The 72,089-nt window shown below is 47.5% G+C and overlaps 1 protein-coding gene across 2 annotated transcripts; it reads left to right on the plus strand.

Moving 5' to 3' along the window:
- Window positions 1-13,066: 13,066 nt before the first annotated feature.
- MYL1 (myosin light chain 1) lies at window positions 13,067-27,036 on the plus strand. Of its 2 annotated transcripts, none has more exons than XM_069225662.1 (7): window positions 13,067-13,351; window positions 20,806-20,833; window positions 23,406-23,549; window positions 24,557-24,730; window positions 25,265-25,342; window positions 26,082-26,124; window positions 26,730-27,036. In XM_069225662.1, the coding sequence occupies exons 1-6, from the start codon at window positions 13,232-13,234 to the stop codon at window positions 26,108-26,110; spliced, it is 573 nt and encodes a 190-aa protein (XP_069081763.1). In that variant the 5' UTR covers window positions 13,067-13,231; the 3' UTR covers window positions 26,111-26,124; window positions 26,730-27,036. The 2 variants fall into 2 exon arrangements, with proteins under 2 accessions (XP_069081763.1, XP_069081764.1); XM_069225663.1 differs by lacking the exons at window positions 13,067-13,351; window positions 20,806-20,833 and adding exons at window positions 19,546-19,664; window positions 20,339-20,363.
- The last annotated feature ends 45,053 nt before the right edge of the window (window positions 27,037-72,089 follow it).

The raw sequence follows: 72,089 nt of genomic DNA on the forward strand, positions 1-72,089 counted from the left end.
ATCTTCTGACTGCCAGTTCAGGTGCTTCTGCGGGTGCTGCCTGCTTCTGCATGGGCTCTCTGTGTTGCTGAGCGCCCCCTCTGTCTCCTCCTCCAAGGGGCGACCTCCTGGTCCTTCCTGGGCCCTGGCAGCACCCAGAATCCTCAACCACGACTCTTGCAGCTAGCAAGGCTTGTTTGCGGCTTTTCTGCGTGGTAACAACTCTGCATCCTCCAGCACGCTGTGGGACATCTTCTGACCAAAGGAGAAGTTCCTGCCACCTTCCGTTGTTGCAGAATCTTTGGCTTCTTCCATCCAGAGGCAGCAGTTTTGCACCTTCATCCGGGGTTTAGTGGGCTCCTGCCACCCCTGGACACTTGCGTGACTCTTGGACTTGGTCCCCTTCCTTTACAGGTCCTCAGGTCCAGGAATCCGTCTTCAGTGCTTTGCAGTCAGTTGTTGTCTTTGCAGAATCCCCTATCTCGACTTTACTGTCTTTCATGGTAGTAGGGTAACTTTACTCCTACTTTTCAGGGTCTTGGGGTGGGGTATCTTGGACATCCTTAGTGTTTTCTTACACACCCAGTGACCCTCTACACACTACACTAGGCCTGGGGTCCATTTGTGGTTTCCATTCCACTTTTGGAGTATCTGGTTTGTGTTGCCCCTAGGCCTATTATCTCCTATTGCATTCTATTGTGTTCTACAGTGTTTGCACTACTTTTCTGACTGTTTACTTACCTGATTTTGGTTTGTGTGTATATTACTTACCTCCTAAGGTAGTATATCCTCTGAGATACTTTTGGCACATTGTCACCAAAATAAAGTACCTTTATTTTTAGTAACTCTAAGTATTGTGTTTCTTCTGATATAGTGCTAAGTGAATTAAGTGGTATAGTAGGAGCTTTGGGTGTCTCCTAGTTCAGCCTAAGCTGCTCTGCTATAGCTACCTCTGTCAGCCTAAGCTGCTAGAACACTACTAATCTACTAATAAGGGATAACTGGACCTGGCACAAGGTGTAAGTACCACAAGGTACCCACTATAAGCCAGGCCAGCTTCCTACACCATTCCTCCCACCGATGCGTGTTGCCATTGCCATGCTAGTGCCTGCCTGAACAGCAATCGCTCATCTCGCTCAATACCAGGATAATCAGGAGTAATCAGGAGTGTTTTGATGCTTGTCAACTCAGATGCCAATTTTGTGGCATTTCATTACCATTACTATCAGTTGCAGAGGCCGAGGAGGTATGGTACGGTATTGGTACAGTTATCATAACTATCACAATTATTGCTACTGCTGTCCTGCCGCTTTTGCCTGATTTTCGGACTTGTGGCAGACTACACAGTTTTCTGGCTGCCTAGCCACATGTGTGCCGGAAGTCTCAATTAGTTGGTATTTCTGCATTTAGGCCCCTGTTGTTTTGCTGTTGCCTCTCTTTTTACGGTAGAGCCCTGGAAAGAGCAAAGATATGCCCTGGATGCCCAGCATTGCTGCATGGCCCTCCAACTCCACTTCAACCCAAGCTGAAGTCTCCAATTCATTGCCTACCAGACACTCTACAGGTAAATCAGTGGCTACCTCAACTTTCTTATGACCAGTAACCCCCTCCCCCCCAGTTGAGATTCACGACAGCCATGGGGTGGCTTACAGTGTTGCTATGGGCGTCTGTCACTTGGTACTGGTGACCAAGTAGGTGTTGCTCAGGGCCAGGCAGTTTGTTCATCACCATAGTGACACTGGCACCTGTGTCCATGTAGGCCTCAACCTGAACACCATTAATCAGGGGTAGCTGCTTGTACTTATCCATATTAAGCGGACAAGGAACTAAAATGGCTAGGTCAATGCCACCATCAGAGACTAAAACAGCCTCAGTGATCTCCCTAACAAGACCAACCCCAACTACATTACCAATGGTGAGCCCAGCTACACCCTTTGACTGGCTATTAGTAGTGTTTTTCCCAACACCACTGCTATTACTAGGGGCACTAGTGGTTGCAGTTGGGGTTGTGGTGTTTGGAGCCTCTTTCTAGCATGGTTACCCCACTTTTGGCCTGTTTGTGAGTGTGTCAGTGTGTTTTTACTGTGTCACTGGGATCCTGCTAGCAAGGACCCCAGTGCTCATAGTTTGTGGCCTAATGTGTATGCCTGTGTAGTGCCTAACTGTGTCACTGAGGCTCTGCTAATCAGAACCTCAGTGCTTATCCTCTCTCTGCTTTTACATTTTTTCACTGTAGGCCAGTGACTTCATTTACCAATTTAAATTGGCACACTGGACCCCACTTATAACTCCTTAGTATATGGTACCTAGGTACCCAGGGCATTGGGGTTCCAGGAGATCCATATGGGCTGCAGCATTTATTTTGCTACCCATAGGGGGCTCAGACAAACCCTTACACAGGACTGCCATTGCAGTCTGCGTGACATAGTGCACACACTATTTCACAGCCATTCTCACTGCACTTAAGTAACTTATAAGTCACCTGTATGTATAACCTTCACTTGCTGACGGTTAGGTGCAAAGTTACTAAGTGTGAGGGCACCCTTGCACTAGCAAAGGTGCCCCCACATCGTTCAGGGCCTTTTCCCCGGACTTTGTGAGTGCGGGGACACCATTACACGCGTGAACTACATATATGTCAATACCTATATGTTGCTTCACAATGGTAATTCCGAATATGGCCATGTAACATGTTTAAGATCATGGAATTGTCCCCCCATTCCAAATGTGGTATTAGGGAGCCAATTCCATGCATCCTGGGGGCTCCACTGTGGACCCCTAGTACTGCCAAACCAGCTCTCTGAGGCTTGCACTGCAGCTACAGCTGCTGCCACCTCACAGACAGGGTTCTGCCCTCCTGGGGTCTGGGCAGCCCAGTCCCAGGAAGGCAGAACAAAGCATTTCCTCTGAGAGCTGGGTGTTACACCCTCTCCCTTTGGAAATAGGTGTTACAGGCTGGGGAGGGGTAGCCTCCTCCAGCCTCTGGAAATGCTTTGAAGGGCACAGATGTTGCCCTCCTTGCATAAACCAGTCTACACCGGTTCAGGGACCCCTTCTCCCCTGCTCTGGTGGGAAACCGGACAAAGGAAAGGGGAGTGACCACTCCCCTGTCCATCACCACTCCAGGGGTGGTGCCCAGAGCTCCTCCAGTGTGTCCCAGACTTCTGCCGTCTTGCTTTGCAAGGTGTGGGGGCACTCTGGAGGGCTCTGAGTGGCCAGTGCCAGCAGGTGACATCACAGACCCATCCTGATAGGTCCATACCTGATAAGGTAGCCAATCCCCCTCTCTGGGCTATTTAGGGTCTCTCCTTTGGGTTCTCTTCAGATTCTGCTTGCAAGTTTCCTTCAGGAATCCTCTGCAACAACTTCAGACTCTTCTGACCTCAGATCAACCGCAGCCTGCTCCAAGAAACGCTGTAACTGCAACAACGTGTCTACAAGAGACACTTTTCTTCAGCAACATCAGCTCCAAGTCAGCAACTGCAACAGTTTCCACAGTGTGCATGCTCTGGGGACTCCCTGTCTTCATCCTGCACCAGATGGACCAAAGAAATCTCCTGTGGAGTGATGGAATCACTCCCCTGCTCCAAGCAGGCCCCTTCCAAGACGATGACCCGGACCCTGGGACTCCTCTGACAACGACGAGTGTGCTCCTTAGGACACAGAGGGTGGACATCATCGACATAGACTGCCCTGAGGTCCTGCTGACGCAATTTGGAGGAGGTAAGACTTTGCCTTCCCCGAGAACGACGGTACCCCTGTGTACTGTGTCTGCTTCGCCTCCTGAGGCCTCTGTGCACTCTTTGCTAAATTCCTTCTTGCACAGCCTGCCCAGGTCCCCGGCACTCCACCTTGTGGTACTCAATTCGCTGAGTTGTTCTCCGGCAGAGTGGGACCATCTTTTGTTGTGCTGCACCAACTGCGTTTTGCACCTCCTCTGAACCCAGATCCTGCGGCTTCTGGGGGTGCTGGTTGACATCCCAAGGGCTCTGTAAAGTGCCTCCTGGGTCCATCCAGCACCATTTTTATGAAAAATGCATTTTTGTCATTGCCAAGGCTTGTTGGCACCTTCCAACAAGAAATCTCATCTGCAACGTTCTTCACACCGTGGGACACCTTTTGCGTCCTGCAGGAACCCGCTGACATCTTCCTAGGGTGCATTTCTGCAGTGTTCTACTAACCAGGGACTCTTCTTGTGCACCCTCTTCTGGGCTGGCAGGGGCTCCTGTCCTTCCTGGAACTTCTTTCGACTTCTGGACTTGGTCCCCTTCCTTTGCAGGTCTTCAGGTCCAATAATCCAGCAGTTGTTCTTTGCAGACTTGTTTGGCTGCTGCAAAATCCCCAAAACGAGGTGTGGTGTGTCCTAAGGAAACTTGAAGTACTTTCCTCCTGCTTTTCTGGGCTTTGGGGTGAGGAAATGTACTTACCTTTACTGTATTCTTACTCTCCCAGCGATTCTGCACACACTACACTTGTCTAGGGGGGAATTTGTGCTTCACATTCCACTTTTTTAGTATATGGTTTGTGTTGCCCCTAGACCTATTTCCTCCCATTCCATTCTACAGGATTTCCTACTGTTTGCATTGTTCTATGACTATTTACTTGTTTAATTTTGGTGTCTAGTGTATATATTGTGCATAATACTTACCTCCAGAAGGAGTATCGTCTCTAAGATATTTTTGGTACTGTGTCCCCCCCAAATAAATAGTTTTATTTTTGGTAACACTGAGTATTGTCTTTACTTGTGTATAAGCACTGTGTAACTATACGTGATATTGCATGAGCTTTGCATGTCTCCTAGTTCAGCCTAAGCTGCTCTGCCATAGCTACCTCTATCAGCCTACGCTGCTAGAAAACTACTACATTCACTAACAAGGGATAACTGGACCTGGTGTAAGGTGTAAGTACCCAAGGTACCCACGACAAACCAGGCCAGCCTCCTACATTTTGCCCAACAGCCTTTAGCTTTACACATATAACACCAAGGTTTCTTATCTTTGTGAGAAGAGGATTTGGACCCACCACCCCCAGAGGATTTCTGTGGGCCTGATGAAGACTCTGGTGATTTTTTATCTTTGTCCCCACCCTTGTCATGTGACTTACCATCCTTCTTCTTGCCATCCTTGTCACCCACTGTATGAGCTTTTCTGCTCACACTTGTTCTGACCCATTTGTTTGCCTTCTTTCTCAATTCTGCGGGAGAGGTCAGATCTCAGTCCATAAGATACTGATGTAACAAGTCAGACACACAATTATTCAAGATATGCTCTCTCAGAATCAAGTCGTGTAGGCTCTAATAATCAGTCACCTTACTGCCATGTAACCAACCTTCTAGAGCCTTCACAGAACAGTCCACAAAGTCTGTCGAGTCCTGTGATGACTCCTTTCTGGTCTCTCTGAACTTAAGTATCTGTACTATTCAGTGGTTAAGCCCAGACCATCTAAGAGTGCATTTTTAAGAACCTGGTATTTATCTGGATCATCCTCTCTGACAATAAGAATTGTCTGTCTCTCCCCTTGCCAGAGAAGGATAACCAAAGGATAGCAGCCCACTGTACGTGAGGGACCCTCTGAATTTTACAGGCCCTCTCAAGTGCAGCAAACCACTTGTTGATGTCATCACATCCTTGTAAGGAGGGACAACCTTATGCATATTTCTATAATCAATTGACGGTTCCCTAACATTTTTATTCCTAAAACTACTGCTGCCACCATGGGGAACTAACCCCAAACTCTTCCTCTCTTTCTCCACAGCCTGGGATTCCCTGTCTAAGGCCAACTGCTGCTGAATTAGCTTCACTCTGGCCTCCTCTAACCTCAGCTTTCTGATTTCCCTATCTGGGGACTGGTTCTCAGGGTTAGAATTATGTGAAGCCTTTGAAACAGAGTTAAGATGAGAGTGTGTAGAGGCAGACCTATCTCTAACAGGGGCCACTCTAGTGACCTGGCCTCTAGGCGTGAAGGGAGCCCTACTTGTGTGTGAACCCTTCCCACTACCAGTTATACTAGGGGGCTGGTTGAAAGATAGGTCTGTGGAAGGACCATCCCCAGGATTGCCATCTTGCTCCTCTGAGCCTTCCTGGTTGGAGTCATCCTCTACCTCTTCCCCTGTCTGAACTGGACCAGTGCTGAGTCCCTGGTCATCTTGGAGGAGAAGATTTAAGAGGAACTCCTTATTGGGGTTGTTCCCAATCCCTAAACTTCTTTCAATACAGAGACACTTCAAACTTTAAAAGTTTAGATTTTCATAAGTAGTCTTGACAACTCTAGGGGTAGCTTCTACAGAAGACATATTGAAAGAAAAAAAGTTTAGGAAAGTGAGTAAAAAGGTAATAGAATAAGGGAGCTAACTTTTTAGAGAAAAGAAGAAAAACTTTTCATAACTTTGTAAAAACTTTTTCAAAGTTTAAAGAACTTTTTAGAAAGTTAGAAAATTGTTTCTAGGTATATATTATATATGCTCTAAACATTGGAGCAAGCTTTTCTTGTGAAAAGCACAGGTAACAAAGTGGTAAAGCAAATGCAAGTACTTATCGCACCGCTGCCACCAATGTAGGAGTATGGCCTGGTTTGTAGTGGGTACCTTGGGTACTTTCACCTTACACCAGGTCCAGTTATCCCTTGTTAGTGAAGGTAGTAGTGTTCTAGCAGCTTAGGCTGATAGAGGTAGCTATAGCAGAGCAGCTTAGTCTGAACTAGGAGACTTGCAAAGCTCATGCAATACCACTTATAGTTACACAGTACTTATGCACAAGTAAAGACAATACTCAGTGTTACCAAAAATAAAGGTATTTATTTGGGTGACACATTACCAAAAATATCTTAGAGACAACACTCCTTCTGGAGGTAAGTATTATACACAATATATACACTAGACACCAAAATTAGACAAGTAAATAGTCATAGAACAATGCAAACAGTAGGAAATCCTATAGAATGCAATGGGAGAAAATAGGTCTAGGGGCAACACAAACCATATACTAAAAAAGTGAAATGTTAATCACAAATTCCCCCCTAGGCAAGTGTAGTGTGTGCAGAATTGCTGGGAGAGTAAGAATACAGTAAAGGTAAGTAAATTACCCCAACCCAGAGCCCAGAAAAGCAGGAGTAAAGTATTGCAAGTTTCCTTAGGACACACTAAACCTCGTTTTGGGGATTTTGCAGCAGCCAACCAAGTCTGTAAAGAACAACTGCTGGATTATTGGACCTGAAGACCTGCAAAGGAAGGGGACCAAGTCCAGAAGTAGAAAGAAGTTCCAGGAAGGACAGGAGCCCCTGTCTACCCAGAAGAGGGTGCAAAAGAAGAGTCCCTGGTTAGTAGAAGACTGCAGAAAAGCACCCTAGGAAGGTGCCAGCAGGTTCCTGCATGATGCAAAAGATGTCCCACGGCTTGAAGATCGTTGCAGATGAGATTTCGTGTTGGAATGTACCAACAAGCCTTGGCTATGACAAAAGTGTGTTTTTCATCAAAATGGCGGACCGAGGAGGGTCCTGGGGGCCTCAGCTCTGTGTGAGGATGAAGAGGGGGCTCTCAGCACTTTAGAGAGCCCTCGAGATGCCAGCAAGCACCCCCAGACGCCGCCAGGTCAGGGTTCAAAGGAGGTGCAAAACGCGGTTGATGCAGCACAACAAAAGAAGGTCCCACGCCGACGGAGAAAAATTTAGTGAGTTGAGCATCACAGGGTGGAGTGCTGGAGACCTGGGCCAGGCTGTGCATGAAGGGATTTTGCAAAGAGTGCACAGAGCCCTCAGGAGACAAAGAAGACACAATACACAGGGGTACCATTGTTCTCAGGGAAGGCAAGGTCTTACCTCCTCCACATTGCGTCAGCAGGACCTCAGGACAGTCTATGTTGATGATGTCCACGCTCTGTATCCTTTGGAGCATGCTCGTCGCCGAGAGAGGAGTCCCATGGTACCAGTCATCACCTTGGAAGGTGCCTGCTTGGAGCAGGGGAGTGACTCCATCACTACATGGAAGATTTCTTCGGTCCTTCTGGTGCAGGATGAAGAAAGAGTCCCCAGAGCATGCACACCATGGAAATTGTTGCAGTTGCTGACTTGGAGCTGAGGTTGCTGAAGAAAAGTGTCTCTTGTAGACACTTTATTGCAGTTACAGCGTTTCTTGGAGCAGGCTGTGGTTGATCCGAGGGCAGAAGAGTCTGAAGTTGTTGCAGAGGATTCCTGAAGGAGATTTGCAAGCAGAATCTGAAGAGAACCCACAGCAGAGATCCTAAATAGCCCTGAGAGGGGGATTGGCTACCTTATCAGCTAAGGGCCTAACTGGAGGAGTCTCTGATGTCACCTGCTGGCACTGGCCACTCAGAGGCCTCCAGAGTGCCCTTACACCTTGCAAAGCAAGATGGCTGAAGTCTGGTACACATTGGAGGAGCTCTGGGCACCACCACTGGGGTTGTGATGGACAGGGGAGTTGTCACTCCCCTTGCCTTTGTCCAGTTTCCCACCAGAGCAGGGGAGAAGGGGTCCCTAAACGGGTGTAGACTGGTTTATGCAAGAAGGGCACCATCTGTGCCCTTCAAGGTATTTCCAGAGGCTGGGGGAGGCTACCCCTCCCCAGCCTGTAACACCTATTTCCAAAGAGAGAGGGTGTAACACCCAGCTCTCAGAGGAAATGCTTTGTTCTGCCTTCATGGGACTGGGCTGCCCAGACCCCAGGAGGGCAGAACCCTGTCTGTGAGGTGGCAGCAGCTGTAGCTGCAGTGCAAGCCTCAGAGAGCTGGTTTGGCAGTACTGGGGGTCCATGGTGGAGCCCCCAGGATGCATGGAATTGGCTCCCCAATACCAGATATGGAATGGGGGGACAATTCTATGATCTTAAACATGTTACGTGGCCATATTTGGAATTACCATTGTGAAGCAACATATAGGTATTGACATATATGTAGTTCACGCGTGTAATGGTGTCCCTGCACTCACAAAGTCCGGGGAAAAGGCCCTGAACTATGTGGGGGCACCTTTGCTACAGCAAGGGTGCCCTCACACTTAGTAACTTTGCACCTAACCTTCAGCAAGTGAAGGTTAGACATACAGGTGACTTATAAGTTACTTAAGTGCAGTGAAAATGGCTGTGAAATAGTGTGTGCACTATTTCATGCAGGCTGCAATGGCAGGCCTGTGCAAGTGTTTGTCTGAGCTCCCTATGGGTGGCAAAAGAAATGCTGCAGCCCACATGGCTCTCCTGGAACCCCAATGCCCTGGGTACTTAGGTACCATATACTAGGGACTTATAAGGGGGGTCCAGTATGCCAATTGAAATTGGTAAATGAAGTCACTGGCCTACAGTGACAAATTTAGAAGCAGAGAGAGCCTAAGCACTGAGGTTCTGGTTAGCAGAGCCTCAGTGGCACAGTTAAGCACTACACGGACACACACATTAGGCCATAATAATGAGCACTGGGGTCCTGACCAGCAGGATCCCAGTGAGACAGGAAAAAAACATGTTGACATGAATTTGAAAAATGGGGATTACATGCGAAGGAAGATGGTACTTTCCTACACCCTCTTTTTGTGAATGATTTCTGTCATCTCACCAGGTGCAGAAGTAAGGGACCTGCCTGCAGCAACGGCTTATTGTGGAATGAACAGGCTTTTCTTGCTGTTGAGGTTAGGAGAGTTTCCTACTGCCCTCTCCTCTTTAAAAGGTTCTGATAGGGCATGCAGCAAGTAAAGTTGCTGCGCTGCGTTGCGTGAATGAGAGCAAGCAGAACAGCACCATATCTACTAAGATGTAGCACTGTTCTGCTCTCTTCCTGCGCTCGCCCATATTATGCTTCCTGGCCCCAACGCAGACACTCTTGCGGTCATCATAGTTTTTGTACACAAAAGTGGCCCCTTCCAGCACAAAACACCTACGCTTTAAAGTGTTTTCCTCTTTGTGTGCGCACTGTGGAATACAGCACATGGTCAGAGGGAAAAACAAGGAGAAGTGAAAACAGTTCTTCTCTGTGTGGGGGCGCCGGAGGGAGTGGATGGGAGTGGATCCCCTTGGTGCCCTTTCATATTTATGTAAGGGTACCAAGGGGTGTGCGCTGCAAATTGCGGTGCCCACTCTGCCCCGTAGGGAAATTCTGCAGAATTTTAATGTAATTCCGTGGAATTCTGCTGAAGAAAACTACACCAATTCTGCCCACTCTTTCGTATATTTTAATCTTTTAACCAGCAGAGCCCCTGTTTGCAGTTCAGTTTTCAAACACCTGATGGTGACTCCCAATTCTTCCAGTGATGATGTAGGCATGAGTTTGAACCAGAATTCCAGGTAGAATGCATGTATAGTCTTCGCACGCTCTTTGAAGAGGCTGCCAGCGCCTGGCTGGCTCCTGTCTCATACCCCACAAATATAAACACCCCAAAAGCTGGCGATCTGAACTGCAGCAGTACGCTGCAATATCAGGGTTTTTTCCGGCCAGGACACTGGGCTAGCTGCACCTTTCACTGGTATGCCGCCGCTCTTTTGTGACTGGGAGGGTGGCAGAGATGCCCTGGACGCACACTGCTGTCGCCTGTGTGGGGCCGGGGAGGGAATGGTTTTAATTTCATCTTTAAAAAACCTGGCACTCTTAATAAGTACATTATTGTTAATTTCAAAGCTTTCACGCGTTAACAAAATACACATTTTGAATTTTTAAGAGACTTTATTATATTTTACGAGATACTGCATGATTTACACAGCGAACATGCTCAGGGCTCGGCTAGTGCACGGGCTCGAAGTTCCAAGCCAGACCCTTGGCTCGGCTCTCCCTGTTAGTTTGTTGGCTCGCCCACCTCTGGTTATTAAAAGCCATGGTTGGATGAGCTCGTGGAGAGGCCTGGCGGGGACTACAATGTTGCTGGAAATAGTAGAAGGGCTGATACAAGACTGTCCTGGGCATGTTAAACGGGGACACGAAGCTATGTGTAACTTCCTTATTAGGAACGATATTGGCAAAGGTAGAACTGGGGTTTGTTTTTATCCTCTCTACAGCTGTGTCAAAGTTAGATTGTTACTCAGAGTGGATATTGGTTGATCTGGGCGCAGTCTGTCTTCTTTTACCGCTACCCTTTTACTTGCAGGAAATGTTTTTCGTTCCTTCACACATCTCGCTAACAGCAAAGACAGACGAGGCGGGGCTGGACCGGGCCAATATCGAAGCCCTGGCGCATAAATCTTATTGTAGATTCTAATATCCAACTTTCCCTTCGACCGCTGCAGCCTTTAATTCTAACCATTAATACACCCACCATGCTAATGTGACCACAAAGAATCGGAGCTAAGTAGGAGACAGCAACCTCAGGGGATACCAAATGTGCAACCACAAACAAAGAATCTTGTGATCTAAAGCTGTCTTGAGGGGGTTTCAAAGAAGAAACTTTCAAAAGACTGGCTTCTGATTATCAAACTAGGTGATCATTCCTTTAGGTTTGGGGTAACAAAACCTGGAGTTTTAGGAAAGCAAATCAAGTGCTTTGGTGTCCTAGAGGGCTGAATGCAGCACCTTTGACAGAAATGCCTCTAAGCACTGGTCTGCTTAGTGAAGTCTGCCTGCGCTTGGAAGAGGGAATTACTTGGAAGACGACCAGAGTGGCGTGGTATATTGGAAGGTAGCGCATTTCAGCCTTTAAAAGCCTTTTTCCTTGATAGGTAAATTGTTTGTACTGAAAAGGGTTGTTTAAGTTTTAATTCTGGCTTCCTCCTTTAATCAAAATGTGTGATCTTGGGCAAAATAATTCAGCTCCCCGTGTCTCAGTTGCATTCCCTACCTAAATTGGAAGTGCTTCGAAACAGCGTGGCCCACAGTAAAAAGCGCTATAAGAACAACTGGACATTTGCAACCATGAGCTGCTATTCCTTCCCTGCAAACTGTAGGTTCAATGCCTTGGAAGGAGAGAGAGAGGGGCAACGATGTTACAGGAGTCTGTTTTCTAATTATAAAACCCTTCCCAAGCACTGGTACTTGCAAGGACATAAATTTGGGCTCTGCTGACCGCCTTGCACATATTTGTACAAAACACCAGTCGTCGGGAGACTATATCAGCCGGCGATTTCTTCTTAGCAGTACAGAAAAATGGGGGTAAGAGTTTTGGTTTCTGCTGAGAAATTGGAATCCAAAGAGCTGGGAGCCTCTTGCAATTCAGAATTGCATTTATTTTGGGCTATAACTCACCAAAGGAGTGCACAGTTTGGGAAGTTAGGGTCTCAATGAGGAACTCTTGTGAGGGACCACTAGCAGGCAATACCGTGGGATAAACTCGGGAAGCACGGTCGCTATGCACAGAATGGAAGCAGAAAAAATCAATGGAAGCTTGTGGGTGTATTTCCGAGTGTCCAGCAGAAGGATTCTAGTGGGAATGCTGCCTGGTACAACTGCCGGCTTGTCTTCAAGTTTTGCATTTGCAGTGGAATCTTTTATTTTTGGTTTGCTCTGGTCTTGGGTTGGTTATTATGCTAATGTAGTCACTTTTCCCAATAGTATAAAAGGAGTGAGAGTTGTAGCACAAGATACCTTCACAGGACAGTAACTCTCCTTGGAGGAGTGGAGGGGGACTGGGAGGGAGACCCATATACGTCTGCTTTTATTTTTAAACTCTCCCCTCTTGGGGCCTAGTGCTGGATCAACACTTTCTTCAAGGAGGGGGGAGAACAAGAGGAGGGGCGAGGAGAGAAGGAAGGTCAATGGAAACTGTGATCACACCCCCTAAGCTCCTTAAATCCCAAATTCCAAGCATGAAACCAAACCTCTTCTGTAAGTGACACACATGCCTGAAAAAAAACATGATTGATGACCTCGAACTGAGCTTCGAGCAAGAAAATGTGAAACATTAAAAGCTGCTTGTCAATGTCAACACCAGCTATGTCTCAGTGTGTCTTTGTTGCGAGTGTTTGTCCTTATCCTCTATTAAAAATATTTAAGGGGGAGGGCAGGAAGGGTGGGGGAGGATGGAAAAAAGGCTTCTGGTTTGTTGAAACCCTGACCCAAAGATTCCATTTATAGTTCGAGCCTTGATGACATCCCCTGGTGTCCACCAATCCCACAGCCTGCGTCAGGCCCGTGCTGGGTCCTAAGTGAAATATATATATATGCCCAAAGAGTGCTTAAGACATTGGGTTCCCTCAAGGCACTGGCTGTAGACCATCAGGAGCGTCTCCTCTTCGGGATCATCTCCTACAGCTTGCTTGGTCTTTTTGGTTGGCTTGGATCCTGTCCTTGTCTTTTTCTCTTCAAACCCCAACTGAAAAACCAACAAACCATCCGCAATGGCACCCAAGAAGGACGCAAAGAAGCCTGAAGCCAAGCCTGCTGCCGCCCCGGCTCCTGCCCCTGCCCCTGAACCAGTCAAGCCCAAGGAGCCAGCAATCGACCTGTCCAGCATCAAGGTAACAGGATGGGGAGTGTTGTAGACCAGCCTGGGCACAGTCACTGAACCGCACAATGGTGGTGGGACCCAAATGTGAATTAATGGAAGTTATCTTAGGGCGTGCTTAAGAAGGGGCAACCTACTGACTCACCCTTCTTCACAGCAGTGCATTTGTACAAAATGTAGGAGAATACTCTTCATAACCCTAAGGAGAGTATTAGTATATTTGTTTAGTGACTTTTTTTGCATTTTGCATTGTGCTGCCTTATAATTTACTTTAGAGCATTGTGCAACATTTGATAACACAAAACATTAAATAAAGTATAGAAAAGGTGGTAACGACAATAAATTGGCAGCAAGCAGCTTTGCACTTCAGTCCAGTTTTTCTACCATGGGAGATGTTAAAACAAGCCATCTTGTGTTGTAAGTCTTAATTTCAGCACTTAGTTTGATCCTCGGGACTTTCGGGAAGGCTTCGGGTCCCAAGCTGGAATTAAACGCTGTACAAAAACTGGACATTAATAGTTTTGCTCTAGTCTTGCTGCAGTTATTACAAGTATTTCAAGCACGCTGTGAGAAGTGAAACATTGTAAAGTGTAGGCAAAAGTTCAGCCATGTGGCCTGATGCAGCATTTAATTTAACTGTGCTGCTGAAAATGTTTCCTCCTGGACATTTGCAGCTTCCACGTATTATGTATTCTTTGACCCATAACTCTTCTATTGTTTAAAATATCACTAGAATTTGGTGAAAGATGTGAAACCCCATACAATAGCTTTAGAGAAATCCCGTGACAGCTCCGACTAACCTGCCACAAAACTGAAGTGTCTTTGGTAGGAGGAAGTTGCTGAAGAAGTAACACTTGCAGCAAAAAAACTGATCAGGCTGCACAAAAAAACATTCCGATCCGGTATTCTGCTCACTTCCAGGAGCGGGGCGCGCTCCAGTGACTGCTGCCCATGTCTTGATCTGTGTGTGCTGGGTGTGGGCGACGTGGCATCCCCTGTGTTTTACTAACTGCTTCCATCTGAAGGCTGCATTGCCTCGTCAGTGGATAGAGTTTCAGGACTGAGGTCGAGGAGATCCTGCATCTCTCAAGAGAAGGCTCGGGAGGAATGCTTGGTCCTAGAGGATGGCCATGATAAATGAAATGGCCACTTTATAAGGGCCGACCAGGTGCATCTACTGGTCTCTCAATGGCCCGTCTAGTCTCCATTTGGGGGTTCTTACCAAAGGAAGCTTGTCTAGGGGGTGGCGGGGGCAAGCTGAGTCAATAACGTGCATGCTGGGTTTTCCTTCTACTAGTTAACGTATTATTCTGCATGCCTGGGGGGGTTGGTTGGGGCTTTGGGGAGCTCTGCTGAATTTCTATACCCTAATTCCCAATGTTTCTTTCCGCTATGAAACTAGTAAGCTGACTTGGATCTTGTGCATGCTACAGAGTTGTGTGCATTTTGCACGTCGTAAGATCGAATCTCTGGATCACTGCCTGGCCCTCAAGAGGCCAATGTCATATGTATACATTTTAGGGGTAATAATAGAATATGTTCGGTGCCTCAAACGTGTCCCCCTCGGAGGCTAGCCAGACAGCGGGGTTTGCTCCATTTATACTACACAGAGAAGATCCAGGGTGGTTTCAGAAATGTCTGGGTGCACACCAGGGTGCGACTTTTTCCCTGGGCTGTTATACCTTCAATATGCACAAACCCCTTGCAGGCGGTTTCTTTCGTTTCTTAGCAGAGTGGAGCAGCACATAGGCACCCTTCTCTACACAGATGCCTCTTTCTAAGTCTTACAGATCCCCTGTATGCCAGCCCCCCCTGCGGACACCCACAGCGCCCGAGCTGCTGTGAAGGCCTTTATAAGACGGCAGCTGTTCCGGCCATCCCGGGCACACCTGCTGCGTGGTCTTTTCTTAGAAAGGCCTGCACTGCGGCTCTGAGATCTTCGAGGAGCTGCTTGCGCCAAACCCTCCCTGGGAGGGGCTTCAAGTGTCCAGCGCACCCCGCCCCCAAGCCATGATTCTCAGGGCAGCATTTACACCGAGTCTTCGAGGTCTGCCGCTCTCTTAGACTGCCAAAAGGCAGTAAAGGCAACCGCATAACCTTTACAAGATGGCGCAACAAATCCACTCTCTACACATCCGTACACTTTCAGTCTCCGTGGGATGCACCGTTTGCATCAAGCGTTCAAATATTTTGTTTTCAAATAATTATACGAACCAGTATAGTATATTTTAAAATGTCGCTCATTAGGCTAGGCTTGCAGTTGTCATGTCTGCAAATCCACGCATTGCAATTGCAGCGGCGCTCCGCTATTGGTGGATTTTTAAAATACTACACTCGTCAATGAATCATCATTAACAGCAACACTGACCCGCAGATAAATAGCTAAACTTCGACGAAGATTTAATTCTTCTTTCAGTAAAATTGCCCTAGTACGTGTTGGATTGGTGCATTCATTTTAGATACTCCAATTAACATTAGCCTGGTAAAACAGCCTTCCCGGGATACCGGTAGCATAGGGGTTGTAGGCTGCGTAATCATATAGTTGAGTTTTAACCTAGACATGCAGGTGGCTCCTTGTGCCTCAAATAACCATTTTCCAAAGTCAAGAGAACCTGGAAAGGTACCAAATTAAAAAACGAAAATGTACTTGTCTGAAGGCTTGCTTGGTTGCAGTATAGTACCCCCTGCTGACCTGTTAGTGATACGAACTAAATGAACAAGTGGAAAACTTAAAAGAATACGTGTCTCTAATTAAAGTCTGGGCACAACCCTTCTTTCTCCCTGTGAAGGGTAGAAGAGAGAATAAAAGGCGAGTAGAGTAACTCCGCCCCCTCCCATCACTGCACGCGCAGCCCGCCCCTTCCCATATTCGGACATTTCGCACAGTTGCCTGGGGCAGAGAATAGAACGAGTGTGCAGCTCGCCGAGAGAGCACCTGTACTCTGCTGTCCAATATCTAAACGGCCAAGGGTGCGCAGTTTCCATTTAGTGAATTAGCGTGATTGCCAAGTGGATCAAGGCAACCGATGCACAGATCTGGACCCACTAGCTGGATCCGATAATGGTTTTAGCACCGGGAATTTTTTAAAAATCGAGTATAATTGACAAATAAAGATAACTCCTGTTGGTATCCACGCCACAAAGCCCCGCGAATGTATAATCAATAATTTTACTAAATATAGTATTCTTCTAATCGGAGTTAAGAAAACGGAAGTGCAAACAGTCAATAGAAACATGAAAACATGAGAAACTATCCATCAATAAACAGTAAATAATAATATTCATATAACTTAGCATGTGGAGTTCTTGCTCGCACAGGCTTGTAGCTCCGAAGCGTTGTAAATTTCATGTGTATGTTTCTCATTGTTTGCATAATTCATGCGGCCCTCCAACCCAGCAAGGTCATTGTTTTGATTTATGGGTGCTCCTCCCATGTCTGGATAAACTATACATCTCTGAAGCTTTCATCACAAGAACAACACATGTGTCAGGCGTTGCTTTTATTCATTCCAGGTTGACTTGGATGTACTTTTTCAGCTTGATATGGGTGGCACTTGCTATTCCTGTGCTTAAAGACTTTGCTATAGAAATGTAAAAAGTATTTGTCACTTCCTAGCTCAGCCTGGCTGGCAATGTGCTAATCCTATGCTTAAAAAACGTACCTAGAAAAACTGACATTTAAGGAAAGCAGATTGTAAAAAATAGACATTTGATAAGAGCGCATTTAGAGTGTCACTGGTGTTGCAGGGTGCTCTATATAGGAGCTGCTCTCCACCTAAACTTCAGAACTACCAAGAGTTCTGTGCTTTTTCCTTTTTTTGCATAACTAATTGAGCACCCTAAACATGAAAGTGTATTGTGTGGCAAACAAAACTGATCTGCTTTTTGATTCATTACTTTGAGTTTCGGGTCTGCACAAACGTCTGCTTAAGTGTCCTTCGGCGTGCAGAGCGGCTACTGATACCGACCATACTTCTTGCTAGCACACTTCCTGAATGGTACGTTTTCAGCCACAGAAATGTGTCCCATGATACGATTGGCTAGCTCCTAGCGTTGTAGTCCGGTACTGCTATGTAATTTCTGGTTATATAATCGAGCACTACAAGTACCAGAATGCAACGGAATCATGCTTGTAGACGCGCCATTTACTTGACACGGGATAGCATGGGATATATGTAAACAGAAACTGTGCTGTTAAATTACACATTTCGCACCCAGTCTAGTTGTGTCTGACACAATGTGTATGTGAGAGGGGGGCGGGCGGCTGAATTTGTGTCATTTGGCGTGGTTCGTTTGATTGTGGTGTTCCATGCATGATTTGATTTTTGGACGGGGGTGGAGGCGGGGGGCATGAGATGTGAATATTTGTTTAACTTGTTGGATTTACCACTCAATCAGGACTTCGCGGAGCGAGACTGCAAGCGGAGCGACACGAAAGGTAACCCTTCCCACCCACCCTCATCCCAAAGCAAATGCATTGACAGAGCTCAGAGGATAGGACCTTTGAAATCTCAGTAAGATGGCGCAGCGGGTAAATGCACCTGCTACAAGCTGACTGTAGTTCACAGAGATACGTTTCTGCGTGGTTCAGTCCATTGACAGCAACTACAGATCCTTGTACTACACCTGCTTGGTCACTAGGTGGCGCTCTAGGTTTATCAAACAGCCACCGGCGGTAATTCTTGTCTGCCATTTTCTCGCGCTCATTGCTTGGTAATAATAGTTGTTTGTTTCTTTTTTTCACTGTAGGGCGTTTTTTAATGAAGACAGGCCTATGGGATTTTCCAATACTAGTTTTAAAAGGAGCCTTTTGATAAGTGATGAAGCAGCTCAGTGGGTTGGGGATGCGCTGCAGAGACCAGCGTACAAAGAGTAGTGTTGAATCATCATATGTTTTTCTCATTAAGGCTATGAACCAAAAATAGGCTTTGCCTCGAGTGTCACTTGATACCCTTCCGGGAATCCACCCGCCCTTTCAATTTCGTGCTCAATGGCATTCTGGTTACTGCAGTCCTTTCCTTAGTCAGGTATATGCGAAAATCACAGGATGCATAGTAATGAAAACTGCCAAACGAGAACTGGCCACCAAAGATCCCCTTTTAACTCTGTGAAGGCTGAGAGCAAGGGCTCATCTGAATTAAGCAATAGGGGAGTTGAGGCATTATCCTCCCAAGTCAAAAATTGAGACTGCAACTGGTCCAGGTTTCAATTTCCATCTTTTTTTTAGCCTAAAGCTTACACACTATCGTGTTAACAACAGATCTGCCAGTGTGCACCCCATCACGTCTGGCACGACCCCCCGGACCTGGGTTTCTAGCCAAGACCATTTTCCATGATGATATTTTTCACGCGATAACTACACAGTTAAATACAAAACTAAAAGTCCCAGAACGCAAAATGGTGTGTGCTGACATGCTCACTAGAGTTGTCGCAAATGGAGCATGGCCTCTTGGCAAATAACGGAAAAACTGTAACTCCCAGAATGCACCAGAGTGTATATGTGAAGGACAAGTGTGGGCTGAAGTCAAGCCTTTATAAGTTTGATATGATCTCCTACGAAGTCCATGCCCCTAAAAAAACGTTTAGGATTACTTATAGTCATGCTTAATGTTTCGCTGGCCGCTTTCAGCGGAAAGCATGACAAGTGAATGCAGAGTTACATTTTATATGTTAAAGTTAAGAAATGTAAAAATCTAAGACATAGTTAATTCAAATTGTCCAGAAGCTAAACAACGAGTGAAGAAGAGTTACAACGGTGTATAGAACCGAAAAAGGAGAAAACTGATTCTAAGAGTTCTTAATGAATAACAGATCGAACAGTGTTTAGTGCCACAAGGGCAACCCATGGACTGGCCCTCGCAGAAAGCCACCAGAAGATGAACTCATTTCAGAAGGAGCACCTCTGAAGCACAGTTTTAGCTCCGAAGAGCGTAGATGTGGGTTTTAATGCGCTGGAAGCCCCTTTAAGGCAATCCTCGACGTGCCCATGACAAGCCGCGCATTCCTTCTCGAAACAGAGCAATAAAAGTGCTGACATCCGACGTTTCAAACTAAGTAAAACTGGCCCTACTCTCTTCTGGGCGCCTAAAAATAGCCCCCGGCATAGGACGGGTCAAGAAACAGATATGTCACCCGCCTTTGCCCTAAGAAAGCGAAGGACTGTCCCAGGGGGTGGAGCTGGACACTGGATCCTAGCGTGACGTCGCAGCCAGGGCGTACATAAGAGGGAGCAGGGCCAGAGAGTCAGTACCACACTCAGGGACTCAGCCTCCACCAGCAGACGTCTCCAGCCGCCGCTGCGCCCCAACTCCACAAACTCAACCATGGTGCGTCCACTGCCTGAACTTCCTTCTTCAGACGTCCGGTTTAAGATATTGCTCTTTTTAGATGGGGCTTCTTCGCAGAGCTTAAGTATTTCTTAAAATGAGTCTTTAGAAAAAAAGTATAGTAGATGGAGGTATTGAGAATTTACAATGATTGGACTTTGGCCTACTAATAGCTTCCTAATCACTGTAGCCTTGTGCAGTGGCCTTTGTCGCATAACATTTAAAGACAACTTTACTGGCAGAGGACATTACATATACAGTAGCTCTGAGAGAAGACAGTGTGACTCTTTCTTGGATACACTTTAGAACATAATCGAAGAGTACCCACCTAGAGTTCAGTTTTTGGAAACCTTGGCTAGTTTTGTTAAATTATGGTGGTGGGTGTCATGAGTCAGTGATATGCTTACATTTTCAAGGTAGTTTGATGAAGACAAACACTAAAGCTATGCAGTGATCTATAGTTTGGGTGTAGAACAGGTGGCTGTGACCCACTGCTTTTGGGTTTTCAGTCGGGGGGCAGGGATCAGCTTTAGTGACAAGACCACTACTGCCAGGGCTTACCTGCTTTCAGACCAGGCGCTTTTGGGGGATTCTTAGGGAAGCACAGTTACTTGATGTCTGTCAATGTATTTGCACTATACTAGTATCTTGCTCTCTCTCTCCTTTCCTTGCAGTCTTTCTCCGAAGAAGAGGTTGCTGGTAAGTGCAAAAGGAATTTGAGTCCAGCAGGGTTGAGAGTGAAGCAATGCCTTTACTGCACAAGGAGGCAGTACGACCAGACTTGTGAATTTTTTGGTCTCACTCAAATGGGACCCAGTAGTTCACAGAATCCTTGCACATTTGGTTATTTTTAAGCCAATATCATAAGCCACCTCCAGTCAAAGGTGAATAGGAGTAGGCATAATCTCCCAGCAGCCCCTTGCCCTACTCCATGAGCAGATAAAGGCATTCGCTTCACTGCCAATCTTGCTGGTTGCCCCAGCTTTGCAAAGGAATCTTTGAGCTGTGAGTCTGGAGGGACGAGGCAACCTTTGTGTCCACCTGAAGGATTCCTCGCTGAGCGAGCTGGGCTCTTTAACAGACTCTCTGTGCCCTTTGTTTAAACGGTTTTCTTTGTGGCCAATTTATTTCTTCACAACAGATCGAGTTCAGCCAGGACCAGCAGGATGGTAAGTTGTGTGCGAGGCCTACTGTAAAGTGACTGTAAGGTGCTGCGGTCTGTGGGAGGGTGGATCTGTTATCCTGGAGATGAGGCAGGCTTCTTGGGGTCTCTTCTTAGCGCTGTTTGGTGCTGAGCCCTCCTCCAGTTCATGTAACACGGAGTGAAATGCTATATATCCCATGGTGCTACTTCTAAACAAGTACACTAGATGTTACATTGTAAACTGTGGAACCAGTACTCCCAGATTCTAATTTGTACTTCCCCTGTTAAGTTATCACCGTTAATATATAGCGCCTTCTACCATTAGCTTGTTTACCATCTTGTGTGATCCTGGGCAGATCAGTTCCCTAAACTCCCTTTTCTACCTACAATGGGAAAGTTTACAAGCAGAATAACAAATTCAGTATGAGAGACTGCGCGGATGTGGGTGGCACTGTTTGCACTGTGATGCTTGAACAGGGACATGTTGTCAGTTTGTGGTCTATTAAGGCCTAACAGACTCTGTGAGATTCAAGTTTACATGGTCCGATCATTTCTAACGGTGGGATTAAGAAAAACAAGCTAAGCGTGCAGGGTTCTTGATTGCCCTGCAATGAGTATTGTTCCTCTCATAGGTGTATATTTTTTTAATGTAGGGAGTGCTGAACATTTTAGTCATCTGCATGTTGTCATCAACGCAAAGGAAAATCTTGGAATAAATGTCCGCGCGCTCAGAAGCTGGTCATGCAGTGTGTGCAAACTTGTTAAAAGATGCCAGATCCGCCGTTGAAGGTGTCGCTGTATTTACTTCAGTTAGAAATTTCTACTCTGGTCAGAGCAGGGAACTGAATGGGCTTTGCTAGCAGACATGAGGGGACAGCTGGGCCTGCCACTTTGGGAGGGGAGGAGAGGGTCTTTACCAATTATAGGGCCCTCTAAGGAGTCTCAGCTGCCAGCACTGGTTCTGACCAGGGCTTTTCAAACCCATACACTGAGCCCAACACCCACTTTATCCAAAAAAAAGCATACAGAAGCCACGGTCTAGCGCCTGACCCCTCTACTCAATGGTACTTCTCTGAAAACAATGACAAGGTTATTGTAAAATAACCGGGCGGTTAACTAGAGCTTGCCTATTGGTTAAGAATACAAGTAAACATTGTTGGAGGGGGACAGGGTGGTCCGCGGCGCTATGCAGCCACCACCCCACCTCCTGTTTTTCAGACACCACCTTGCTCCATAGCCGACTTTGCCAATGATATAGCACATGCTGGGCCTAGTTGTGAGTACACTAGCAGTAATACTTTTAGAGATAATCCAGTGCCCTTGTTATAATACCACTTTCGCTCCATGACAAAACATATACACAAATACTAAGGTCACTTTTTATCGCCCCTACCTGCCCCATTGACACTACTCACAGCACGCCCCGAAATTGGCGTCCGCTATCAGGGGTGAGTCCACGGCGTGCACCTTACCCTCTCCTAAAATGGAGGGCGTTGGTGAAAGCCCTCCCCGAGATATCATGCAGAAGTGGGAGGGGCTATATCCTATTGCAGCAGGTGGCAGAATACGAATGGGCCTCGGAGCAGAGATCCCAAAATACCCACGCTCAACGTACTCGACTAGACGAGGAGAGACATCCTTGGACAGGTGTCGGCTCCTCAGACCAGGCCCTCCGCCCTCTGCACAAGCAGTGTGCAGCGTGCCAGCTGCTCAAACTAGACCCACAAGGAGCTGTGCGCGTGTGGTCAGCTGCACTTCGGCACCGCACCTGTTTTTGAAGAGGATATGCGAGGCACCTCATGCAACACATTGCAGGATGTCGTAGGAGTACTATATCACACGTGCACTAATGAATACCCGGATCCCAAGCACTCCAGCGCGCCCACTGTTAATGGAACGTGTGCGCTATCTATTGTAATCCTAGTGCAATCTTAAATCCACTGATCAAACCAAGTCAAAGGCTTTTTCTAAGCACAGTAAATGCAATCTGAAATACACTAATAGCAGCCATCCACGCCCCCTCCTCAGCCGACATCTGAGCAGAACATGTGCAGCACCTTATGCAAACCAAGGAAAGTTTATTTTCTCAGTAATCCCCAAGGAGGCGAAATTAAGTGCTTGTGTTGCATTGCACTCGTACTGATGGGCAAGTGAAATTTTGTCCCACTACGAAGCTGTAAAATTGTGATTGCAACTCTGGACACAGGATATGAGGCAGAATTGTCCTCGTGCCGTGGAATTCAAGGCCGAGGACAGCTGTGCCTTAGAAGTGGCCTGTGTAGGTGGTCATGGGTTCACTTACCTGCCTCTTCACTCGGCTACAGCTAAGTGATGCTGTCCTTAATTGACTGAGAAATGGCTCCCAAAATCGAAATTAAATACGGCCGGAACCTCTAAAGATTCTAATGTGCCTGCCCATAGAAAGGGCATCTTTAGCATCCCGACCAGTTTCTATTCCATAGAAGGGCCATTCCTCGGACCTCTGATGATGCTCGGTGGGAAACTTTACCTGGGTGGGCCTTGGAATGGGAGTTTCAGTATCGTGCTTGGACGGCAAACATGCATCCTCAATATTCCTTCTTCTTCCCTCCCTGCAGACTTCAAAGAGGCCTTCCTCCTCTTCGACAGGACTGGCGAGAGCAAGGTGACATGCGGCCAGGTGGGTGACATCATGCGCGCCCTGGGACAGAACCCCACCAACGCAGAGGTCAAGAAGATCCTGGGCAACCCCAGCAATGAGGGTAAGAACCGCTTCTGTGTGGGCCTCGTGCATTTAGGGTGGCTTTTCCAATGGGCTCGTGCTCATTGTCTTCTGTATGGCGGATGCTAGAGGAAGTGGGCAGGCTCTCCTTCATTTATCTCGGAAGGCGGGAGTCTGGCAGGTGGGGCCCTTCTGAAAATCACGGCACCATCTCAAACTATTTGTACCTGCTTTAAATGCTTAGTCAACTTGGAAATGGACATTTTGCAAAATCCGACATACGTTCATAGTAAGGTCCGAGCTCCACCTGGTGGCAAGGCAGCGGTAAAAAGTATTTTTGTTTAATATATTGGCTATGCTTTGTCTCCAGGGCCCCGATATATATTCTTGTAATATGTAGTTTGTACCTGAAGAGCGACCACAGGTTTTCATTAGCAGGAGTGGAGCGCAACACATTTGTTTAACGTACAGCAGATTGTAGCTGTAAATACCGTCGTCTGCTTTGGAAGGAATACCACCAAAGAAGGTTCTGTCTTCCGTACGGTGTATCTAGTTATATATGCTACAGAACCATGGCACGCTAGTTCTAAGACAACGGATCTTCACATGGCCAAATTAATTGATTTTAGTGAAATTCTCGGTATGCCTTGGCTGTCTTGCCTACTAAAAATAAGTGGTAACAGTACTTTAAAAAAAAAAACAGCCTTCTTTTAGAGTATTTTACAAAAAACTATCCCTTTACATGCGACGATGGACACCATTCAAATTTTACATAAAATGAAAATAACAAATGGTATGTTATTATAATGACAAAATGAATAGTCCGCCAAACAGCATACGACTGAACACGTCTACTTAAGCTAACATTCGAAGTACAATGCAGAGATGAGCGCGCAGCCAGCCTGTCAGACTGCCCACCCGAGTGGCCAGTCCACTCTGCCTTCCTGTGGCGACAGTCTACAAAAGTTCTAGAAAGTTTGTGAAAGAATTGTAGGGCTGCCCTGAAAGGACTGTCTCTCACGTTTATGCCTTTTTTTCCCCTGCCAGAGATGAACGCTAAGAAGCTCGCCTTCGAGGAATTCTTGCCCATGCTGCAGGCCATCGCCAACAACAAGAACCAGGGCACCTTTGAGGACTTCGTTGAGGGTCTGCGCGTCTTCGACAAGGAGGGCAACGGCACCGTGATGGGCGCTGAGCTTCGCCACGTGCTGGCCACACTAGGTATTGCTCTTGCTGTGGTAGGAAGAGGGAAAGAGCGATCCATAGGAGCTGTCACATCATCAGCACCACAAACAGCTCCTAGATAGCTCACGGGGCTAATTCACCACCTTCAGAGACCCTTGTCGTATGCAAGAAAGAAATGCAGCAAGGAAAGGGAAAGACACCTGGGATCTTCAATTGGTCCCGGGCGGTGTGATGGAAGGGTCCCATGCTAGGTAAAAGGGAAATATTGTAGGATTCCTTCCGTCTTGTGACGGACTGAGGAATAGGATGCATACCGACACACCCGGTTCAGGCGTGAGACACCCGTTTATATTTTACCATTCTCCCGCCTAAAATGTAAAATTATATGAGCAATGCAAGTGAGGGGGTTAGTTAGGGTGCAATTCCCTCGATATATATATATATATATTTTTTCTTCAAAATTTCCATCCTACCTCTTTCCAAATGTTGGCCTGTCTGGAATGTGCAGAGCCGCTCTTTATTGAATCTGCACGCTGCCACCGTTTCTAAGTATTTCTTTGATGTCTATAGGTGAGAAGATGAAGGAAGAGGAGGTAGAAGCCCTGCTGGCAGGTCAGGAGGACTCCAACGGCTGCATCAACTACGAGGGTAAGTCCTGACTGCAGACCTTTCCCTGAAATCATGTAGCTCATGTATAGGACCTCAGTCATGCTTGTTTTGTTTTTTTTCTTTTTTTTTTCTTTTAAGACCCCTTTCCTCTTTAGTAGACAGGGTTCTTACACTTGACCGCCCCCCTCTTTTTCTCTCATAATGCACTTTCCATACACTGTTGGATCAGCCTTCCATGGGGGCGTGGTATTGAACCTCTCACTACAGTCAGTCCCTCTTAGGAAAGTAAACCCACCCATACCTTTTACTTACAGATTGGATGAGAGTCAAGTCTCACTAAAGTAAATAATATCTCGCAGTTTTTAATGCCCACTCCTATTACGTCCTGGAAAACACAGTACACATGATACCACCCATTTATTTACTTCACACAGGAGAGCTGGAGTGGCTTCCCTAACATTTTAACCTAGCTGAATCGTCAATCTCACCATGTGCTGCAAACCTCTTTCCTCCACTTGAAATGTGCCTACACTGCCCTGAGTGGATAGTCTGGGGTTGTCAAGACAGTAATTTGATCTTTCTGCCCTTTCAATTCTTGATCTCCTTTCCAAGACTGCCTCTACAGTCAAATTCTGGTAACAGATTCTGTAAGCACTCTGGTCCAAGTTCCCAGACCCTTTGGAAAACGTCTATATACAAGGGTTTGACTTTCATGTATTCTATTTTCTGCTTGCATTTATGCTACGTGTTTAACAGTCATATTTGTTTTCTTCCACAGCTTTCGTAAAACACATCATGTCCGTCTAAACAGAATTCCGAAGGTAGGTTATCCCTTTAAACCTATGTTTAATTAGAAAGCATGTTTATTTAATTCTAGGCATTTATGCATACAGCTGGGCAGCCAAACTCAGCCTGTATTCTGAAGACGTCTTTGCAGTATCTGATGAGCAGCATGCAATGACAGCAAGGTTATTTAGAAAGTTTATTTAACTCCTGTGAGGCAGCAGCTTAGAAAGTCGTAGCTAAAAGCAAGACTGATAGCAGAGTACTCAAAGTTAAGCCTAGTATAGGGTGGGGCAGTGATGTCATGGGGAAGTGAGAGAAACCTAGCTTATAGACACTGTGTCTCATTTGTGATGTTGCATTTCATTCTAGAAGATGACTTGCTCAGTCCTGAATTCGAATTTCAGATTGCCTAAGAAGTCCATACATGTACTGGATTGTAGGTTACTTTTTAACATGTACCGTCACCAAACCACGTACATCAGTTTTGCGGATTTTCAGATACTTAAACTCGTATTTTGTGGACCTGTCAAAGGTTTTGCGTTTCCAAGTGTTCTAATAATATACTACTCCTTTTTATCTCACGAAATTGAAGATTATGGATGCCAACTCGTATTGATAGATTTTCGCTTTAATGTTTCAGAACTGGTATCGTCTCTGAAGACCTGGTGGCATGGAGATTCTCAAACCAGCGGAGCTCACCTCCATCCAACAGCACAAGTAGACCATGGACATCAAAAACCAGGACTGTACTATATGTTTCCCCGCCTTTTTGTACCATAGGAATTCCCCAATATGAATCAGCAAATATTTATATAAAAGGAAAATAAATAACATTTGCCGAGGCGAAGAGGATGGACAGAACTGCCCTTGACATCTGAGTGTTTTGTGCCTTCGAGCAGCCAGTGTACAACTTGAAAATAGTGACAATAAAACATCTGTGGTCAGTCGGTGGCTGTAAAGTCTATTTTCTCCAATTTTTCTTCTAACTCCTTCCTGAAATCCCCATGGACATAACATCACAGCAGTCTTAACTTATTGTCTCTGTTTGTTGGATTTCACAAAATAAAGTTTTATGAAAAAAAAATGAAAAAGAGGCATTTTAATTTGGGAATAGTCCGGTAGGGTGGTTCGACAAGGTAAAGAACACATGGATTGAAGACAGCTGTGTACTTAGCTTATTTTTGGCACCACGTGTTCCAAATGTCATTGCAATGATCGGCTTTGAACATAGGTGAAGTGTCCTGCCCTTTAGATAAACATCCTGCATTTTTAAGCCCTGACATTGATGTAAACTTGCCTTATCACATCTGCAAACAAATGTGGGCAGTGTGGCACTCAGAGCAAGAACTGGGTCCCTACCACTGACAGCGGGTCTCACTAGAAGCCAGTATCACTCGATGAGAGTGAGTCTAACAGAGAAGCTCAACTCCCTGCAATTGAGTACCCCATCCACTAGATATGAATGAGGTAAAGCGAGAATCACAGATCAGAGCACGATTTAATGGGAGTCAGTCTCGAAAGGACTGGATCCCACTCACTGGCAGTCAGTGCTACTTGGATTGGGTCTCACCCATAGGAAGGTTATGTTTGCCTGGCAAGAGTAATTACCCTCTAAGACTTTATAAATCTTAAGCATTTCAAAGACACACTTTTGAGCTTCTCTTAATTTGCCTCGATCGAAGTTTGGCAGCAGTGAAGGATGCTGGTGAGGTCCAGGGGCATTTGTTTAGTTGAAAGATGAGAGGAAATGGGGCGGGGTTGTTAATAATCGTAAATTGGGACCAATACAAGTTTTGTGCATTGATGGACCTGCTCTGACAACCAGTCTCAAGCATCTCTTGTGTAGAGCCTCAGTTCTCAACATGCACCCCAGATTCGGCATACTCCATTCCAGACAGCCTCATCTCTGCTGGACCAATTTTCTGTCTGTCCCTTTCAGCCTGCCCCTTTCTAAACCTATACCCGCTCTGGGTGCAGCCGCTTGCTCTCTCAGCCTTCCATCAACCTGCCTCATCCTAGCCTCGCAATTCCCCCTTCAGACTGCCCCCTGCCCAGGCCAAACCTGCTTTTAGCCAGCCCTCCTTCAGTTGTATCACTCACGTGCAGTGCTTAATTTGTAAATACAAAGGTGCAGGTGCCCAAAGCCCTCCTCTTCAGCATGCGGCTGCTGTAATTAATGTGCGAACATGGAATACTGAGGCGGCGTAATCGAGAAGCCATCTCGGCCCTTTTCAATCCTTACTTTCTCCCTCTGTAACGCTTTTTCCTTTTTCCCTTCCTCCGTCTTTCCCATATGTGTCCTTTGCTCACAGCAAATGCTTGAGGCCGAAGAATAAGCCCCGGCCCTCAAAAGTAGGTGGCGGTGCTCAGCACCGGAAACAACAATCACAAATTAAGCACTGCTCAAGTGACCAATCTCTTACACGTTTCCTATAAACGGCACCCTTCAGCCTGTCCCTACTTCCAAGGCTCGCAGCGTGCCACCGCCAGCATTGGCAGACTATGTACATCACTCTGAGCGTAGCCCCATCAGCCTACCAGATTCAACCTGCCAACTCTCATCATGACCCCCGCTCTCGGCATCCCACCCCACCCTGGCCTCGGGAAGGTATGTGTCCGAGCCTGCCCCCTCCTATAACCCTCCCACCTTCCCCTTCCTACCCTAAGGTCCTGCCACCACTAGACTGCTGCTCGCTCAGGACGCTTCTCTGCTTGCGCAGTGCCCTAGCTGAAGCCCCCCCCCCCAGTCACTGACTCCCCTCACACTGCATCCCAGCTTGCCCCGTTCCATTGCCCGACACCGATGCATTGAGGTCTGCCCTTGGTGCAGACGGCTGTCCATTATCGGGTCAATATGTCTGCTGCTATAAACAGTTGCCTTTGCCACGGCTTGATTTGTCTTATGTTTTGCATCCTTGCGACTTCCTTCACCCTCCTTGGGTCTCCAAATTACTTCCTATTCCCAAGATTATCTTTCATAAACAGTCGCTTCTCTCACCCAGCCCGCCCATCCTTCCTTGTTCCTTCTCCTGATTATATTGCTTCACCCCTCTGCCCAGAATCACTTCTATACTCTGTTTTTGCTTCACATGTACACAGGGCGTCCCCCCCCCCCCCCGCACCTATCGACCTTGATCACCCCACCCGTTACTCACATCCCCTTTCCCTGTACCACACCCCGCTTTTCTGCATCACCTAGCCATCTACCATCAGGGACACCCCTAAAGATGGGAATTCCCAGCTGAAACTCGGCTCCTCCGTCTGCTTCAACGTGACAAAGTCCCCATGAGAGGATTAAATAAATCCTATTGGCAAACAGAACATCGCCCCATTACAGGTACCCGTCTCACTCCCTGCCATCCTCTGTATGCGCCACTCTCCCTGTGCTTATAGGACTGAAATCCGCACCTCCATTTGGATTTATTTTCCATTATGTATCTGTAAACGGTTCACACCTCAATCCATGGATCACAACCGCTCCATTCCCGAACCCAATAATTCCTACTCTCCGGCCGCTAGTCCTCCCAGCAATCATTTGCAGAACGCCAGAGAGGATCTACTAATGGTGCCACCTGGTGGTAATTGACTTTCCCACAAAAAAATGAAATAAATGCATCGAATGCATTTCAGATAACTCAAGACTGAACCTAGTAATCAGACTACTGGATTTAATCACTAACTTTGGGTTCTGGAGTAAGTTAAGAAAAATCTTTGTCAATTGCACAATCTTCTCTTGCTTTACTGAGATTGTTCCTGGCTCACCACATTCATCTTTCCTTGACCTTGTGCCTTCGCCCCCGGGTCTTGGCGAGTCTCAGTGAGGAGGAGAGATCAGCTGCTCAGGTGTCTTGAGCTCCCCGGCTTCTGTCCTGCTTCTGTGCTCTCATGCAGCCAGCTCTGGACTCTGAGTAGTAGAGGGATCACAGACTCCCCCCTGTACCCTCCCAAGGGGCTTGTTGCTTGTACCTGCCTATAGAAACTCTCCAGGGGAGGCTGTTACTGGGACTTAACAGCATCCTGTCTGGGACAATATGGTCTGTCTTCTGCATTTCATAGGGAGCTCTTCCAGGTTTGCGAAAATAATACTCTGTGCTCTCAGACTAGCATGATGTGGATATTTGTCAGCCTGAATGCTTAAGGTGCTGATGTTGGGCAAGCCAAGAAAGTCTTATGCCAAACGTCTATCTCAGATTTGGCCCTTGCCACATGAGGACGGATTCAAAATGGAGACGGTACCAGCATCCCAGGCACTGCCCCAATCTCTCCCTAATTCAGTTTTTAAAGCACAACAAGTGTTAATCGCAGGACAGCTGAGCGAACACATATTAATCTGTTTTGCTTGAACTAAAAGCAAAACATGTTAATGAATGTCTCTTGTTTGCCAGCTGTATTTTTGATGTGTCTCATGAAGACGGGTAAACTGTTGGATCACAAAGGCTATTTTATAGATGTCCAGCCACACCCAAAATCAGTGTTTTTGTTAAGTAATGGGAATCGGCTGATGGAACATAAGTAAATAAATAGTGTACTGCCTTTCTTTCCATTTACCACTCTACGTTTTTCTCAAAAGACTATAATTGTATATTTAGTGTCAGATTGACCTTAGTGATATTTGTATTTATAAAACACAGTATACTAATTTAGTTAATGAAAGAAGGAGTACTTTAGGACCAATTCACAAACTACTGACGTAGTACAAAATGCAATTCACAAACCTATGGCCGGAGACTGTGCTCTGTGTGCAGAGATCTCTGCCACAGTGACGGAGATCTTAGCATAAGTAGGTATACATTTTAGTAGTAAATGTGCCGGGGGCTAGGAGGAATGTTGGGAAAATGAGGAATAATTAGTACTAAATGAGAGGGGTTTATGGAAATTCCATGAGAGGGTTGGGAGGGATAGGCTAATACAAATCCTATTTCTATAAAATAATAAGGCAATACCAATTCACAAAATGCACTTCTAGTGTCCCATAAAGGTCTCTAAACTGGCTCAAATGTACTCCTGGAGTATGTCAAGCAAGACACATGGCCAATCACTGGTAATGAAGCACACTCCAATGGAAAACAAAGACGGCAGGGAATTAAAATAACTCCCCATAGAAGCTGTTGCTAAATAAATGAATTTGGTTTGACATTCAAAATTATATAAACATATAGCTTAACAAACATTCCTTTCTCAATCCTCAAGGACACACACTCCGGAGTTGCTGAATGCAAAATTTATTGCAGGATTTAGTGTACTGACATGCAAAACACTGGTGGAAAAAACACTTAGGGCCTTCCTATGAGTTTGGCGGTCGGACTGGTGGCCACCAAAAGACCTCCATGTTGGCAGTCATACAGACTGCCGTATTATGAGTCACACCGGCAGGACCGCCAAAACCCAGTCAAACAAACAACACTGGTGGTACGCTGGAGGGTGGGAAATGGGTGCTCCGACCACCAGGAACGACCCGTCAACCAACCACCAAACTTATTACAAGTTCAAAATTGCAGTGGTGGTCATGTGGATGCGGTCTAAACCACTGTGGTTCGCAGTCACCTCAGTAATACACAACACCGCATTGGATGATTTAAAAAAAATACACAGCTGATACACATTCACACACCTGACACACCTACAAACCACACTATAAAACACACCTCTTCACACACCACAAACCTTTGAAACTCCCAGACAAAATACACCATCCAGAGCGACCAAAAAAAGGAAATTCTCTCACTGAGCAAATAATCCTTGCCCTCAACACATCCACATCACACCCATTTGCACCCCTCACTCACTAGCCGTCACCTTCTCAATTCCAAGTACCTATCTTTATAATTAAATATTGCATTTCACCACAATGTCACCCCAGAAAAATTCCCATTTCACCGAAGATGAGCTAAGGGTCATGGTGGATGAAATCATATGAGTAGAGCCACGTCTCTACTCGTATGATTTCACCGCTAGGAAAATGGAAAAGTGGCAAAGGATAGCCGACAGAGTGAATTCTGTAGGCCCCGCCACGTGCACAAGGGACGACAACAGGAAGAGGTGGAACAACCTCAGGGGGAAGGTCCATTCCATGGCATCCAGGCACCAGCTGAATGTCCAGAAGACTGGCAGTGGGCCTCCACCTCGTCCGTTACAACTCACATCATGGGAGGAGAAGGTCATGGCGATCTTGCATCCTGAGGGCTTAACAGGGATACCTGGTGGAGTGGAGTCGGGTAAGTCACACCATTAACAAGTATTTGCAAAGCAATGGGTCTCGTGTGTGCTCGAGTAGAGCTACACGCAGTGTAAATTCCTAAAAACAGTTGACCTAAGCATACAGATTCAAAGCGTCATGGCCTCCATGAGCATGAGCGCGAACGAAAGACACAAAAAGAAAAAAAAGTTCGCTCACAGTCAAGCTTATTGGCAATCGAGCAATTATCTATGTAGCAGAGCAATCTGCAAGGCGGTAACAAAACCGCCCCAAGGAGAGACAAACGTAAAGCATTTACCAATAACGATAAAGGATTTTTGAAAGGCAAGCTCACGAATGAGTGAAAGTGATGGGCGTGCGGTAGGCATGGTTAAAAGCCCACAATGCTTGCATGCTCAACCTAAAAATGGCACAAAAATCTATTTGCATGCCTCTCACTGCTTACCTTTTGCCACCCTCACTGTCGCCCCAATCAACAGTCCGGTGCCCACCTGTCCACAGACCCCTGTCGGGCCTCCAACATGTGAGCAAGTCTCACATGGAGGAACTACTTCTCTGTATAGTGGGTGTAGTACAGGGATTGACAGCAATACAAATCCCAGCAGGCACTGTTCTAACATCACTAAAACCAGAACAGTGTAGCCTACTCAAATTTTACATTTAGTACAAACTCCACATTGGGGTATACTCACCTGAAAGGATGGTATCTGTATAGTCTGTGTGCACGACAGGCCCTGAAAGCAGTGCTAAGGCTAGGAGGTACTGCTACTCTCCCTCTATTCAGCCACAACACTGTCCTCTGCCACAATGACCCTTCTCCCTCTACTCAACCAATAAACTGTACTCACCTGAGAGGATGACCCATGTATGTTATGTGCACACCTTGAAGTAACATGACTGTATATCCAAGGAGGGCCTGTCCCTATAACTCCAAAAATCAGGCCAGCGTCCATATGACAATGTGCATCTGCCTGTGAACTCACAGATTAATTTTAACCACCTAGATCCATCTTGGTCAGCTATGCCAAGATGCCTGAAATGTGGACAGGAAGGACAGCTCAAACTGTGTGCCAAAAACAGATCAAAGGCATCAAAATGCATCATCTGATTGGTATTGGCAGCACACATGATCCAAAAGCACGAACCACATGATGACAACTATCACATATCCAACAAGGTTCTGGATCTGCCTGCATGACAGTCAACTAGGACTTAAGCTGACCTAAACCACATCCTGCCCAGCCACTGTTTCCACTGCACTGCTGGCAAGATATAGGTCTATGACCATCCCTGCAAGAGCTAATAAAGTCAGACATCCTGAAACTAGTTGACTGAAATGTAATTGGTATGTTACCCAAATGTCAGGTCGACAGAGTTGTTGCATTTGTGCTTGCCACATAAGAAAATTCAGCCAATCCAATGTGTACATGACCTTGGTCGAATCCCACTGTTAACTATTGGGGGTAGATGTCACAATGCAACCAGTAACATTCTGTCTCACATCAACAGGTGTACCTTCCAGTTGGAACACAGAGGCCACTCAAGAGACTGCCACTTCCCCCTTGCATGAAGCCCTCAGTGAGGGTATGTAGGAAAGTACCCTCTTCTTGGCATGTTACCCCCAATTTCTGCCTTATGTCAGTGTGTTTTGACTGTGTCACTTGGATCCTGCTAGCCAGGACCCCAGTGCTTATGGTTTATGGCCTGCATGTCAGTATGTTTCACTGTTTTTGAAAGTATGCTTGACTGTGTCACTGGGGTCCTGTTAACTAGGACCCCCAGTGCTAATGCTCTCTCTGTTTCTAAATTGATCACTACATACTGGGTACCCAGTATTTCACTCCAAATTGGCATACTGGTCCCCTCTTATAAGTCCCTAGTATTTGGTACCTAGGTACCCAGGGTATTGGGGTACAAGGGAATCCCTATGGGCTGCAGCATTACCTTTGCCACCCATAGGGAGCCCATGCAAAGGCTTCTGCAGGACTGCCATTGCAGCTTGCGTGAAATGGTGAATGCACCCTTTCACAGACATTTTCACTGCCCCAGGTCACTTATACGTCACCTATATGTCAGGCCTTCCAACCCTGAAGGCTGAGTGAAAAGAACCTGTGTGTGAGGGCACCCCTGCACTAGTAGAGGTGCTCCCACATCGTCCAGGACCATTTCCCCAGACTTCATGAGTGGGGGACGCCATTTTACTTGTGCATTGAACACAGGTAAATCCCTACGTCCAGCTTCACAACGGTAACCTTGAATATGGCCATATAAGATGTCTAACAACTGGAAATTGTACCCCAATACTGATTCCACTATTGGTTGCACAATCCCATGCAATCTGGGGGTTCCACAGTGGACCCCCAGTACCTCCACACCAGCCTTCTGAGGTTGTCCAGGCAGTCCCAGCTGCTGCTACCTCACAGACAGGTTTCTGCCAAGCACCTCAAGCCCAGGAAGGCAGAACAAAGCATTTCCTTTGGGAGAGGGGTGTTACACCCTCTCCCTTTGGAAATAGGTGTTACAGGCATGGGAGGGGTATCCTCCCAGAGCCTCTGAAAATGCTTTGAAGGTCACAGATGGTGCCCTCCTTGCATAATCCAGTTTACAGCAGTTCAGGAACCCCAAGTCCCTGCTCTGGCACCAAACTGGACAATGGAAAGGGGAGTGACCACTCCCCTGTCTATCACCACCCCAGGGATGGTGCCCATAGCTCCTCCAGAGTGTCCCTGGGTCTTCCTGCCATCTTGGATTCCAAGGTGGTGTGGCACTCTGGGTACATCTGAGTGGCCAGTGCCAGCAAGTGAAGTCAGAGCCTTTCCCTGATATGTGCTTGCCTGGTTAGGTGACCAATCCCCCTTTCAAGGCTATTTAGGGTCTCTCCTCTGGGAGTTTTTTCACATTCGGATTGCAAGACTCCAGCAGGACTCCTCTGCATCCTTTACTTCATCTTCTACTGACGGAACAGCCGCTGAGCTCTCCAGGAACTCTACAACTTTCAACAAAGAAGCAAATAAAACTTCTGCAACCTTGTGACTTCAGCTCCTGCCAGCAACTGCAACAGTTTCCAGGTCATGCATCCTCCGAGGACTACCTGTCTTCAGCCTGCACCAGAAGAACCGAAGGAATCTCCTGTGGAGTGACAAAGTCACTTTCCTGCTTCAGCAGGCACCTCTCTGCAGTGACGATCAGTGGAGTGGGTCCCCTCTCCAGATGACGAGCGTGGATCCAGCAACACAGGTGGTGAACTAAAGTGACCCTGACAGTCCCGAGGTCCAGCTGTCCATCTTTGGTGGAGGTAAGAGCTTGCCTCCCCACACAAGACAGTACCCCCATGCACCGCGTGACTTGCAGTTGCCAAGGCTTGTGTGCGACCTTCCAAGAAGTTCTTTGTGCACAGCACAGCTGAGGCCCCCAGCACTCCATCCTGCGACACACAGCTTCCTGAGCGGTTCTCTGGCGGCGTGGGATCTCTTTCTGTTGTGCTTCGTCGGTCTCCATTTTCACCTTCTTTGCCCCCATGCTGTGGGACGCCTGTGTGTGCTTCCTGGTCTTCTGAGGGCTCTCTGAGTAGCTGAGAGCCCCCTCTGTCACCCCCTCCTGGCTAGAGGCCATCAGAAGCATTGTCACCATAATGTGAAGGGAAAATGCATAGATTGCATTGGATGACAACATGTATCAAGGCCATATGATCACACATATGAGACAATTGGATTCACACACCACATCAAACAAGTGTATTGTGCACTTCAGATTTCCACCCACCCACTGTCCTAGCTGCTTTTGGCAAAGGACTTGTACAACCCTAATCTGTGACCAAGATTATCTGGGTCTAGCCATTTCTTCTTCATATGTCAGGACAGCAACAGCTACATGCCAATTTCACAACTCTGAAATGCCCACATGAGGATGGCATGGTGAGGAAACCTGAATAAAACACAATTGAATGAGTTTTGGCAGGATTAATACATACATATGACCATAAGCTCATAGTAGACTTCAGTAGATCCATTCACATTCCCATGAGACTGACACAAAGACGATAATGATGGTCTTAGCTTGGTTTCAGTCTAAATTCGCTATCACACCTTGGCTGCACACTGCATGGCGAGAGATCCCCTGTCGTTTGTGAAAAACATGACACATCCTGTCAACTACAATTTGCCATACAATCTCTGGGCCTGATTCTAACTTTGGAGGACGGTGTTAAACCGTCCCAAAAGTGGCGGATATACCACCTACCGTATTACGAGTCCATTATATCCTATGGAACTCGTAATACGGTAGGTGGTATATCCGCCACTTTTGGGACGGTTTAACACCGTCCTCCAAAGTTAGAATCAGGCCCTCTGAAACACCAGACACTTACACTGAAGCAAAGTATTGATTGGTGAGATCTGCCTGTAAGTCTTCACCTTTCTCTTTATCACTGTCATCCTCACCTGGCATTTTAGGATTCTCACCCGGTGGCACTGCTAGCTCCCCCTCATCTGGTGTGTATGTTCCTCCTCAGAGCAAGGTTGTGGAGCCTGCAACAGGCCACTATGATCATGCATATTGTTTTGGGTAAGTAGAGGAGGGCTCCACCAGTCTTGTCTATGCTCATAAATCTGACTTTCAGGAGCCCAAAAGCCTGCTTCACGATACACTGTGTTCTTCCATGGGGATCAAAGAAGAGTCCCCTTTAATGGAATGGGACATATGTGCAACAATTATTCCCTCTAATTGTTTCTTCTGCAACACACATTTGATACAAATACACAACAATATTGACTTACCAAACAACCAGGCCCTCTCTGGTTACAGTTGTGACATCAGCTGTGGGATTTCACTGTTTCATATGATGTAGGCATCATGGACTGAACCCGGATAATGGGCACAGACCTGTGAAATGTAGAGATCCGCCAAACAAACAACTTGGACATTGATGGAATAGAAATTCTACTTGTGCCAATAGACTTGTTCATTGCCTTGTGGTGTAACCAAGGGAACATGTCTACCATCAATGGCTCCCACCACTTGTGAGATGTGTGCCAAACCACAGAAGTCAGCCATCACATGGGCAAAATCCTCACGTTGAGGAAACTGGCTATAGCTGTCCAGGTGTTTCAATATAGGTGGGAGTACATCCTTCAATGCAAGACTGAACATAGGGTGGGACATCTGTATTTTGGAAGGACCCGGTGGCCAGGAAATGCACCACTGTCATAACTTGTACAATGGGTGGTATGCTATTTGGGTGAGAAATGGCAGACAGTAGATCTGGCTCCAACTGACGACAGAGATCCACAATTATTTGCCTATTTAGACAGTAAATCTGGATGATGTGTCTATCTACCATGGACTGAAGGTCTGACAGTGGACGGTAGACAGGAGGATGTCTGATCCTTCCCCTCCCTGGGTACCTATGTGGGACAAGCAATGAGTATAGTCATCATCCAATATTTTTTCGTGCAACACACATAATGCATGTCATTGACAGATTGTGACAAGGCATGCCATGATTTAAAGGCCATGATGCTCAGTACATGTTACCAATGCCAATTCCACAGAAGTAACATGTTTCCCCAGTGCTTTGCCACAAATTTCTATATATCATCTATTTAGACAGCAACTAATTTTTCCATGAAACATGCTAGTCGGAATGTGACATAAGTCCCCAAGTTTGAAATTACTGTGTGGGGTAGGGGGTCTGTGGCCAAAATATTCTTGTCATATGTGCCTGGCAATGTATGAAATTGCTGTCAAATTAGGACATACATCATAGGACCAAACCAGCCCTTATCAGTTGTTTAGACCATTATTCGAAGATGTGGTTAATTTATTATTAGCTAAATACCACATAAAGTGCTTTTAAAATGGCAGGTGTCTGACCTACTCCACTGGACACTAGGAACCACCCACGTCCGTCATCAGAAGTGGTCATGGTGGTAGGAGGTTGCAACCACGGCGGACACAGTCATAGGCTAATGTTATTGCCAGTGGTGGTCTCGGGCCAATGGATGTGTCCACCACCAGCGATGGCCGCGTATGTGGCGGCCGTGACTGCCATGTTCTGAATAATACCTCACTTGACTCCTGACACTGCTGCCAGCCAGACCTCCTCGACCTGAGCTGCTGTGTACCACCTCTGGAAGCAATCATGCCACGTCTAACAGGTGATAGGGCCCCTGCCTTCTTCCCACAGAAGCTGGAGAAGCTGGTGGAGGAGGTCCTACCCCTGTATGAACAGCTCTGTGGTGCACCAGAGGAGCTGGTAGATACCTCATGTCCACTCTTTTTTCCTGTAATACATCATATATTCCCTCCTCACAGGCTAGATTGTGCCCATGTGTGCCAACATTTGTAGAAAAAAGCCATGGAGCTGCAGTTGCTTACATACTTTGCGTATGTTGTGTTGTGTTCCATACTTTTTAAAATCTCTGTCAGAATGCCAGGTCATATCCTAAAAGATGTCAGTTGACCAACCTAGTTAGTAGAGGGCCTGAGCAGGGTGGTGGGTTGGTCTGAAGATTGGGAAATGTTTGTAGTCTTGTCCATGTACTCAGTGACTGGGGCATTTTGGGCAAACTGTTTGTTCATTGCAATGTGTACTGACATGTATGTGACTCTGCCATTTAGTATGTGATCTTGGAACATAATTTTCTGACTTGTTTTTGTGCATCCATGCAGGTCAATGTCCATCAAAAGAAAGGGGCGTGGAGAGCCTTCGCCATGAAGCTGCGGGCCTTGGGCGTCCACAGCCAGCAGACCCCCCCACTGCAGAAAGAGGTAGGAGGACCTGAGACGCTGGGCCTGGAAGACTGTGGAGGCCAAGTTGGGCCTGACCTCCCAACACAGTGCCTGTCGAACACTGACCCCCCCCCCATGGCCTGCATTCTGGCGGTGGCCTACCTGGAGCCAGATAGGCATTTGAGGGCAGCACAGCAGCCACAAGGGGGTGAGTATACAGAGATTTCCTGCCTGTCCCATTGCCAGGGAGTTGTGTGGAGTACTGACTGCTCCCACTGACAATTAGGGATGAGGCATGTGTCATACAGTATTTGGGAGATTGTTTGTATTGACATGTCATGTGTATCTAACTGGTATACCTTGCCTTCTGAACCTGGGACCTAGTACAAACCTTGGGGGAATTCACAAACCACTTACTCTGCAGGATCCAAAAATGTCTGTGTCCACTCCTCATTCATATACTAATTGTTGTTGTAGTGGGTGTTATTTGTGAGCCAATATTCACTTCCCCTGAATGTCACAGACAAAAGGTGATTGTATTATAGATCACTGTCCTCTGCCTGTGTCTAGGTATATGTGTGGGTAGACATCTGATGCCAAAAAGCATGCTCTCTTCACTATATGATGGGTACTGGTGCCTCACTGCAGTCTGTGCTGTGTTGGTGCTTATCATATATGTGACATGGCTTACCTGGATAATTGTTTGCAGATGTAGCTAACCACTTTTCCTTTGTAAGTGGGGAATGTCCATTGACATGAATCATATCCCATGACTGTTGCCACCATTCAATGTGCCTACATGTCAGCATGTGTCCTTTTACCTTTAGGAAACATACATTATCTGAAATTTCAGACTTGTCCTAGCCATTTGATGGTACGATATCTGTATCCCCTCACATACATGTTCTAGTAAAACTGTTTGTGGAATGGTACATTTACTATTGCGGTACATTCTATGTTGTGTCACAGACAGGGGTGTGTTGGAATTGTGTATTGACTGACAGATACCTTCATGCATCATGGTATGTCATTTGGCATGTAGAACTGCTGTGACAAGGAGTGATATAACTTGTGGCCCAAGAATTGTGGGAGCAATCAGTGTTTATCTAAGCCCTTGATGTGCCATCATATTGAAGAGTTTACTGCGCAGGTGTATTGATTAAGGATTGTTCTCTGACTGTTGTCAAGCATCATGGATTTCCTTGCATTGATGTTGACATCACATTTGTTTGGGTTCATGAATTCATCCACAGATAGTTACCATGTTTGGCATTTCCAAGAAATGGGTAGTGATGTTGCTTTTCATTGGACAACAAGTTGGATTCTATCTATTTGTGACTGTCCGTTCTGTATCTGTACAACACTCAAGGGACAGATGTGTAGAACTGACACTTGCAGATGTTGTCATTGTCATGGGTGTCAGACATTAGTGGTGACTATTCTGGGGCTCACTGAATCTTTGTGGTGTGTATCCTTGAGATACTACTCCCTAAAAAATGTAACCTGATGTCAATGGTGTTCCTTTCATTGGCACGTTAGGCCTCTCTTTGTAACACTGATAGTACCTCCTTGACTCTATTGTGGCAGGTGTCACTTGTAGATCTGTACATAGTTGACATGCGTCCATTAGGACATGGGTATTTCCATTTCATATGCTGTAGAATATTGGACTTTGGTATCAGAGTCAACTGGGTGCCACTGGCTTCATCCCAAATTGTTGTACATCATGAAAGTGAAAATTGGATGTGTGCACAGACAATTGTATGAGAAATGGGTGTGTACTTTAAAACAGGATACGTTTGTTGGCTAAATGTTTCCTGGAGTCTGCTGCATGTGGTACAGCATTGGGGATGGAGAGGTCAGCTAGTTGTAGTATGGTTGTGGGGTTTGCCAGACTTCATCCATGCAACTGTAGTAGTCTAGCATCCTGATTTTCGTGTGGGTAACTTTGGAGAATCCAGATCGCATGCAAGCATATGTCATGGCCCATGTATGTGCCCATTAGGAGTACGTTTTTGCTGAGGCCTACTTACCTAATGGTATTCTTTGTCACTTAGAGTTGTGGTTGAAGTGGTATCAGGTACATGCTGTGACCCTATTTATATTTCTTTTTCAGCTTCAGCACGGGCATGTGAAGGAGATGGGGCACAGCCGAGTGGGAAGCATCTGGCCACGGGACCTTGAGTCAAGATACCACCAACATAGAGGGACCCAGTGGCCTCGAGGTTGAGGGGAGTGCCAGGGGGTAGACCAAACATTCTTCATCATCATCGTATTCCTCCTCCCGTGGCCACTCCCTAGTGGTGGCGGACCCTTCGGTGACCCCCCAGTACCATCTTTGTCCACCCCCTCATTCTATCACCACCCTCCCTGTTGCTTTCCACCCAGTTGGCCATGCCTATTCATCCAGGAGGGTGGGCATCTCCTTTGCCGCAGGCACCTCTGCCACAGTCCCTGTTAGCCCAGCTGCCCTCAGTGAGCAGGCTATTGACCTCCTGAGTAGTATCTCCGCGGGTCAGACCACCATCATGAATGCCATCCAGGGATTGGCAGGTCAACTCTAGCAGACTTATGCATTCCGGGAAGGCATTTATGGTGCAATGGCTGCCCTACAGAGATCTTTTCAGGCTCTGGCCTCCACAGTGATGGCAGCCAGTCACCTTCCACTTTCCATCCCCCCTCCACCTCCCTCTTCCCAGTCTAAATCTCCCCTTCCCCTACCTACCCAAAGCACACAAACCGATCCTCAGGCATTCATCTCAACAGATAAAGGTAGCACACACAAATACAAGCACCACAAGACACACTACTTGCACACACACAAACAACATCCACTCGCAGACACAGCAGCAGTCATTACTTTTCCTGTCAACCCCACCACCACCAGCATCACCCACACAACATCAAGCCTACCTACAGATACCACCACAACAGCCACAGACACAGCAGCCACCACACTCATCCTACCCACAGACACCACCCCTGCAGACCCGGGGACATCATCCCCAAACACCACACATGAAACACCACAGCCACTGACACACCTACATCCAGCACACCCACTTTTAGAAGTGGGGTCAATGTTGGCAATCAGTTTGCACTCTGTCCATGCAGGGACCATCACTCTAGTCAGGGTAAGGGAGATACAGCACTCAGATAACCCCTGCTGACCACCTTGGTAGCTTGGCACAAGCAGTCAGGCTTATCTCAGAGGCAATGTGAAAAGTATTGGCACAAACAAACACAATAACACAGTGAAAACCTCACAAAAGCATTCAACACCAGTTGAGAACAATAGCGAATACTTATCTATGTAAACCAAGATCAAAACTACAAAAATCACAACATACACAAGCAAAGATCCAAAATTTCAAAGTTAAAACTTCAATAGAGCACTTAGGAACACAATAGCTCCAACCTGGGCTATCACAGAGTTGTTGACGGAGTAATTCCCAACAATTCGCTGCCACTCACAAGGAGGGCAGTGGCAGTCATGGAGTTGCATAGACCCCAAGCTAGAGTACCTTTGGTAATGAAGAAAACAAGCCGGTGCATGGATTCGGGGAGATGAGGCGTCGCTGGATCTGGTGTACCGTCAGTTCCTTAATGCAGGACAGTGGAGATGATGCGCATCAGTGCGAGGCATCGGTTCCTGCTGATCCAGCGGGGTAGATGAATCTGGTGGGTCAAAACGCGATGGGTGACCACTTGAGGTTGCGGTTATGCCAAGGGGCTACAGGTGCCGCGGCGGAGTCAGGTGTCATAGATGTCAGTGACACAGCACTTGGGACTCACAAAGTCGCGGTTTAGACCAGTTTTCACTCCCAAGGGCCCAGAAACTGGAGTAGGCACCACCTGGATAGTTAGGATACACAGCAAACAAATCCAGAGGCTGGTAGGTGAAGACTTTGATATCTGTGAGACTTTTTAACAGATGGCAATCTCAGCCCAAGACCTTGAAGAAACTTCATAAATAGGATACACAGCAAAGTCCAGTCTTTGTCCTCTTTAAGGCAGAAGCAGCAACTGCAGGCCAACCCAGAGAAGCACACACAGCAAAGGGGCAATACTCCTCTTCAAGCTCTTCTCCTTGGCAGAGGTTCCTCTTTATCCAGAAGTCTTCTAAAATTGTCAGCAGTCCAATACTTATACTCAATTCTGCCTTTGAAGTAGGCAAACCTCAAAGGAAAGTCTATGTTGTTCACAAGATCCTGCCTTGCCTAGGCCCGGCTTCAGACACACTCAAGGGGGCTGGAGACTGCATTGTGTGAGGACAGGCACAGCCCTTTCAGGTGCAGGTGTCAGCTCCTTCCACCCCCTCTAGCCCAGGAAACACCTCAGCTCCCTTTGTGTCACTGTCTAGAGGGAATTCACAAAAAGCCCAACTGTCAGTCTGACCCAGATGTGGATTCCACAGGCAGGCAGAGGCACAGAACGGTTAAGCAAGAAAACACCAACTTTCTAAAAGTGGCATTTTCAAACAGACAATCTAAAAACCAACTCTACCAAAAGATGTATTTTAAATTGTGAGTCCCAAGACCCCAAACTCCACATCTCTGTCTGCTCGCAATGGGAAGCTACACTTAAAAGATATCTAGAGGCAGTCCCCATTTTAATCTGTGAGAGAGATAGGCCTTGCAATAGTGAAAAACAAATTTGGCAGTATTTCACTATCAGGACATGCAAAATACACCAGTACATATCCTACCTCTTACATACACTGGGGCTATCTAGGGCCTACCTTAGGGTGACTTACATGTAGTAAAAAGGAAGGTTTGGACCTGGCAAGTGGGTACACTTGCCAGCTTGAATTGGCAGTGCAAAACTGCACAAAGACAGTGCAGTGGCAGGTCTGAGACATGTTCACAGGGCTTCTCATGTGAGTGGCACAATCACTGCTGCAGGCCCACTAGTAGCATTCGATTTACAGGCTCTGGGCACCTCTAGGGCACTTTACTAGGGACTTACTAGTAAATCAAATATGCCAGTCATGTATAAATTAATCACCAATACAATTTAGACAGAAAGCATATGCACTTTAGCACTGGTTAGCATTGGTAAAGTGCTAAGACTCCCAAAGTCAACAATAACTGGTCACAAAAAATAGGAGGAAGGAGGCAAAAACTTTGGGGATGACCCTGCAAAAAGGGCCAGGTCCAACATCGACCATACCTGCAGTCACCACCCCAACAGACAGGCACCCACCCACCACGGCATCTCCCAGCACCTCTGCCACCCCTAAGCCCAAGAAACATAAACGTCCTCGTTCACCCACCCAACAGACACCCACCACACACAAGTATACCTCCCATAAGCACGCATCCAAGACATCCACAGCTACACATTGGACAACCACTCCCTCAACCTCCAAATCCCAAACCCCTTCTGATGACCATCCCCGTGTAGCCCAGGCAAAATTATTTTGTGACCTTGGCATTATCCCTGTCCTCACCCCACCCCATACCACACCCAAAAGGCCCACAGGAAAACCTATGGCAATCACTTCCTCCTCCAAGACTTCCCCTGCCCCCTTCAAAGACCTCAGTGTGGAGGAAATCATCCAGGTAGAGCCACAGCTTTTTGGATCACAGGTGCAGCAGACATCCATTGCTAGGAAGATGGAGCTATGGCAGAGAATCGTGGACAGGGTCAATGCCATGGGACAGCACCCCAGAACAAGGGATGACATCAGGAAGAGGTGGAACGACCTACGGGTGAAGGTGAGGTCTGTGGCAGCACAATACCAGCTTGCAGTATAGAGGACTGGCGGTGGACCCCCCCCCTCCTCTTCCAAAACTTACAACATGGGAGGAGCAAGTCTTGGCAATCATGCATCCTGAGGGCCTGGCAGGAGTAGGAGGAGGACTGGACTCTGGTAAGTCAACTCTCTATTACTATCACCCCCCTACCTGCATGCCATTACAAACCCCCACCTTTACCCTCACTCCCATCACTCCACCACCTCCCACATACCCCACCATCACAACCCACTCATTCCAATGCCAAGCCCTGCATGCAACACCAATGCATGGACATTCCTCACAGACCTGCATGGACACCTATCATCACTGCATGCACACTGGGGATAATCACCTAGCTCACCAAATAACAACTCACACAAGGCAAATCTGCCTGGGCAATAACAACCATAGAGGGCAACACCCATGCACAATATGCCACAGGGAGAAACAATAACACTGCAATTACATCCCCACAGGTATCCCAGCCAATGTCACCGGAGAAGAGGTACCAGCAACATCCAGCACCCCCACAGAAGAGGCCCACATTGATGACAGCAGCTCTGCTCGCCTGGATCTGGATGACCAACCTGGCCCATCAGGGATCTCTGGACAGTCGGTTACCCAGGTACAGTCTCACACCACCACAGAGCCTCCCCCTCAGGAAACACCACCACAGCACCCACTCAGTTGGCCCATACCTCTGTCCCCAGGACACGTCAATCAGCAGTGTGTCCACAACTACAGGGACCCTAGAGTACCCCACAAACATAGGAAAATCAGGGAACTGGGGTCAGTGGCAGTGGGCACACGGTTCAGGGGACAGAGGCACAGGACAACAGGGAAGCTGGGAGGACTGCTGTGCAACATGGGGAGGACAGGCCCAGAGAACCGACTTTCCAGGAGGCACTCATAGCGATCCTGGGAGCATACCAAAGTTCCTAGGATACGCTGGGCCAGATACTGGACATGTTGCAGAAGAACATGTGGCTGCAGGAGGGACAGTACCTGGGGACCAGGGAGGACTTGAAGAACATCAACACCACCCTGGTCTCCATTGCAAGGGTGCTGGCAGACATGGCCAACAATATGAGGGTGGCAGTGGCACACCATCGGGCCCCTGACACTAGCCAAACCGACAAACAGCCCTCCACCTCTGCTGCCGGTAGTGGACAGGGGGCCCTGCCACAGGAAAAAACAGGCCACCAGCACCCCTCCCCCTGCAGAAGGAGAACCACCCCGCAAATGTTCACTGTGATCCAGGCAGAAGCCAGAGACTATTGCCAAGACCCCCGCCAGAAATAAGACTCTCCTGATTGTCACCCTTAATGGATATTGATACGTTATCTCAAAATTACAACATCATTATTAAACCGGCAGATAAGGGAGGAGGCATTGTAGTATGGGACGAAAATAAGTATGAAGTTGAAGTAATCCGACAACTTAGTAATAAAAATGACTATCGATCTATTACAGAAGACCCTAGGAAACGATTACAAGGTGTGATTAAAGAAGCAACAGATGAGGATTTGTAAAAAGGAGATTTTTTTTTAAATTGAGGCGAGAAACTTACACCTCTTGTATATTGTATTGTGGTATTTGTAAAGCGCATTCCGGCCGTAGCATCGAAGCGCTGAGGAAAACAGAAAGTCGAAGGGGTCCAGGTACGGGAGAGAAAAAGAAAGACGCTACAACAGAAGAGGGGTATACTAACTAATGCAAAAACAACCAGGTTTTAAGTTGCTTTAGAAATCGGAGATACATCTCCTCCAACCTGATTGATGGCGGAAGTGTATTCCAGAGTCTTGCTGCCACTGCTGAGAAGGCTTTATTCCCCCATCGAGCCCGATGACAGCAGGGCACGAGATCAGCTGGAGAGTAGCCGATCTGAGCTGGCGACGAGGATGGTAGGGCTGTAAGACCCAGCTCAGGTAAGAGCAGCCTGCCTGATGGTAAGCCTTATGCATAAGGCAAAGTGTCTTGAACTTAATCCGTTTCTCCACGGGTAGCCAGTGGAGCCGTCTCAGGCTCTCACTGGCCAATGAGCGGGGAAGATCCAAGACAAGGCGGGCCGCCGCATTCTGGATAAGCTGTAGTCTGTGAAGGACAGCCTTGCTAATATTTAGCACGTTACAGTAATCAAATTTAGAAATAACTAAAGCTAGGACGACTGTGGTTTTAAGTTCATCCTGAAGAAATGGAAAGATTTTACTAAGCATTTTCAAAGACCAGTAGCAACATTTGATCGTGTGATTAACTTGTTGCTCAAATGATAATGTCCTGTCAAATATAATGCCAAGGTTGCTAGCCGACGGGCTCGGAACTGGGCACTCATTGCAAGATGTTGGCCACCAGCATGGACTCCATAAACTAGTGTCCATCCCAAAGAAAAGAATTTCCATCTTTTCTCCATTAATTTTGAGCCGGTAATGGCTCATCCAGCTATTAATCCTGCTCATGCTCCCAAACCATCTCCCTCTTCCCGCTCATGCAGTCATAGAATCTGTCTGCCACGTCCTCCTAATTATGGTTGACAGGAATGATTAACTGAGTATCGTCCGCGTAAGACACCACTTGGAAGCCGAATGAACGAAACAATCTGGCCAGAGGTGCGACATAAAGGTTGAACAGAGTAGGGTTAATTGACAACCCTTGTGGGACACCACAAGGGAGTTGAAACGGAATAGCCTTGAAGTCGCCGCAGCTCACCGTAATAGATCTATCCATACGGAATGTTTTCAGAATGTCAAGGGCCTTACCTCGTACTCCAGCCTGATGGAGCCGTTAAATCAGTAGTTGAGGGGATATGGTGTCAAACCCCACGGAAAGATCCAAAAGAAAAAGAATGGCTCCTTCCCCCCTCTTCTCCGAATAATATCTGCAGAAGATACCAGGGTGGATTCTGTACTATGAGCTTGACGAAACCCATGTTGTGAGGGGTCTAATCGGCCACTGGCCTGAAGGAAACCAGCCCGTTCGGTATTAAGGCATTAAGGTGTTTCTTTAGTATCTTGGCAGTGATGGGTAAAAGAGAGATGGGACCTAGTTTAGTCAGATCATTAGGTGTGCATATAAGGGGGATCACAGTGGATTCCTTCCAAGCGGGAGGGAAGCTCCCTTCCCATAATATGTCTGAGTAGACCGGTTCCAGAGCAGCGGAAACCAAGTCAGGCACTAATTTTAATACCACTTGCTCAATATGTAGATTTCTTTCTGAAACCAATAGTGTGGGATACCCAGGCATATGTACGAGACTCTATGCATATGATAAATACGCTGGAGGGTACCACCTTTGATGAACAGGCACTGATGCTTGTTACATTAGATATTGAAGCACTGTACACAAATATCCCATAAGATGAAGCTTTGGAAGTAATGAGGACATGTTTGGAAAACAGATATTTACCACTTAGGGTACCAACAGCATTTATAAGGGTACCAACAGCATTTATAATGACCCTTACTAGACTATGGTCCTCATTATGACACTGGTGGTAAATGCCGCTTATCCCTGTGCTGACAGCCGACAACTTACTGCTGCACTGGCGAATATCCGTTCACCATATTATGACACACACACACCAATCCGACAGAATACAGCCACATACACAAATCCGCGAGACCAAAAGTCAGTGCAAAAGTGGCGGTCCTAAAACCCACACTGTTACGCCAACAGAACAACTCCCATCACATTATGACCTACGAATCACCATGCCAGGAAGTAAGACTCTCCTGATTGCCACCCTTGTGTCCCACTCGTCACCCTGTCCACCTTGAACTGCCATTGCTCCCCTTCCTATGCCCCCCTTGGACAATGCACCTGTGATACAAATAGACTGGACTCTATACTGGACTTTCCTCCATCATCACCCCAGCCCATTACACTTCCCCCTCTACTTCTTAGCACTTAAATAAACACCCCTTGAAAAAATACAAGTATGGAGTATGTCAAATGATTTAAGTATGTGTTTGTTTATCAAGGTTTAAACATTGCAATTCAACTGTACAGTAATGTATACATAGGAAATACTTGTAGTTGGCTGCAGTGAACACAACAGGAGCGATAGTGGGGCACCAATATCTGCAAATAGAGATGCCAAAGGGTACAGTGAGTGGCCATAGAAGTGGGAAAAACAGCCTGCCAGTGACAATGTTAAACACAAAACTGTCAATTAAATGTGAAGTTACACTGTCTTACCTGTGTGTCATTGGAAGTATTGACTAATAATTGCACTTCTGTTGTCCTCATCCTCATCCTCTGCCTCCTCATCTTCACTGTCCACAGGGTCCACTCCAGCCTCCTCCTCGTGCAGAAAAGGCACCTGGCGTCTCAAGACACAGTTGTGCAACATACAGCATGCCACAATGATCTGGCAGACCTTCTTGGGTGAGTAGCACAGGGTTCCACCTGTTGGATGGAGGCAACAAAACCTGGCATTCAGGAGGCCAAAGGCCCTCTCTATAATTCTTCTTGTTCGCCCATGTGCCTCAATGTAACGTTCCTCTGCCCTTGTCCTGGGATTCCTCACAGGGGTCAGTAGCCATGAGAGGTTGGGGTAACCAGAGTCACCTACAAATATCCAGGAACAACTGTTAGCCACACAGTAACCCTTAGGGCCCACACCATACCCATACACCAACATATACTGGGTGGGAATCAGGGTTCAGCTATTAGCCACACCCTGTGCCTTTGCAGTTGAACCATCACATTTGGGATTCTGCTATTCCTCAGGATAAAGACATGATGCACAGACCCAGGATACTTTGCACTGACGTGAGAGATGTACTGGTCCGCCAAGCACACCATCTGCACATTCATGGAGTGAAAGCTCTTTCGATTTCTGAACACCTGTTCATTTTGCCGGGGGGACAAATGCAATATGTGTTCCATCAATAGCCCCAATAATGTTGGGGATATGTCCCATTGCATAGAAATCAGCTTTCAATGTGGCCAAATCCTCCACCTGGGGGAACACAATGTAGCTGCACATGTGTTAAATCAGGGCAGACAACAATCTGGTCAGCAGTATTGAGAACATTGGCTGAGACATTCCTGCTGCCAAGCCCACTGTCACTTGGAAGGAGCCAGTTGCCAGGAAATGGAGTACTGATAGCATTTGCACAAGAGGGGGAATCCCGGTGGGGTGACAGATAGCAGAGATTATGTCAGGCTCCAATTGGGCACACAGCTCCGTGATTATGGCCCTGTCAAGTCTATAGGTGAGGATAATGTGCCTGTCCTCCATTGTTGCCAAGTCCACCAGGAGTCTGTACATGGGGGGAAGTCTCCATCTCCTATTCCTCCGCAGCAGTTGCAAAATATAGGGTAAAATAGTGAGCAGCTGGTCATTATCTCTACATTCCAACCACTACAGTTCAATGCATGTTGTAATTGTAACAGTATTTTGTTGGATATGTCCAAGTGGTGCATTTGTGTACTGTGCCGCAGTTAGGATCCATGGCCTGCTCCCCCCCGAAATGGTGTCTGCCTGTCCTGTATGGAGGGACAAGGTGAAATGAGGTAATTCCGCTGACGCTGTGCACCGTTGCGAGAGGCGGTCGAGAACCGCTGTGCAACTCCTCATTGGTTAACATTGGTCTCCATTGGGTACAGTGGCCAGAGGTGATGTACGCCGGCGGTAACGGTATGCACCGCATCGGACGTCACCGCCATTTTCTATTTAATTCCTCACTTGCTACCTGATCTTCAACAAGAAAGGACCTACACTGCATGTGCTGCTGTGGCCTCTGTCTGAAACTGACCATGGCTTGTGTGACTAGGGAAAGGGCCCCTGCCTTCACCTCGGCGGAGTTGGAGCAACTGGTGGATGGGGTCCTACCCCAGTACCGAATGCTGTATGGGCCTCGAGACCAACAGGTGAGTACACTGTGAGTACGATGTATGGGGCGTGAAGACAGAGTGCTGTGTGTGAAGGCCCTTATGTAGGGGGTGGGTGGTGGATGGGCACTGGGCAGCGTGCATCATGTATGGTGGGCCATCTCTGTGCTAATGGGGATGGGAAGGGGCATGGTGGGCCATGAGTGTAATAGGCCGGACGGTCGGACTAATACCTTTCCCTGTGTCTATTTCCCTTCAGGTCAGTGCCCATGGCGTGCCATCGCCAAGGACGTGCGGACCCTGGGGGTCTACGGCAGGCGGAGCACCCACTGTCGGAAATGGTGGTAGGACCTGAGACCCTGGGCATGGAAGACCGCAGAGGCCTAGCTGGCGATGGCCTCCCAATGAGGAAGGGGTCCCCGTCGAACCCTGACCCCCGATGGCCTGCATTCTGGCAGTGGCCTATCCAGAGCTGGATGGGCACTTGGGGGGATCACAGCAGCAACAAGGGGGTGAGTACAGTTCCCCAATATACCACTTGCACCTGGTGGGGTGGTATCCGGGTGAGAGGTGTGGGCCATGTGGGTGCCCCTAGCCCAGGCCTGGCATTGTAGGATAGGTCCCATGTTGGGCAGGGTTCTGATGTGGAAGTACTCCAACCAAGCTAGTAGGTATCCACTACTGGGCAGTGGTCTGTGGGTCTCAGGTATGCTGCAAATGGCATTAGGTGTCCCTAGCCATGGGCTGGTGACTAGCATTGTGACTGGCAGTGCATTGCCTAGTGTGTAGGGCTGTTCTCTGTGTGTGAGCGTGTTGTGTACGCCAACAGTAGTGTTGTTGACACCATTGACCAAGTGTATCCTTTGTCTCTCCCTAACCCCTCTTTTTGTTTTATCACCATGTCCTTATGTGCATTAGCATCATCTGGCAGAGGAGCAGAGGCACTGGCGACGGAGGGAACTGCATCCCACTGGACTCAGGAGGCCGAATCCACCAATGGTGAGGGAACCAGTTGGACAGATGGCAAGGGGAGCACCACGGCGGAGACAGGAGGGGCCAGTTCGGACACGGATACCTCCTCCGATGGGAGCTCCCTGGTGGTGGCGGACACGTCTGTGCCCACCCCAGCTAAAGGTACAGCTGCCACCCCTGTACCAGCACCGCCCTCCCAGCAGACCCTCAGCGAGTTTCCCATGCCTGTTCACCCAAGAGGGTGGGCATCTCCTTCACCCCAGGCACCTCAGGCACTGCCCCAGTTAGCCCTGCTGCCCTCAGTGAGGAGGCTATTGACCTCCTGTGATCCATCTCTGTTGGGCAGTCAACCATTGTGAATGCCATCCAGGGGCTGGCAGCCCAAATGCAACAGACAAATGCATTCCTGGAGGGCATTCACACTGGCTTGGCGGCCCAACATAGATCAATCCAGGCTCTGGCCTCCTCTCTGATGGCAGCCATTGTCCCTGTTTCCACCCTCCCCCCTCCAACTTCCTCTACCCAATCCCATTCTCATCAACCCCAACCTATCCCAAGCATACAGGTAGACGAGCATGCAAGAGTGGACATGGCAAACACAAGCACCACACTTCATCCCACATGCACTCACACAAACACCATCCAGAAGCAGACATACCAACATCCACTGGCTCCACTGTGGACACTTCCTCCTCGTCTTCCACCTCCCTCCCAGTTGCGTCTACACTCACACCTGCATGCACAACATCCACTACCACCATCACCAGCACACCTAACAGTACACGCCTTTCACTGGCAGTCACCAACCCCACATCCATGCACACATCCCCTGTGTCCTCTCCCACTGTGTCTGTGCCCCCTCCTCCCAAAGTACACAAACGCAAGCACTTAGACACCCAACAGCCATCCACTTCACAACAGCATCCAGCCCATGCACCTGCACCCATACACAGCAGACACCTCCTACCACCACTCATTCTCTTCCTCTACTCCCAAACCATCTCCCTCTTTCCGCCCCAATGTCCCTAAGAAGCTTTTCCTGTCCACCACTGACCTCTTCCCTACCCCTCCGCCCCCGTCACTCCCATCAAGCCAGGGCAGTCAAAACCCAGGCAAGCACTTCAGCCATCCAGTCCACAGGCACAGTAGTGTCCCCAACTACTCCAGGTGGGAAAGGATCCCGGCCACCAGCCAGCCAGACGGACAGGGTGCCTGCTCCAAGTGCATCGAGGAAGGGCAAGGAGTCAGCCCCAGCTGCAGGACGGAAGGGCAAGGAGGCAGCACCAGCTGCAGGACGGAAGGGCAAGGAGGCAGCCCCAGTTGCAGGAAAGAGGGGCAAAGGGCCTGCAACAGCAGGCAGTAGAGACAAGGGGCCTGGTGCAGGGACTCAATCGGAGCCCCCACCAACCATGGTGGTGCAGCCGTCCGAGGCTGCAGGGGAAGGGCTGGAGCCTCCCCCACCACTGCCAGCACTGCCACCAGCACCGCCACCAGCACCACTGCCAGCAGCAGCAGCCCCAGTGGGCAGCGTCCGAGGATGCAGGGGATGGGCTGGAGCCTCCCACCACCACTGCCACCAGCACCACTGCCAGCACCACCACCAGCACCGCTACCAGCACCACTGCCAGCAGCAGCAGCCCCAGTGGGCAGCCGTCCGAGGCTGCAGGGGATGGGCTGGAGCCTCCCCCCACCACTGCCAGCACTGCCACCTGCACCGCCACCTGTACCGCCACCAGCAACAGCCCCAGGGGGCAGCAGTCCGAGGCTGCAGGGGATGGGCTGGAGCCTCCCCCCACCACTGCCAGCACCGCCACCAGCACCACTGCCAGCAGCAGCAGAAGCTCCAGTGGGCAGCTGTCCAAGGCTGCAGGGGATGGGCTGGAGCCTCCCCCCACCACTGCCAGCTCCACCAGCAGCACTAGCACTGCCACCACTGAGCACACGTCACCGCCGGCAGACAGTGTGTAGTCCTGCCTCCATGGGCTCTAACACCCAGGTGAGAGACTGTGACCTTGCACTCCCCAAGATCTGTATCACAGGGCTCAATGCCCCCTCCAGAACCTGTGGAAAAGCCATCCACTCACCCCATCCTCCACAGGATGAAGCTCACTGGGCACAATGCCCCCTCCAGAACCAGTGGAGAAGCCATTCACTTACCCCATCCTCCACAGGATGAAGATCACTGGGCACAATGCCCCCTCTAGAACCAGTGGAGAAGACATCCACTTGAGAGACTGTGGCCTTGCACTCCCCAGGACCAAGCCCAGGGCATGTTGCCCCCTCCAGAGTCAGTGGGCAAGTCACCCACTTGAGAGACTGTGGCCTTGCACTCCCCAGGATCAAGCACAGGGCATGTTGCCCCCTCCATAACCAGTGGGCAATTCACCCACTTGAGATACTGTGGCCTTGCACTCCCCAGGACAGAGTAATGGGCATGTTGGCCCCTCCAGAACCAGTGGCATTGTACCATCTTCTGGCTGAGGTGCCCCCTCATTCCCCGTGCCCCTGAGGTGCCTGGCTAATTTCGACCTCATGCCCCTGCAGTGTTCTCTCCGTCTTTTTGCAGGAGTGAGGTGGGGCCATGGACTATGTGATGTGGCCCTGTGGCCCACGGACATTGAGGACTGGGCAGTGTCCCTACGTTTGCAAATATGTATATACTTGTTGATTTGGATGCACGTATTTATACTATTTTATCTTATTACACGCACTTTAATCAATTAATTTTGTCCTTGCAATATTCCTGAGGGGTGCGTGGGGAATATCTAATGTTATTGCATCTGCTTGTGTGTATGGTGTTGGGGGTGTTGCGTGTTGTGTGTGCGTGTCACTCTCTTTTTCCTCCCCCCTCCCCTGTGTGCTAGGCGGCAGTACTCACCGTGGTCGTCTTCGCCAGTGTTGGTGTTTGTAGTGGAGCAGAACGTAGAAGGGCATGGGGAACACATGCAACTCGGGCTGCATGGCAGCGTGGTTCTTCCATGAGTCTCCAGAGGTGAGTCGTTTCCCTTCTGTGCAGTGTTTCCGCCAAGCTTTTGATGTCGTTGGTACCACCCCGGAAAAGGTGGCGGATTGGTGTGTCTTAATACAGTGGACGGAACATTGCCTTCTGCCTGACTGTAGGTGGCTACTGCCGTTGTGCCTGTTGATTTCACCCTGGCGGTCTGTGTGTTAAAGTGGCTGTCTGTCTGAGCAGTTTTGGCCGTGGTCATAATTTCATATTTATTACCTCCGGCCTGTTGGTGGTGTTACCGCCGCTTTATCACCAACCGCCAGGGTTGTAAGGAGGGCCTCAATTTCTTTGAGTTCTACTTCACTTATTTTCAAAGCTGTTTCTATAGAGAGTGCCAACCAATCTCACGAGCATTTAGTACCCACCCCACTGAATTGTTAATAGGTATGTCTTATCCAAGACAAAGATAACTGGTATTTTTCTGACTTGGAGACCTGCAGGGATGGTGTTGTATTTTAAATGCTCCAGAAGTGCTTGTGCATGGAGCTGAGTTCTAATATTTTTCTGTTTTAGTTATTTTAATTTTTCAATCTTGTCTAGAAGGGACTCATATTGATTGTTCACTACTTAGAAGAGAGGGATATCCTAGTAATTGATTTATATGTGCTTCTGTATTACTCACTGTATATGACTCTGTCATGACTCCAATGTACACATTTAGAGCTAGACAAAGAGAGACTAATCTATATGTACACTTTAGACAAGTGTCTGAGCCCTTAGGCTTTATAGTCTCTTTTTACTAATATACACCTGCACCTCAAAGATGCAAAACATCATCTATACCAGTGGTTCCCAACCTGTGGGCCGCGGACCCCCAGGGGTCCATGACACATTCCAAGGGGGTCCGCAGGCCTGGGCTGGGAGGAAGGCACTTCTCCAGCTGGGGCCTCCATGCATGCGTGTTTTCATATTTATTACTTCCTTTGCTGAGCAGTTTTAAACGCACTGCAAAGCTCCTTGTACTGCAAAAATTAAAGCGACAAGCGAACTCAAGTGATCAATGTATCTGCTGGAGAGAGATGGGAGTTTTGTGCAGTGGCAGTTTTGACTCAAAGGTAGCGCAGAGGGTTAATATGCCTGCTGCAAAGAATGTTTATCATGCAAAGAACAGTATTTTATGTGCATGGCACAGAGGGTTACTGCTTTTGTCACAGAGATTCTTTTGTTACTATGCAGTTCATAATCGTAATCTAGCACAGTGAGCTGTGAACTGCCATTAAATAGCTGCATGCAAACCTCATGGCACAAATTAGAAAGTTGTTTTTTTCCTAGTCTTTCATTTTCCTTATGCTGCTAAAAAAGGTTTGCTTGTGTAGAAATACATTCTTATTGCTAACGCAGTGCTTAATTTGTGCTTGTTGTTTCCAGTGCTGAGCACCAGCACTTATTTTTGAGGACAGGGCTTATTCTTCTGCCTCAAGCATTTGCTGCGAGCAAAAGACACATATGGGAAAGACGGGGGAAGGGAAAAATGAAAAAGCGTCACAAACGGAGAAAGTAGAAAGCTACTAGAGTGAGCTGAAGTGGCAGGGAGTGGCTTTATATGGATTGAAGAGTCCCGAGATGGCTTCAGGATTATGCTGCCTCAGTATTCTGTGTACCCACATTTAATTGCAGCAGCCGTCTGTTTAAGAGGAGGGCTTTGGGCACCGGCACGTTTTTATTTACAAATTAAGCACTGTGCTAATGTCATCGCTAATCACTGTGCTGTGTTCTGAATCCTAAGTTTGTACTTCTCCGGACCAAGCAGTCTTAAAAAATGCCTACCAGTGTGGATGACATGTGAATCCTACACCTTGTAGTCCCCTGTAAAGTGCCCTGACACCCTACAGTGGTGTGAGAGGTGCTATAAACAAACTAAGTACATGTGATAGAGAGGCTAGGGAGAGATGAGTGGCCCTCATGGTTTACTTCCTTTCCCCTTCACTTATTTATATGAAAACGCTTTCTCAGATCTTGCATACCTAAAAAATAAAAACAGAAATGACTCCGGAAATGTAGAGTCTGACCTGAGGATTCACCTTTCCTAAATAAAACCAAACATTGAAAGGGTAGTTGACGAGATAAAGCGCCAACCTTCCCAAAAAAATGTTTCGATTTTTGCATATTTTTTCTATATAAAATAATTTTGTCTTTAGTAATTTGAGTATTTGTTTGGGGTGTACTTGTTATTTTTTTGCGAATTACTGTTTTAATGTTTGAAAATTAAATCGTACAAATTGCTGGGGGTCCCCGGCTTCCAGTTATGATACATTGGGGGTCCTCAGGAGTCAAAAGGTTTGGAACCACTGATCTATACCATATGGGGGAGCCCTCATACCCCTGCTGTACCTGGGCAACTTATCAATTCTAAAATATCAACATACAGTGGGGATAAATACACATTGTAGGAAAGTACCATCTTTCTTGGCATGTTACCCCCAATTTTTGCCTGTTTGTCAGTGTGTTTTGCCTCTCTCACTGGGATTCTGCTAGCCTATGTGTGTTGTCAGTATGCTTAACTGTGTCACTAAAGTTCTGCTAACCAGAGCTCCTGTTCTTATGCTATACTCTGGGTCTCCTCTCCTGATGGTAAGCATGCTCCCTGGAACACAGGTGATGGACCAAAGTGACCCAGACTGTCCAAATTTAGTGGAGGTAAGAGCTTGCCTCCCTATGCTGCGACATTAACCCTGTGCACTGCGTCTTCTGCAGCTCCTTGGGCTTCTGTGCACTTCTTCCAAGAATTCTTCGTGTAGCCCAGGACCCCAGCTCTCCATCCTGCGACGCACAGCTCCCTGAGTTGTTCTCCGGTGGCGTCAGACCTTCCAGTGTAGTGCTGCGAAGACCGCACTTTGCATCTTCTTTGTCCCCGTGTTCTGGGACTCCTGTGGGTGCTGCCTTGTCTTCTGAGGGCTTCCTGAAGTGCTGAGAGCCCTCTCTGTCTCCTCAGTCTGAGTTGAGACCCCCAGGTCACTCCTGGGTCCAGGCAGCTCCTTTTTGCCGCAAACCGCGTACTTGCTTGAACCAAGGCTTGCTGATGGAATCCAGCAACGCAAACAGCCTGCATCCAACAACTCAACGTGGGACATCCCTCCCACCAAGCAGGAACCAGCAGCCATCTTCTGTGGTGCTCTTCTGTACTTTTCTTCTGACCGGAGAATCCACATTTGCACCTTCTTTCAGGTTGGCAGGGGCTCCTGTCCTTCCTGGACTCTTCTTTGACTTCTGGACTTGGTCTCCTCTCTCCACAGGTCTTCAGTTCCAGGAATTCATCGTTTGTTGCTTGAAGTCTTGCTTGGTTCCTGCAAAATCCTTTATCATGACTTGTAGTGTGTCCTGAGGAAACTTATTGTACTTTACTCCTGCTTTCCTGGGCTCTGGGGTGGGGTATTTTACTTACCTTTGGTATTTTCCTACACTCCCTGCACCCCTCTACACACTACACTTGCCTAGGGGGGAATTCAACATTCGCATTCCACTTTTTTAGTAGATGGTTTGTGTTCCCCCTGGGCCCATTGCAACGTATGGTGTTTTTCACTATTTGCACTATTTGTCTACTGTGTACTTACCTGTTTCTGGTTACTAGTGTATATATTGTGTGATTTACTTACCTCCTAAGGGAGTATAGCCTGTAAAGTATTTTTGGCATTGTGTGACTAAAATAAAGTACTTTTATTTTTGTAACGCTGAGTTTTGTCTTTCATGTGTGTAAGTACTATGTGACTACAGTGGTATTGCAAGATCTTTGCATGTCTCCTAGTTCAGCCTTGGCTGCTCTGCCTACAGCTACCTCTAGACACTGCCTACATTTCACTAATAAGGGATACCTGGACATGGTATAAGGTGTAAGTATCTTAGGTACCCACTACAAACCAGGCCAGCCTCCCACACTGCTGTGCCATTGGAGCTTGCGTTTGCTGCTCTGGAATCGATTTCATTTGCTGTTGTGGTACCTGAAAACTTGGCACCTGCTGTTGAGGAATTTGCATTTGTGGAAATCTTTGATTATTCATATTCTGAACAATTACATTTGGATTCCGATTTCCCGGTCCCCTCAAATTTGGAAAAAGATTATGTTTATTAATCTGCAGGACACCTTCCTGCACCATCAAAAGACATTCCCACTTCCAATGTCCAAAACCTCAGCACGCATGACAAGGTAACATTTTCTTCATTACTTGCATATCACCTGGATTAACATTAGTATTCAGATCAAAAGGATTTCCATTTCCACTACCATGTCTTCTTCCTCTTACCTGTCCCTGAACCACTTGCATGTTTCCCTGTTGTTGTGATACTCCCTGCATTCCTGATTGTGCTGCTTGATCTACATCACCATTGGCTTTTCTTTCTATCTTTTCTGCTTCATGTCAATTTAGTCACTGCAATATTTAGCAAACTGCAATACTTCATCAACCAGTTTTGCTTGCCAGCAAATCAAATGACTCTTAATCATGTTACAAATTTCAGATCTCAACCCCTGCACAAACTTCAACACAAAATGAATCATGTCTTTTGGCTCAATTGTCTCTGTACCACTGTAATGTCTGAATGCCTGCAACAACCTTTCATAATATGCATATGCTGACTTCTTTGCTTCCTGAGCCGTCCTATCAATTCTCTGCCAATCAGTATCTTTTTTTGGGAAATTCTTGTCTTCAAAAATTCAATCACTTTGTCATAGCGTTTCTTAACTTCAGGAGACAGTGCACCTGTAACTGGATCTCGTGGAGGCTCTCTTGTCAGCCAGTCAACACTCCTTTTGCATTTAATCCATACATCAGATAGGACCACTATGTCTAAAAGAGTATTTAAATCTTCTAACAAACATTTTGCAAGTTTCACAAACCTATCTTCTGCTGATACCCTTCCACTGGCTTCTCTCTCAATCTCGGGTAATCATTTGTGAATGACACTCCTCCCCCACAGGACATGAAAATAATTCCCTCAAGAAATTTCTCTCATTGGTAATATTTTTACTGAACTATCAGTCTGCTGAGTGTCAGTAGAGTTCTAAGTCGCAGACTCTATTTCCTTCTTTTCTTTACCCATCTGCCTTCCCATTTATCTAATGCTCCCCATGTTTGAAAAATTTGAATTAATTCCCTCATATGAATTTTCATTCTAGGTGAACTCATGATTGCAATGTCTTTTGAATCAAATTCTAATCTGTAACTCTTCTTTAATGGTTGATGGTTTAGATTTCTCAATATCCACTTCATATTTTCCTGCAAGTTCTGATAATTTCTCATGTGCCAATCCTGCTCTGTTTGTGACATCTTTACACATGAAACGTAACTCATCTTCATTACATTAGCCAATTCTATTTAATTCAAGTATTCCCTCAATCATTTCATTCAATTCTAATTTAAATCTTGCCAGATTCAGTGTTATTTCCCCTTCAGCAACTGTTTTTATTGCTGATGCTCCACTCACTTTCTCCAACCATTCTGTTAATTGCTGAGCTGTTAAACATTATTATTCACATTGGCCACACATTGCTATCGTGAGCTCCCAAGACAAGTTATGTCTATAAGCAGACCTGTTTTGTCAAAAGTTTGATTTATTGGAGACATAACTCCCCCAGTAGCATTGAGTTTCTCCATTTCTGCATTTGAGTTAAAAGGTGAAAACATTGCAGCATTAACTGAATTAGAAATCTGCATATTGCTCTCATTATTTCCCTGAGCATATTATAGAACAACTGGACCAATTGTGACAGGAGCTGTTAGTGCTTCTGGACTTTATAAAGTATTCTGAATACTCAAGTAAATTATTACAGAACTCTGACCTGTAAATATTGAGGAACTCGATTGCGATATTGTTATTGGAGTATACATTGGTATTGTCTGAGCTTTACTAACAACTTGCACAGGAGTTACTGAATTAGGTGTAGATTCCACCTGGACCATCATTGGTTTCTAAATAATTTGTGGAGCTACCGGGACTGTAATTACTCGGTGCAGAACTAACAACAGGAACTGTAGAATATATTACAGGCTGAGCTACAGTTTAAATTACAGGAGTCTGAGTTACTGTAATAGTAGGAACATTCATTGCGACCTGTCTTGACTCTGTGTTACTACTACTGGAGGTGCACTTGGACTAGCACTGCACCTTGATTTGCTTCTTCTCCTACATATGAAGGAGGACATTTTTTTTTATTAAGTCCTCATTTGTAATAAAGGGCAGGAGGTATCAAGCTTATGTCCGTGCTCCAGACTAAACCCCATAGTGGGATTAGTCCCTTAAAGCTAACCTCCACCAACAAATAGAGAGAAAAAGAGGCAAGAGCAGTCCCTTGCCCTTAATTTCTCCTTGTTGAGACTTGTTTCTTAATCATAGGGCTGTCACAAATTCATTTGTCGGCGCAGATTGACTTCCCCCAGGGGAACAGGGGAGCTAGTTGAATAAGAGGAGAAGAAAGATTCCCACATTTTGAGGCCTTTCTCTGAACTATTAATAGTCTTGGCTAGCGATTTTCTTTACACCAACTAACCCAACTAAAGAGGTTGGGGTGTGTTCTGCTCTACCTTAGACTATGAGTAGATGAAAGTAAAGGAATGCCGAGAATGCAGCTCTGTTAGTCTGAGTAATTAATTTATTAAAGCACTTCTCAAGTTTCATGCACAGAGAAATAATGTGGGCTTTTATTTCAAAGGCAGTAAAACAAATGCAATTCTGAAAATAATCACAGCAGTGAAATAATAATTATCACAGAACTCAACAATGGTTATTATGGGGGTCATTATGAACATGGCGGTAAACACCATCGGCCGCCGTGGCGACCGTGAACAGAAGACCGCCATTGGTGGTGAACAGAAACCGCCATATTAATATGCCAAAAACAGAATCCGCCAAAATTTCTGCTACCACCAGCCACCACTAGGGCCTTGTCGGCAGAAAGGCTGCACATCCCACCCCACCACCACCAAGCAGACAAATCCCTGCCCCCCAAATAATAATGCACAAATCACCGTGGCGGTTAGTGGATGTCTAACAACCATTGGCGGAGCAGACCACCATGGCCAGCAATGGGACCCAACAGCAAAAAATGCACACATAGGCAAATTTGAAACCCACACACCTGACACACATCCACAACACTATAAAACACTCACAGACACACCCCACAATCCTTTGCATCGCTAATAGGATACCCCAGACTGACAACACAACACGCAGACACTAAACGCAACATCACACAACTCACATACCCAACCACACAACAGCACCCTCACCAATTTCCACACAACACAACACACCACCCACAACACACACCATGGCACCCCCTAAGCACCCACGCTTCCCAGAAAGGGAGCTAAGAACAATGGTGGATGAGATACTCATGGTCGAGCAACAAATCTTCGGGGCACAGGTCCAGCACGCACCCATCGCCAGGAAGATGGAGTTATGGCAGACTATAGTGAACAAGGTCAGCGCAGTGGGAAACCATCCACGCACGAGGGACGGCATCCGCAAGAGATGGAACGACCTGCGCGAGAAGGTGGGATCCATGGCATCCAGGCACAACATTGCGGTACAGAGGACTGGGGTGGACCCCCACCTACACCCCCGAATACACCGACTGGGAGGAAAAGATACTGGCCATCCTGCACCCTGAGGGCCTCACTGGACTTACTGGAGGAATGGACTCGGGTTAGTCACCTACAATTACCCCATATCCACCACACCTGTCATGTATGCACCACCTCACCCCTCCAACTGCCACCAGGACCACACCCCACCCTGGCCTCAATCACCACATCCAGGCACCTTGCATGCCCACAAACCCACCAACAGGTCCACATCCCTCCCCCTGTGCAAAGCCACCCACCCCTGCAATGTATCACAATGGCACCACACCAGCCACAATGCATCACTACATCCCATGCAAAATGCTAAGGCAACCCCACAAAAGGTCCCTGCATGGCCCAACAGGGGAAAAAACTGCACAAAATAGGCCAGAGCTGTGCATCCTCATCTTAATTAGTAAATGTAACATACATGTCCCTTCCCCCCCACAGGCACCACCACCCATGCCACCCTGATGGAAAGGCCAAGGAGTGCCGAGCGCCCCACATGGAGACAGAGGCACCACTCAGGACACTGGAGAGGGAAGTGTGGACAGTGAGGAATACCCTGGTCCGTCACACAGTCCTGGACTGTCACCCTCCAGCAGCCCTACCCAGGACACCACTGACACCCCTACCACCCAGCCACCAACATCAGCACATGGCAAACGACCCCACACCAGTGTATCCAGGCCACAGGCTGGTGGAACACAAGTACAGAGGCCAGAGTCTCCACCTACCAACAGGCACAATGACGATGGCCCCAGTACAAGTGGTACTGCCAGACCTGTGCAGGGGACACAGGCACAGGGGTCTGGGCCCAGTGGGAGGGTATCAGTGGCCCAGGGTGGAGGCCAAAGGATGGATGCTGCAGCCCAGGAGGTGATCACTGAGGTCCTGGGAGCGTACTACTATACACAAGACAGGATGGGCCAGATCCTGGCCACCCTGGAGCAGAGTCAAAGGCTGTAGATAGCCCAACAACCAGAGACCATGGAGCAGTGGAAACAACTCAATGCCACCATGGCCACTATTGCAGGGGTGCTGCAGCACTACCACCCAACGCAGCCTGAGACCCCCACAAACCAGGAAGCCCCTACCACTGCCCAGGACACAGACCAGCCATCAACCTCAGCAGCAGCAACTGGACTGGTGTCACTGGCAAAGGACACACAGGAGACCAGCACCCCTGCCCATGCAGCCCAGCACCAGACACTCAAACCATCCCTCAGACTCAGATATGGCACAGGAACACCTGCCAAGACCAAGGCACCCTCAAAGAAGTGACTTTTACATGAACTGCCTTCCAAGTGTGCCACTGTACTACCATCCTCACCAGCCAATAGCAACTCAACAACTTTAAAGGTACAGATGGACCTATACCCACTGCCACCAATCGCTGAACCCATGTACCCAGTATGGACATCCACCATTAGCCCACACCCTATCACTGTAATGAGCACCAATGCATTCCTGACTCCAAATAAAACACATGTACACCAATTCCTATGTCCCCTTTCATTATGTCGAATCAATTGTAAGTGTGAATGCATTTGCCAGTAAATTACAATATCAGACCTTTATAGCAGGAATGGCACCACATGCACAACATTGTGTGGAGTAAACAGAAATGTACACTGTGTTGGTTATCATGGCACCTTAAATTCATGTAACAGTGTCAAAGAATACAGATCCCACATCCCCATAGTCAGATTGACATTATGCAGTGCAGACAACATCATCAGTGAAAAGTACTTCATAGTCACAGGAAGTGTAGTTGGATCAGTTGGTTCCTGGAGTGGACATCTTCCCTCTCTGGATCCTCACCATCACTCTCATCCCCTCTCAGAGGAAGCATGTCTGTATATATAGCACCCTCCTCCTCCAGTTGGGGGATAGATTTCCTCACAGCCACGTTGTGCAGCATGCAGCAGGCAACCACTGTTCTACACACCTTCTCAGGGCCACAGCACAGGGATCCCCCAGAGAGATGGAGGCAACGGAATCTAGCCATCAGGAGACCTATAGTGCGCTCTATCACCCTCCTAGTACATCTATGGGCCTCATTGTAATTCCTCTCTGCATCTGTCCTAGGATTCCTCACTGGTGTCAGGAGCCAATGCATGTTGGGTTAGCCAGAATCACCTGCAAAAGTGGGCGAAACAGGACTTTAACAAACTGCCATCACTTTCAGACAGCCTGGCTGTCAGCTATGTACAGAAAGTGTCAAACACACTCACCTATGAGCCATCCTCTGTCCCCTTGTAGTTGATCCATCATGTGTGGTACACTGCTGTTCCTCAGGACAAACGAATCATGGACTGATCCAGGATACATGGCATTCACATGTGAAATGTACTGGTCTGCAGTACACAACAATTGTATGTTCATTGAGTGGAAGTTCTTCCTGTTTCTGTACACATGTTCATTAACTCTTGGGGGGATGAGAGCTATGTGGGTGCTATCGATGGCACCTATCACATGGGGAATGTTAGCAAAGGTATAAAAGTCCGACTTGATGGCAGGGAGTTGAGGCCTTTGGGGAAACTTCACATATGTCTGCAGGTGTACTACAAAGGCATCCAGGAATTTGGACAGGATAAGGCTAAACATTGGCTGTGAGAACCCTGCACCCATGCCCACTGTCACCTGAAATGAGCCCATGGCCAGGAAATGGAGTACAAAGAGCACTTGCACTTCAGTGGGGATGGCATGCTGATTCCGATTTGCCGGTCTCAGTACAGGATCCAGTAGTGCACAAAGCTCATGGATAGTAGCACAAGTGAGTCTGTAGTTGATAATGATGTGACGTTCCACCATGGTTTCCAAATCAACAAGAGGTCTGTACACAGATGGGGCCCTCCCTCGCCACATGGGTCTGTACCTAGGAGGAGTGGAGAACACATGTGAGGGACACACATACATTTGCACAACCTGTTGTGTATAAAACACTGCTGTACAATATGTAGGTTACACACAAGCATTGTAGGATGTACAACTGGAGTGACATGTTTGAACTGATACGTCTGGACTGCTGTGGGCAGAAAATAGTCATGTGGGCATAGACTGAGGGCTGGGGTCCATAGGGCCTGCATGGGGCCCATGACCAGGGAATATCTGTGTAGTACTGGCAAAATGGCAGCCCCCTGTCATCCACATATGTAGCAGTGGAAGTGACCTCATTCCGCTGGTGGTTGTTGTAATGGCGTAAGGCGGTGTTCACCGCCGTGCACCCATACATTGGTTAACATGGTTGTCAATGGGAAATATGGGCCTATCATAATCACCGACGGTGGTGACGGTGTACACCGCCGCAGAGCTTACACCATTTCGTCACCCCAGGTTTACTTGACTCCCGGATTCCGTGCATGAAAGTACTCCACTGAGTGTGCTGCTGTGTCCCGACTCTGGTTACGCAAATGGCGTGAGTCACAGGGGTAAGGGCCCCGGCCTTTACCACGGAGGAACTGGAGAAGCTGGTGGACGGAGTCCTACCCCTGTATGCCAAGTTATATGGGCGACCAGAGGTTCCTTTGAGCAGGCGGATGACGTGCATGGATGTGTGTGATGGTGGTGGATGTCTGTATGCATGTGTGCATGATTTGTAACTGCACAGGCGTTGAATGTTTGGCAAGTACCGTGAGTGAGCTGTTGAAATGATGTTGTGAAGTGTCCGTCCCAAAGGGGACGTATAGCCAGCAGTATCAAATGGGCATTGTCTGACCTCTGTATTACTTTTCTTTGGGTCCCCTATAGGTCAGCACCCATCAGAAGAGGGGACTCTGGCAGGCCATCGCCAGGGAGGTGCGGACTCTGGGGGTCTATAACCGGCAGAGCACCCACTGCAGGAAGCGGTGGGAGGGCCTGCAGCGCTGGGCCAGGATGACCTGCGAGGCCCAGCTAGGGAAGTACTCCCAATGAGAAAGGGGTGCCCGTCGGGCCCTGACCCCCACTAATGCGCTGCATTCTGGCGGTGGCAAATCCAGACTTGGATGGGCGCTTGAAGGCTACACAGAAGACACAAGGGGATGAGTACCAAGATCATTTCATGCCTCCTTGATGGATGTCTGAGGGTGCTGTAGTATGTATGCTGTCTAGTGGCAGGGTCTATAACTGGTGTCCTACAGCAAAACGGCCACCATGGGCACTGAGATGATTAGGGGCAGGTCTGCAGTTCCTCAGGTCCTTCTGTCATGTGGGAGATGCTTGTATGCTAGGGTTGTGGCCACTAGTCAGAGGCATAGGCATGACCATAGCTGTAGGTTCTGCGTGTTGGTGTATTAGCTGGGTGGGAGTATGAGTGAACCAAATATGTACATCCATTCAGGTGTTAACATATATCTCTCCTGTTTTGTCTCCCAACCCCTGTACTCTCGTGTTGTCTGTGTATATCAGCATCATCTGGCAAGGGAGCAGTTGCAGAGGCGAGTGGAGAATGCAGCGGCCCACGGTTCCAAGGAGGCAGAGTTGACCGAGGCCAAGGGGACCAGTGGGTTGGAGAGCGAGGGGAGTACCACGGGGGAGGCTACTACCACTGGTGGTAGTGACTCTGATACCTCCTCCGATGGGAGCTCCCTGGTAGTGGCGGACCCTAGTGGGCCTACCCATTCTTTGACATCTTCCACCACCCCCCATACTTTCACCGCCCTCCCAGTTGGTCCCCACCCAGTTGCCCTTGCCCGCTCACACAGAAGGGTGGGCGTCTCCTTCGTCCCAGGCACATGATCCCCTGCCCAAGTCAGCCATGCTGCCCTCACTGAGGAGGCTATTGACCTCCTGAGGACCATCTCTGTAGGGCAGACAACCATCATGAATGCCAACCAGGGGCTAGCATCTCAGATGCAGCAGTGCAATGCATACCTGGAAGGCATTCACTGTGCCATGTCTGGCCTACAGAGAACTTTTCAGGCTCTGGCCTCCTCTTTGAAGGCAGCCAGTGTCCCTGGCCTTTCCGTCCCCCCCTCCAACCACCTCTGCCCCTCCCAGCAGCCCACTCCCTTCTACCATCCCAAGCACACGTTCAGACAGCCACGCACACACCTCAACACACAAAAAACATACAGAGAAACACAAGCACCACACTTTCCACCACAGGCATACACACAGTCAACATACAAAGGCACACACAACAACATCCACTTCCCCTAATGTGTCCACCTCTCCCGACTCCCTGTCTGTCACCTCTACATGCACACTCACAAGCACTGCATCCTCAGTCACTGTTGCTGGTCCTAATCTTGCAGTCACCACGACATCAGACATCCAGTCAAGCGCCCCAGACACCACACCTGCACTCACCACAACGACTTTGAGTGACACGTGCAGCACACTCGCCAGACTTGCAGACACCCAGACAACATCCATTTACACTGGCAGCCTATCTTGTCCCACTGTGTCCATCCCTCCTCCTCCCAAGACACTCAAACGTTCCCAGACACCCACCCAACACACATCCACCACACCTCAGCATACTGTACAGGCACCTGCATCGACGTCAAGCACACATCCACCCATTACGAGCACTCCCTCTACCTCCACTCCCACACTTTCCTCCATGTCCACCCCGACTGCCCCTAAAATACTTTTCCTGTCTCGTGTTGACCTTTTCGAACCCACTGGCCCACCCCGTCTCATCCCTAAATGTGCCCACCTCCTTGCCCTGTCCACTCCTTCCACGTCCAAGTCCGCCCCTGTCTGCCCTTCCATTCCCGTGCTCCTTCCCCAGTGATCAAGAAGCCACGTGCTGGTCCTGGTCCATCTGCCACCCCCCGGTCCAAGCCCGCTCCCCCACCTTCCAAGGCTAAACCCAAACCCCCTCCACCTCCCAAACGTAAGCCCAAGCCCCCCTCCCAGTCGTAAGTCCCCAGCCCTGCCACCCCCTACCCCTGTTCCCTGTGGTGCCTGGCTGCCCCATTGATGTCCCTTTATGGTGGAGTACCATGTGCACCTGTGGGAGTCAAGTTCGGGCCATTTGGGCCCTTTAGCCTTTTTGTGTTGGACTGGCCAATGGCCTTATTTGGACATTCCAATATTACATTTATAATAAAGTTTGCGTACTCAGTGTTGGTGTTGGCACACTCTGCTACGTGGTTCATCATTTCATTGTGGGGGGGTGTTGTGCACATGTGTGTACTTTGGGCAGGTTGTCTTGGCCTTGTGTCGGATAAGTACCTCTTGCTCATGTGTGCATGGCTTGTGATGTTGTGAGGAGTTGGGGGTGCGTTGCGGAGTGGGTGGAGTGGGTGGGTATGTAACTGTGCCCTTTCTTCCCTTGTTTAGTAGGTTGCGGTACTTACCATTGTCGTCTTCGTCGGCGGTCACGGTCCTGGAGGTATATGACAAGGAGCAGGACTGGCATGATTTCCAACTCTCTCTACATGTCTGCTTCGGCGTGTTGTGTTTGCCTCGGTTGAGTGTTTCCTTTTATGTGGTTCGTTTCCGCCAGGCTTTGCGTGGTGGTGGTTCCCGCCCCGGCAATTGACGGCGGTCTTGTGCTTCATTATTTGTTGGGTGGGTGAGGCCTTTCCGTCGGCCTGTGGGCAGCCTCTTCTGTCGATGTCGGCACTCGTCTGCTGGCGGTGAGTGGTTAGCAGGCTGTCTGTTTTTCGCAGGCCAAACCGCCAGTTACCAGTTACCACCACTGCCGAAGGTGCGGTCTTTCCCGCCATGTTCATAATGAGGGCCTATATGGATATATATATGTTCACACATGCACAACGCATCGCTAAAAATAAAAAGTAAAAATGCATCACCATGGGGCTTGACCTCAACATCATCTCTTTGTCTGGCAGCTTCAAGTCGTCGAACCCGGATGACTGAAAAGGGAGAGAATTACCCACAATGTGATTCTGAGCTAAGTGTCCCTCCTAATAATGATTGACTTCTAGTACCGGCTGTCAAGCTTCCTCTCCTTATATCCTTTAAACAAACTGAGAATTCTAGAAACTCCCCCTCCCATACAGTAAGTTGTTCAAACGCTGGCCGCACCAGGTCAGTGTTGAAAAGAAACACGCTATAGATTGGCCAAATCTCTCAGTGTTTTTTCCAAGACCAAGCTGTTCCCTTCCCTACAATAAACATTCTCAGCCTGGTACGTTTTATCATGCATACACCCCCATGTTATGTGCCCATTCTCGTTGAGACAGAGTGAAAACACATTGCACAAGCTGTGCGCGGAAAGAAAATACCTGCGCCATCAATGTGACGGTGTGTAAATCTAAGCTAAGCGCAAAATGGAGTCAGTGGTTAAGATGGAGCTGGTGATTAAATACGGATAGCATTACAGTGGGGGCTTAAATAGACAGTTAGTACAGATCTCCCTGTGTGCTATCAATACCAAATAGAAATAATATGCGCCTGAAGCTTCCCTACTTCACCACTTAGACTCATCCCAGCCCCCTCCTGCACACCAAATATAACCAATGGTAGGCTTACCTCTATTTCTCTTTTCATTATTGCTGAAACAATCTTACCCACATCTTGCCAGAAGGTTTAGATATCTGGACACTGCCACAACAGGTGTACATCATCTGCCTCTTCCAAAGCACACTTCGAGCAGGAACTCTTCCTCTGGGCTCCTAATTTTGCCAATTTTCTTGGCATCCAGTAGGTCCTATACACGGTAAACAGATGGTTTCTTCTGAGATTTGCAGACTTCCCAACAAGCCAAAGTATGCGCATTGATACTTGCCAAAGATGTGACAGATTTGAGGCAGGCTGGTCCATTTTCCAAACAGCTTGGGGCAGTGGGAGAGGGGCATCCTCTGCTTGAACCAGGGACCAGTACTGTTGCTTAGGCTCTTATTATTCTAATGAGATTACTGGATTTTGAGCGGCAGAATCGCCTGTGGTGTGGGAGACTGAGTCTGACCCACTACAGGTGACACCTGTCACCCCAATCCGGGTTTTGCTCTGGCTAATTAGCTGTGCGGGAAACATCCTGGACAACTAGGTCTAAACCACTACTTGCCTGAACCACTACTGCTAAACAACTAAAAAGTCTCTAAAACTAAGTACTGAACAACTACTGTCTAAACAACAATTGTGCCTGAATAACAATTGCCTGAACAACTAATTTTAAGGTAAGGTTTTCTTTTTGTTTTTTATGGTTTGTTAGTTGTTTAGAATATATATATATATATATATATATATATATATATATATATATTAGTTGTTCAGGCAATTGTTATTCAGGCACAGTTGTTGTTTAGAAAGTAGTTGTTCAGTAATTAGTTGTAGAGATGTTTTAGTTGTTTAGCAGTAGTAGTTTAGGCTATAGTTGTTTAGGACCTAGTTGTTCTGTCACATATTCAGCAGTGCTTCATCTCTACCCAAGGGCAGGGATGATTGGGCAGCTGAACGCATGAAATAATTGATTTCACAGGGAAACTGTGGTCACTCAGGTCTCATCTGTTTCTCTCAGTTACATTAGTCTCACATAATCAATGACAAACAGAGGCAGTATATGTTTCAATAAGATTTTAATGAAGCGACTGCATCTTAGATAGGAAAGCATGTGCTGCAATAACCAGGACGATACAGCATGACAAGATTAAAATTGTGACAAGGAGAGTAAAGCATAGAAATAACGCTACCATATTGCCACTAGAGTCAATAGACTAATTCCTACCTAGGCTATGATAGAGCACAGTATGTTAAGCTCTAATTCTGCCCTTCAGGTTCCCCTGGGAAGACATCATCCCCATACCTAAGCAAAGGCCTGAAGTCTGCATAAGCAGCTGTAGCGAAGCGTTCAGCAATCAGCATACAGTTGTGGTTCTCTGGCTGGATTCTCCCTCTAACGTGTAAGGGACAGGGAAGTGTTTTTATAATAAAACAGCTGATGTTCTGAGAAAATGTCCCTACGTAAGGATGTGTGTTTTTCTATGAATGTCAGAGACAAAACTTGTACCATGTTTACCAGCAACCTATCCTACTACGGCCTTGAAAGAAGCACAGAATGAGCAAGAATGTCTTGTTTGAGAACATAGTGCTGGCCTAGGCAAAAACAGCTAGATAGAGAGGAATAAAACAAGACTGCAAAAGTGGCTATTGTAAGAATAATTAAATGAAGCTGACTACAATATGTCTAGGTTAAAGTGCACAGCGGCAGGCCTAGTATGCTAAAATAACGTGCCTGGAGCTATAACTAAAATGGCTATGCAACACCCTCCCCTTGTCAGTTGAAGGTGGTTCAAAGCCTAAATGTACATAAAAGCTACTAAAACTCAACTTAAGATATATATGTAAAAAACGTAAATAATGGCAATCTAAAAGGACACATGAGCATGTTTAAGAGGACAATTTAAAACGTTAACATTTGGCTTAAAAAAGGGAGCGAATTTCAAGAGTCAGCGTTATTATGAAAGCTGCCAATTGAATCCGGTACAATGGAGGACAGGAAATCTTCCACTTCGGCAAATGTTAAAATTGGAAAGGCATCGCCGAGAAGGACCAAGGAGCAGACGTGTTCCATAGCCTGAGCCTCAGCCAAGTCAGCAGCGTTCCGTGGAGTGGCCAATAATGAGTTAAGAGTCGCATCCTCCAGGAAGAGCAACTCATAAGTGGCTTCCCATACCAAACGCACCCTCAATGCACATGTCCGGTAATGAACCCCCAGCGAGAACATCAACAGATCAGCGTCCAATGAAAGCAAGCGCTGCGTAGAAAGACAAACTTCCAGTGCATGTGCGAAAGAGCACTGAAGGCACCAAAGGCACCTAAGGCACTGAAGGCAGCTAAACATGAGCTGCACACAATGCAAAACCAGTCTGAATGACAGGGACCAGTCACACTCCAATTGCTCCAGGAGTGTTGCTCCAAAATACTGCATCATGCGTTCATGACACAGCTGATCTGATGGGAGCGCTCTCATCGCTCCTTGTTTCAGCAGGACAGCCATTGCGCATGAAAAGTAGCAACAGCAAAATGCCAACTATTATTTCCAAAGTTATTGGAAAA

Source organism: Pleurodeles waltl, chromosome 3_1 (genome assembly GCF_031143425.1).
Source record: "Pleurodeles waltl isolate 20211129_DDA chromosome 3_1, aPleWal1.hap1.20221129, whole genome shotgun sequence".
In the NCBI taxonomy this organism is placed as follows: domain Eukaryota; kingdom Metazoa; phylum Chordata; class Amphibia; order Caudata; family Salamandridae; genus Pleurodeles; species Pleurodeles waltl.

Bases quoted from the DNA above. Each gene is read 5' to 3' on its own strand.
- MYL1 (XM_069225662.1), top strand. From the start codon at position 13,232: ATGGCACCCAAGAAGGACGCAAAGAAGCCTGAAGCCAAGCCTGCTGCC. The intron at 13,352-20,805 runs GTAACAGGATGG...TCTTCACAACAG, and splicing joins TCGACCTGTCCAGCATCAAG to ATCGAGTTCAGCCAGGACCA. The intron at 20,834-23,405 runs GTAAGTTGTGTG...CCCTCCCTGCAG, and splicing joins CAGCCAGGACCAGCAGGATG to ACTTCAAAGAGGCCTTCCTC.